This window comes from Aegilops tauschii, chromosome 2 (assembly GCF_002575655.3).
Source record: "Aegilops tauschii subsp. strangulata cultivar AL8/78 chromosome 2, Aet v6.0, whole genome shotgun sequence".
In the NCBI taxonomy this organism is placed as follows: domain Eukaryota; kingdom Viridiplantae; phylum Streptophyta; class Magnoliopsida; order Poales; family Poaceae; genus Aegilops; species Aegilops tauschii.
In genome coordinates, this window is record NC_053036.3 from 575,488,752 (window position 1) to 575,560,840 (window position 72,089).

The 72,089-nt window shown below is 45.4% G+C and overlaps 1 pseudogene; it reads left to right on the top strand.

The window, feature by feature from the left end:
- Positions 1-7,523: 7,523 nt before the first annotated feature.
- Positions 7,524-28,389, top strand: LOC141041287 (uncharacterized; annotated as a pseudogene).
- Positions 28,390-72,089: the final 43,700 nt, after the last annotated feature.

Here is a 72,089-nt window from a genome sequence, read left to right on the forward strand (position 1 = left end):
AGTGGCGTGCTTGATAACTTCTGCGTAAATAACCTCTTCGAGTGCAGATGCTGTGAGGCCACAATATGGAGGCAGAAGGAACTGCGATGGGCGGCTTACCCTAACTTTCCGAATGCACGATTTAGGAGCGACACTGGCTGAATGATTACCATAGGGAGGTTGAATAACTGGTGTAGCAAATTCAGGGCTGGTGGGGTGGTCTAGAAGAAAAGTGAAGGGAGTTATCAGAGTTGGGAATGATGGAAAGAAATATTATGGGGAAACAAAAAGAAAAGAAGTTATCAGCGTTTAGAACAGTAAATTATCAACATGAAGATAATGATGTTATCAAGATTAGCAGTAGGAAAAAGTTTGTTAAAAAAAATCTTCCTATCAGTACCTTTTACAGAACCGTAATTTGCTTTTGCTCTAACAGTGGCACGTTCGACTTCTTCAACCCACATAATTACATCGTTGTCTTCAACATCCGCATCATAAACTCGAAATCGACGCTCTTCAAAAAGTTGTGATCAGGTCAGTTTTTTAACCGAAAAAAGGAATGTCAAATATGTGGAAAAACAACTAAAGAAAAAAGTGATAAATAGTATAGAATGATGACAGAATGATGATATAATTACTGTAGAGAGAAAAAGGGAAGAAAATGTGGGGGGGTCAGGATAGTTAAAGGGGCAGCATAAATGTATTAGAATGGTCTGTCTGTGCGTGTAGGGAAAGGAGGGGGAGGGGTGTATTTACAGCATTAATAAAAGGAAACAAAAAAGGGTTGAAGTTATCAGCATGGTGATAACAGAAGTTATCAGGGTATGATCACAAATGTTACCATTTAAGTAACTAGTTAGCAAAAAAATGAAAACATGTAGGTATCTAGTTAGCACAAAAAATACTAGCACAACATTCGCAAAAAGTTATCATGGTGAAAGTTACCATACGATAAAAATGGTAAGCTGGAAAACAAGGTACAAATATCTTTCATGTAGAGCGCTGTATTTATCAGTTAAAAGTAGAGCGCTACAATTATCAGTCAGATGTTAGCATGGTGATAGCAGAAGTTACCATACAAAAAGGGTTGAAGTTATCAGCATGGAAAGAAATAAGTTATCAGGGTATGATCACAAATGTTACCATTTAAGTAACTAGTTAGCAAATAATTATCAGTCGGATGTTAGTGAAAGTTACCAAGAATAATGAACAATAATAATCACATATAATACATCCACACACCAGACAACATAAAAAATAAAAGAGCGCAAATGTGAAACGAAAACACATAGTTCATTACATAGCACACATGCAAAAGCAGAAGTCATTACATGTGAGAGGGGGGGGGGAGGTTGTCCATACATAGGATAAAAAAAGCATAAATATACACACAAGGATCAAACTAAAAGCATAAAAAAGGTCTTCACAAAGCAGACATCCATCCCATCACTCTTTTGTGATAAAGCGAAGACACATATATGCCTTGACTTACCAAGGTCAGCAGGCTCAGAGCATGAAAATGGATTGGAGTCGATAGGATTATCTTCTGCGTTCTTTAAATCTCGTGGTGCTGCCGCCATAAGATCAATTGGGGATGCTGCTGCTCGGTCTTGCGAAGCATTGTTAACCGCTGGGACCACTGCTGGTGCTTGAGTTGTCGAAACAACTGCTGGGGGCGGTGTTGGAACTGCAGCTGGGACTGCGGCCGTCGTATTAATATCTGGTACGGGCGGTGTGGGGCCAAAATCTAGGCCAAGAGAGCAAGATGGTGGGGTGAAATCCCAGTAGGCCCTATCAGCAAGAACATCTTCTACATCTGCATTAATGCTGAATTCTTGGGCGGCGACTTGGTCATCCCCAGGTTGAGCTTCAACAAACAATACATCTTCAGTTTCAACTGGTTCTGCCACATTGGATTGGGTAGATTCAACTTGAGCTTGAACAACACATGGTATTTTGACTGGAGTTTGGACATCTTCAGCTACGGTATCGCTCATTGGAGGAGCAATTCCTTGATCTTGATCCGCACAAGTTTCAGCTACGGCAACGCTCATTGAAGGAGCAATTCCTTGAGCTTGATCAGCAGAAGTTTCAGCTACAACAGCACTCATTGGAGGAGCAATTCCTTTAGGTTGATCAGCAAAAGTTTCAGCTTCAGTGCCAATAACAACGTTGGCAATTTCTTCTACCACTTGAGTAATAGTGGCTGCTGCCGCGAGCTCATCCACAGCTCCAAAACCAGCATCTGGTGAATTCCTCACAAGGGCATTATCTTGCACAACAGCTATTGGAGAAGTGACCACGGGGGAGTCTTTAAATTCATCTTTCGCGTCCTTGGGAGCAACACGAGGAGAAGACCTAGTTGCAACTGCAACTTTAGAAGACTTCGTAACCTTCCTCACAGTAATCTTGGTCTTCTTGCTGCACACAAAGAAAAATAAACATGGACATCACCAGCTTATAAAAACATTAGTTACCAGCTTATATTAACATTAGTTATCAGATTATATTTGCATACAATAGCTAAAAATAACATTAGTTACCAGCTTATATTGACAGAAGTTACCAGTTAAAAAAATAACTTTAGTTACCAACTTGTATTCAAATTATTTGACAGCTTATGGCCAACTTGGTTATCCACATAATGCAAAAAATCAACATCGTCACGAATCATTAATGAAGATGGTAACTATGAAGATAACAAAGTTACTAACAAATTTATCATGCTAAAAATAACAGTAAATATTGTAAGAGCTTTAACTATAAAAACTACCAGTCATTCCCATACAGATTATGATGCCACACATAAAAGAGTTAAATTACCGGTATATATTCACCTAATTTACAAATGAAAAATAAACAAATAGAGAAAATCATTTCGATATCATATAGCGAGGAAAAATAACATTCATAATCACCTGCGTGACGTGTCAGACGAGTCAACATTTGCCGAAGAACGCGCAGGATTACTAGGTATCTCCTCAGATGTGACACCCACACTGGTAGACCACGTTTGCTGAAGGTCGGCAACACTAATAGATGGAGCATTCGAACACCTGACAAGTTATTATTTGAAAAGGATATAGTCCACGTGAGAAAAATGTTACCGTAGACAAAAACACATGCTTACCAGCATATAATCACTAAAATTATCATGCAAACAAAGTTAAACTACATATTGTTCAAATAAAAAACTAAAGTTATTATCGTGAAAATAACTACTAAAAGTTATCAGCCTTACCATGATATAATTACTATCCATTCTAGAAAAAAACACAGGCTTATTTAGGAATAGTAACTATCCAGACATAGTTACTTCTAATTATCAGAAGCTAGGTGCTAGGAAAAGTGATAACTCAAAAGAGTAACAACAAGTAAGTATGTACACAAAGAAAAATAATCATGGACATTACCAGATTATAAAAACATTAGTTACCAGATTATGTTAATATTAGTTATCAGATTATATTTGCATACAACACCTAAATATAACATTAGTTACCAGCTTATATTGACAGAAGTTACTAGCTAAAAAAATGCAATATAACAGATGAAAATAAAAAGATATCAACTAGCAGATGATAAGAAACTCACTTGCGAGGATGTTGCCTCTTCCGCATGGGATTGGCAATTACTGAGTTAGTGCCCTTATCAGGGCCTACAATGCCAAGCTCATTGATCACTATTGCCTTGATAGAAGGATGTGTATCATCCAACGACGGCTGGTCAGAAACAGTTGTACCAGTGGCCATGGGCGGAGAAGGTGGGCGTAATTTCTTGCGACGCATGGAATATTGCTTTTCCAAGTTACGGACGAGAGAAGAACCGCACCTCTTCACAGAAGCATCAACAGCAGCCTCGTTTTGAGTATCTATCATATCTGGCTGGTTATGCAATCCATCACTAGATACATTCCCGGAACGTGCAGTAAGCATAATCTAAGACTCGAGAGGCTGATCGGTTCCTGCAGTAGCAGTTCCATCAATTCCGGCTGACCTTACCGACACATTGGCAGTTTCAAACATGGTTGCACCCACATCTGCATTCGCCACTACCTGAAGCATCATGGGCATTCGGTCCAGCACTACCCCCACTACCTGAAGCCTCATGGGCGTTCGGTCCACCTGAAGAACCATGGTAATAAACGTGAAAATTTAGATCTTCGTCAGAGTGACCATCACCGCCACCATCACTATCCTCATGATCAGAATCTGAACCTTCGACAATTTGCTTGCCGGTATCTTTTACTTCACGCGATCAGGATGCAGGACGGGTGCTTGCAGTCTTCCCGGCAGCAGAAGATAAACCCTTTAGTTGGGTCTCTAACACACGGGACATCCATGAGCTGTCTTCATCATCCAAGGGCATGAGCTCATTAACAAGACCACCCAGGAGGCCAACCATGCCGGATGAAAAGCGACCCACAATAGCAGAAGCTTTAGCAAGTTTCTGATAGAAAATCATGAATGAAAAAAAATCAGGTTGTGAGAGACATTAAGTATCATGCAAAAACAACTAAAAATACCACACAAATATAAGTTCAAATGAAGTTATTCCAAAGTGAGAATCTGAAAAATAAAAAAGTTACCATCCTAAAAACAGTACAAGTTACCAGGTCTTTATAACAATATTTACCAGGAAAAGGAAAACAAAAATACCCAAACGCACAAAAAAGATTAAAATACCTGTTCAGAACAGTTTTGCGGTGCATGAACACGCATGAATTTATCTAGACCTTGTAAGCCACCAAACAAGCAATAGTCTTGACCATATTGGGGCTTAAGCTGAAAAAAATATGATAAAAAACAAATTAAGATCTTGATAAAAAAGATGGCAATACATAGAAGGTAAGAAAAATGATGAATGGGAAATTACCGGTAATTTCCCATAAGAAAGCTTGTCCCTCTGGACATCCATTCGGAGAACTTTCGATGCCAACTCATTCGTCCACACATTAATTGCAAAAGGACCATTAGGCAAGATGATACCAAGGCTAGTTAAGTCAATAGCATCTATATACAGAAGCTGGAAAAACAGAAAAGGTCATTACAATCTAGCTGTTTGGTGGAATAAGACGTACAATCCAAACATCATGGGAACAAAAAAAAGAATAGGGGGACTAACATTGTAGAATAGGAGGCAGCCCGTCGTAGGCTTTCCTTTTGAAAGGGCTTTGTGAAGCTGATCCACAATAAATTTGCACCAGTTGAGGTTTTTTACATTGCCAATATTTTGCCGCGAAAAAAAAAGAAAACACATGAAACATAGAGGAATGTATGCACACAAGTTAGCAGGGGACATAAGTAGACACTTCAAACACTGTTAAAGCATTGAATCACCAAGTACATAAGCACACAATTACCACATTATTGAGAAGTAAGTCAAAATTACCATATTGCAAGGCATAAATAAATTATCAGGTGCATTACCACATAATTACCACACCTTCAGAAAAAAGTTATCAGGTGCTTCACTATGTCATTACTACGCCTTCATAAAAAGTTATCCGGTGCATTACTATATAATTACTACACCTTCATATAAAGTTATCAGGTGCATTACTACATAAATACCACACTTCAGAGCATAGAAAAAATCAAAGGGACAGAAATTACCACACTCCAAAAATCAGGGAAAGTTATCAAAGTGCATATGTGCATAATCATCAGACTAAGAAGCAAAAAAGTTACCAGGTAAAAAAACAGAAAAGAAAAGAGATAAAAAGCCTGAACTAGAAAGATAGCCAGATGTGCTTACCAACACAAGATACCATCTGGTGCTGATCTTGTTGGAAGTCGTCGGCGCCATCACCGTGCTGGCAGCAAGCACAAGCCACAAGCGCTTGAAATTGTCGTTATGCCGGTTAGTGCTCAATATAAGGTTTAATACATCCACAGTTTTAGGAGCATGTCCAAGATCACAAAAAAGATCTCCCGCAAGCTCAAGCTATGCATCTGTAGGAACCTTGAAATCCACCGCAATATCACCTCGGGGCACACCCATTATACGACGCACAGACTCTTCACTGACAGGTAACCTTCCGCGACCAGGTACAACAACCTCACGGGAATCAGGGTCGTATAGACCAGCAAGCCACTGAGAAAGCCGATTGAACAGATTATCACACTTGATATTCCGTAGACTAGTGAAATCCATGTCATCGATCGTGAGCATGCTCTCATCTGACATGTCCTTACAGGCAGTCACAAGAGCACTAGGAGAAGCCCTGTTCCGATCTGCGGGAGGCTTATGCTTCCTTAAGGGGTTCACCTCCTCAAAGTCATCATCTAGTTTGCGCTTCCTTGGCATTGTGACCTGACACACAAGAATAACAAAGAGAAAAAAGTGAGCATAAAGGATGCACAGCTGTTGGATTAATAGTCACACACATATTGTTATGATACGTTGGTAACTTATGAACATACAACAAGATAACTCATCCACAACAGAGAATGACAAGGACATATGTGCTTCTACTAGATATTGAATACCTGAATTTTTGTTTGCTTATAATACACCAATAAAATGTATGTATCGGGCAAGATAACTTATGCAAATTAGGGATGGCAACAGCTTACACACAAACACATACATTGGACATCACAGAACTAAGAATTCAGTGACATGATAAATTTTACAGTGGACTCCTGATAAATTATTCACACCACTGATGGTAATATTCACAATCAAAGTTCATGTGAGTTAAATGATGGCACATCCATCAGTTAGAAACACAAAATGCATCATGAAACGAGACACCGCTGAGAGTGCTAACAAAAATCATGGAAATCAAGCCGTGTAGCATTTAGAGAAAACCCTAGAAATTAGAATCATGAACGGATACATCACTGATGGCGAATCATGAATGTATACATAATGGTTTTGCATCTAGAGAAAACCCTAGGAATCAGAATCGAGCCGTGTAGCAGAGGGGATCAGTTCAAAAATTATGGCAACTAGCCACGAAATCGAAAACGGCAAATTAATCACTGGAACGATGTGCATGCGAAACAGGGCCTACCAAATAGCATCTGCACCGTGAATTGAACGCATTGGGCGCATTTCTCGTCTGTTCTAACATGTGACCACCCCGACGAACATCCCGCCAATAATGGCGTCGAGAAACAGAGCACTAACTACTGGGGGCGGATGTGAGGGCGATTGAGCTGATACTCACCGGTGGAACAGAATACTAGCGCCGAGAATCGGCCGGAGAAGGCGTCGCCGCTCGCCATAGACGGAGAGAGAGCGGGGGCGGAGCGACATAGAAGCGGGCGCGCGGTTACAGACGAATTGAGGCGCACGAACTACTGGATGTGAGGGCGATTGAGTCGATACTCACCGGTGGAACAGAAGACCAGCGCCGAGCGGCCGGAGAAGCCGCCGCCGCTCGCCGTCGACGGAGAGAGAGCGCGCGGAGTGACAGAGAAGTGGGCGTGCCGTTACAGAGAGTAAATGAGGCGAGTGGTGGGGGAGAGGATAGTTAAGTCAATCGCAGAACGTGGGAGACGGTTCGAGCGAAGCGGGCGACAGAGAGATGGCCCATGCACCAGCGACAGAGAAATCGAAACTACTCGCTGGAACGTTTCGCGTCTGTCAGATTTGAAATTAACGTCATCCAGGTGGTGAGGCGATTTTGCAATAGGGCACAGGTTGCCAAATACATTTTTCGTATGTGTGTATATATATATATATATCATCGAATGTACCACAACCACCATTATTCACACATACACATGCATGTATATATTTATACAATTAGGTATATATACAATTTCTCCTACATGTTGCCTTGGTGCCTTCGGAGCACGATGACAAGTGGTTCATGGGGGCGGTAGCGGGTAATAGTATTCTCCTTTATATAGTAAAAAAAATAGTATTCTCCTTTGGGATTTATGACCTGGTCGAGCAAAAATCCCGCTATTTCCTCTTGAAGTGCTCGTATGCGCTCCGTTGGTAGGAGCTTCTCCCGCACGTCATGGAACTGTTAAGAAGGAGATCAATATGCATGCATGTGTATTAGTTGTGTGACTAGATATTGATAACCATGTAAAAATTGTGAATAGTGTTATTTGAAACGTACCCATTGCTGTCTATCAGATCTGCTCCTTTCGGACGCCATCATGTGAATGTTATCGCAAACGTAGAATGCACACATTAGTCCCCGGCGCCTGCTTCAGGGCCTTTACGAGAATTGAATTTAATCACCTAATAATTAATCAAGCATGATAATTAATTAATGGTATTGAAACAAGAATTAAAGAGATGGTAGCTAGCTAGCTAGTACTACTTAATTACTTACCTTGGGTCGATACCAAAACAGCTTTTCTGCCCATTTTCCTGGAGTCACCTTGATGAACTTTGCCCAAGCCCTGCCCGCCGGCAAAGAAAATTAATAAAGGGGTTATTAAATAGTTCATATCAGGAAATGACGAACTAAATAGGCCGAGATATAGTTAATAATGATTGAAATTACCTGTTGACTATCCCCTTCAAGATGGTGTAGTCACTTTCTTTTTAAAGTAGTGAGTCCAGTACTTCAACTTTTCCTTCTTCAACTTTAATGTCTAACAAGATCCAGTGAAAATTGCATGCGCACACGTCTGCATGTCTTAATTAAGCGGGCATGTGCATAACACTAATCAACTACCCTAAACCCTATACACTTAATTATTAACATCTAGCTAGCTAGTAAGCAAAAACAGAATTTGTAGTACAAGACAGTGTGACTCACAGGAAGTTGTAAGGAAGTAGTATATCTTCATTGGTATTGAGGCGCTTCAAGAACTCTAGCATTTTATTCTGTACATCTTGTCGATACCATTCCAATTTCCATGTGTATTCATTAACGGTATTTGGGTCAATGAACCCAATGCCATAGCATCCAGCTTTTTTCATTTCATAGATCTTCATCCTGCATAATACCATAGAAAAGAATATAGTGAGGATAATTACAAGTAATGATCGATCAATGAGCACTAAAGCTAGCTTGAGACTTAAATTACAGAAAGAAATCTTACAGACAATAGCAACTGACGATAGATTTGTCGAGTGCATCTTGATTGAATAACCGAAATAGTTATGAATACTCAACGGACAGAGCTAGCTCATGGAAGTAATGCTCTTCCTTGACTTTCACCATGAGGGACTCTCGATTGGAATTCTTGGTAATGTTCATGTACCACTGATGCAATTCATACATTCTCGTTGGGAGGTTCTTGACCTCCTCGGGCTCGACCAAAGGTTGGCCCCGGACATATTTCCGTTTTATTTCCCCCTCTCTAAGCAAGAACATGGGCTCGATCTTGAGGAGTTGTCCAACATTGATATTGAGCATTTTAGCCTGGCTTATATGCTCCTCGGTTATTACCAAATTGTTCAGCTGGGGAACGGTTTTCCCACAATAATATAGGGCACCCGTACTCTCATGTGTTGTTGGCACAACAAGCGGGGGATCGATTGCGCCGCCTGTTCTCCCAGCTGGGGAACGGTTTTCCCGCATTTTTTGCCAGCTGCTTGTTGGCTCGAGCTCGAGCTCGCTTCCTTCTGTAGTCGTGCTCGATGTGCCTTCCTGATTTGGCGCTCATAGTCTGAGTCAATAGGCTTGGGAGCTGGTGGTCTAGCCATACGAATGAAGTGGTCAATCTTTTCCTCAAGCACTTTCTCCCTTGGCGGCGGTGCCGGTTTCGGTCCAAAATGGGCGTCCAGTTGGGCCTGCACTATGGCTGCATTTTGCTCCACGGTCATGTCGTAAGGCCTCTGAGGAAGAGGAGTGAGGCTTGGACCATATTTATATCGCTTGCCTCCTCCTGTACCTCCTGTACGAGCTCGACTCGTACCGCTACGCACCATAGCTGCGGCAGCTTGCTACCTCTTGAGCACTGCGTTGGTTTTTCCTTGAAGAGGAAAGGGTGATGCAGTAAAGTAGCATAAGTATTTCCCTCAGTTTTTGAGAACCAAGGTATCAATCCAGTAGAAGGTCACGCTCAAGTCCCTTGCACCTACACAAACAAATAAACCTCGCAACCAACGCGATAAAGGGGTTGTCAATCCCTTCACGATCACTTACGAGAGTGAGATCTGATAGAGATGATAAGATAATATATTTGGTATTTTTATGATAAAGAGTAAAAGTAAAGAAAGCAAGTAAACAGTAATAGAAATAACGGAAGATTAATATGATGGAAAATAGACCCCGGGGCCATAGGTTGCACTAGTGGCTTCTCTCAAGATAGCATAAGTATTACGGTGGGTGAACAAATTACTGTCGAGCAATTGATAGAATTGAGCATAGTTATGAGAATATCTAGGTATGATCATGTATATAGGCATCACGTCCGTGACAAGTAGACCGAAACGATTATGCATCTACTACTATTACTCCACACATCGACCACTATCCAGCATGCATCTAGTGTATTAAGTTCATAAGAACTGAGTAACGCTTTAAGCAAGATGACATGATGTAGAGGGATAAACTCATGCAATATGATATAAACCCCATCTTTTTATCCTCGATGGCAACAATACAACACGTGCCTTGCTGCCCCTGCTGTCACTGGGAAAGGACACCGCAGGATTGAACCCAAAGCTAAGCACTTCTCCCATTGCAAGTAAGATCAATCTAGTAGGCCAAACCAAACTGATAATTTGAAGAGACTTGCAAAGATAACCAATCATACATAAAAGAATTCAGAGAAGATTCAAATATTGTTCATAGATAATCTTGATCATAAACCCACAATTCATCGGCCTCAACAAACACACCGCAAAAGCATATTACATCGAATAGATCTCCACAAGAGAGGGGGGAACATTGTATTGAGATCCAAAGAGAGAGAAGAAGCCATCTAGCTAATAACTATGGACCCGAAGGTCTGAGGTAAACTACTCACACTTCATCGGAGAGGCTATGGTGTTGATTTAGAAGCCCTCCGTGATCAATGCCCCCTCCGGCGGAGCGCCGGAAAAGGCCCCAAGATAGGATCTCACGGGTACAGAAGGTTGCGGCGGTGGAAATAGGGTTTTTGCTCCGTATATGATGTTTCCAGGGTATATGTGTATATATAGGAGGAAGAAGTACGTCGGTGGAGCAACGAGGGGCCCACGAGGGTGGAGGGCGCGCCTGGGGGAGGTGGGCGCGCCCCCCTACCTCGTGCCCACCTCGTTGATTGCTTTACGTAGACTCTAAGTCCTCTGGATCACGTTTGTTCCGAAAATCATGTTCCCGAAGGTTTCATTCCGTTTGGACTTCGTTTGATATTCTTTTTCTGCGAAACACTGAAATAGGCAAAAAAACAGCAATTTGGGCTGGGCCTCCTGTTGGGGAACGTAGTAATTTCAAAAAATTTCCTACGCGCACACATGATCATGGTGATGCATAGCAACGATAGGGGAGAGTGTGTCCACGTACCCTTGTAGACCGAAAGCGGAAGCGTTAGCACAACGCGGTTGATGTAGTCGTACGTCTTCACGATCCGACCGATCAAGTACCGAACGCACGGCACCTCCGAGTTCAGCACACGTTCAGCTCGATGACGTCCCTCGAACTCCGATCCAGCCGAGCTTTGAGGGAGAGTTTCGTGAGCACGACAGCGTGGTGACGATGATGATGTTCTAGCGACGCAGGGCTTCGCCTAAGCACCGCTACGATATTATCGAGGTGGATTATGGTGAAGGGGGGCACCGTACACGGCTAAGAGATCAAGAGATCAATTGTTCTGTCTATGGGGTGCCCCCTGCCCCCGTATATAAAGGAGCAAGGGAGGGAGAGGCGGCCGGCCAGGAGGAGGCACGCCAGGAGGAGTCCTACTCTCACCGGGAGTAGGATTCCCCCCTTCCAAGTAGTAGGAGTAGGAGTCAAGGAAAGGGGAGAGAGAAGAGAAGGAAGGAGGGGGCGCAGCCCCTCCCCCTAGTCCAATTCGGACTAGGCCTTGGGGGGGGGGGGCGCAGCCTCTCCTCTCTCTTTCCCCTAAAGCCCAATAAGGCCCATATACTCCCTGGCGAATTCCCGTAACTCTCCGGTACTCCGAAAAATACCCGAATCACTCGGAGCCTTTCCGGTGTCCGAATATAGTCGTCCAATATATCGATCTTTATGTCTCGACCATTTTGAGACTCCTCGTCATGTCCCCGATCTCATCCGGGACTCCGAACTACCTTCGGTACATCAAAACACATAAACTCATAATATAACCGTCATCGAACTTTAACCGTGCGGACCCTACGGGTTCGAGAACAATGTAGACATGACCGAGACACGTCTTCGGTCAATAACCAATAGCGGAACCTGGATGCTCAAATTGGCTCCGACATATTCTACGAAGATCTTTATCGGTCAAACCCCATAACAACATACGTTATTCCCTTTGTCATCGGTATGTTACTTGACCGAGATTCGATCGTCGGTATCTCAATACTTAGTTCAATCTCGTTACCGGCAAGTCTCTTTACTCATTCCGTAATACATCATCCCGCAACTAACTCATTATTTACAATGCTTGCAAGGCCTATACTGATGTGAATTACTGAGTGGGCCCAGCGATACCTCTCCGACAATCGGAGTGACAAATCCTAATCTCGAAATACGCCAACCCAACAAGTACCTTCGGAGACACCTGTAGAGAACCTTTATAATCACCCAGTTACGTTGTGACGTTTGGTAGCACACAAAGTGTTCGTCCGGTAAACGGGAGTTGCATAATCTCATAGTCATAGGAACATGTATAAGTCATGAAGAAAGCAATAGCAGAATACTAAACGATCGAGTGCTAAGCTAACGGAATGGGTCAAGTCAATCACATCATTCTCCTAATGATGTGATCCCGTTAATCAAATGACAACTCATGTCTATGGTTAGGAAACATAACCATCTTTAATTAATGAGCTAGTCAAGTAGAGGCATACTAGTGACACTCTGTTTGTCTATGTATTCACACATGTATTATGTTTCCGGTTAATACAATTCTAGCATGAATAATAAACATTTATCATGATATACGGAAATAAATAATAACTTTATTATTGCCTCTAGGGCATATTTCCTTCAGTCTCCCACTTGCACTAGAGTCAATAATCTAGTTCACATCACCATGTGATTTAATACCAATAGTTCACATCACCATGTGATTAACACCCATAGTTCACATCGTCATGTGACCAACACCCAAAGGGTTTACTAGAGTCAATAATCTAGTTCACATCGCTATGTGATTAACACCCAAAGAGTACGAAGGTGTGATCATGTTTTGCTTGTGAGAGAAGTTTAGTCAACGGGTCTGCCACATTCAGATCCGTATGTATTTTGCAAATTTCTATGTCAACAATGCTCTGCATGAAGCTACTCTAGCTAATTGCTCCCACTTTCAATATGTATCCAGATTGAGACTTATAGTCATCTGGATCAGTATCAAAATTTGCATCGACGTAACCCTTTACGATAAACCTTTTTGTCACCTCCATAATTGAGAAACATATCCTTATTCCACTAAGGATAATTTTGACCGCTGTCCAGTGATCTACTCCTAGATCACTATTGTACTCCCTTGCAAAAATCAGTGTAGGCTATACAATAGATCTGGTACACAGCATGGCATACTTTATAGAACCTATGGCCACGGCATAGGGAATGACTTTCATTCTCTTTCTATCTTCTGCCGTGGTCGGGCTTTGAGTCTTACTCAATTTCACACCTTGTAACACAGGCAATAACTCTTTCTTTGACTGTTCCATTTTGAACTACTTCAAAAACTTGTCAAGGTATGTACTCATTGAGAAAACTTATCAAGCGTCTTGATCTATCTCTATAGATCTTGATGCTCAATATGTAAGCAGCTTCATCGAGGTCTTTCTTTGAAAAACTCCTTTCAAACACTCCTTTATATGCTTTGCAGAATAATTCTACATTATTTCCGATCAACAATATGTCATTCACATATACTTATCAGAAATGTTGTAGTGCTCCCACTCACTTTCTTGTAAATACAGGCTTCACCGCAAGTCCGTATAAAACTATATCCTTTGATCAACTTATCAAAGTGTATATTCCAACTCCGTGATGCTTGCACCAGTCCATAGATGGATCGCTGGAGCTTGCATATTTTGTTAGCACCTTTAGGATGGACAAAACCTTTTGGTTGCATCATATACAACTCTTCTTTAATAAATCCATTAAGGAATGCAGTTTTGTTTATCCATTTGGCAGATTTCATAAAATGCGGCAATTGCTAACATGATTCGGACAGACTTAAGCATTGATACGAGTGAGAAACTCTCATCGTAGTCAACACCTTGAACTTGTCGAAAAACCTTTTGCGACAATTCTAGCTTTGTAGATAGTAACACTACTATCAGCGTCCGTCTTCCTCTTGAAGATCCATTTATTCTTGATGGTCTGCCGATCATCGGGCAAGTCAACCAAAGTCCACACTTTGTTCTTATACATGGATCCCATCTCAGATTTCATGGCCTCAAGCCATTTTGCGGAATCTGGGCTCACCATCGCTTCCTCATAGTTCGTAGGTTCATCATGGTCAAGTAACATGACCTCCAGAACAGGATTACCATACCACTCTGGTGCGGATCAGACTCTGGTTTACCTATGAGGTTCGGTAGTAACTTGATCTAAAGTTACATGATCATCATCATTAGCTTCCTCAATATTGGTGTAGTAGTCACAGGAACAGATTTCTGTGATGAACTACTTTCCAATAAGGGAGTAGGTACAGTTACCTCATCAAGTTCTACTTTCCTCCCACTCACTTCTTTCGAGAGAAACTCCTTCTCTAGAAAGGATCCATTCTTAGCAACGAATATCTTGCCTTCGGATCTATGATAGAAGGTGTACCCAACTATCTCCTTTGGGTATCCTATGAAGACACATTTCTCTGATTTGGGTTTGAGCTTATCAAGATGAAACTTTTTCTTATAAGCATCGCAACCCCAAACTTTAAGAAACGACAACTTTGGTTTCTTGCCAAACCACAGTTCATACGGTGTCGTCTCAAAACGAATTTAGATGGTGCCCTTTTTTACGTGAATGCAGCTGTCTCTAATGTATAACCCCAAAACTATAGTGGTAAATCGGTAAGAAACATCATAGACTGCACTATATCCAATAAAGTACGGTTATGACGTTCGGACACACCATTACGCTGTGGTGTTCCAGGTGGCGTGAGTTGCGAAACTATTCCGCATTGTTTCAAATGAAGACCAACTCGTAACTCAAATATTCTTCTCCACGATCAGATCGTAGAAACTTTATTTTCTTGTTACGATGATTTTCCACTTCACTCTGAAATTATATGAACTTTTCAAATGTTTCAGACTTCTGTTTCATTAAGTAGATATACCCATATCTGCTCAAATCATCTGTGAATGTCAGAAAATAATGATACCCGCTGCGAGCCTCAATATTCATCGGACCACATACATCAGTATGTATGATTTCCAACAAATCTGTTGCTTGCTCCATTGTTCCGGAGAACGGTGTTTTAGTCATCTTGCCCAAGAGGCATGGTTCGCAAGCATCAAGTGATTCATAATCAAGTGATTCCAAAAGCCCATCAGCATGGAGTTTCTTCATGCGCTTTACACCAATATGACCTAAATGGCAGTGCCACAAATAAGTTGCACTATCATTATTAACTTTGCATCTTTTTGGCTTCAATATTATGAATATGTGTATCACTACGATCGAGATCCAACAAACCATATTCGTTGGTGTGTATGACCATAGAAGGTTTTATTCATGTAAACAGAACAACAATTGTTCTCTAACTTAAATGAATAACCGTATTGCAATAAACATGATCAAATCATATTTATGCTCAATGCAAACACCAAATAACACTTATTTAGGTTCAACACTAATCCCGAAAGTATAGGGAGTGTGCGATGATGATCATATCAATCTTGGAACCACTTCCAACACACATCGTCACTTCACCCTCAACTAGTCTCTGTTTATCCTGTAACTCCTGTTCCGAGTTACTAATTTTTAGCAACCGAACAAGTATCAAATACCCAGGGGATACTATAAACACTAGTAAGGTACACATCAGTAACATGTATCAAATATAGCTTGTTCACTTTGCCATCCTTCTTATCCGCCAAATACTTGGGGTGGTTCCGCTTCTAGTGACCAGTCTGTTTGCAGTAGAAGCACTTAGTCTCAGGCTTAGGTCCAGACTTGGGCTTCTTCACTTGAGCAGCAACTCGCTTGCCATTCTTCTTGAAGTTCCCCTTCTTCCCTTTGCCCTTTCTCTTGAAAATAGTGGTCTTGTCAACCATCAACACTTGATGTTTTTCTTGATTTCTACCTTCGCTGATTTTAGCATCGCGAAGAGCTTGGGAATTGTTTTCGTCATCCCTTGCATATTATAGTTCATCACAAAGTTCTACTAACTTGGTGATGGTGACTAGAGAATTCTGTCAATCACTATTTTATCTGGAAGATTAACTCGCATTTGATTCAAGCGATTGTAGTACCCAGACAATCTGAGCACATGCTCACAGCTTGAGCTATTCTCCTCCATCTTGTAGGCAAAGTACTGTCAGAGGTCTCATACCTCTCGACACGGGCATGAGTATGAAATACCAATTTCAACTCTTGGAACATCTTATATGCTCCGTGGCGTTCAAAACATTTTTGAAGTCCCGGTTCTAAGCCGTAAAGCATGGTGCACTTAACTATCAAGTAGTCATCATACCGAGCTTTTGTCAAAACGTTCATAACGTCTGCATCTGCTCCTGCAATAGGTCTGTCACCTTGCGGTGCATCAAGGACATAATACTTCTGTGCAGCAATGAGGATAAACCTCAGATCAAGGATCCAATCCGCATCATTGCTACTAACATCTTTCAACTTAGTTTTCTCTAGGAACATATAAAAATTAAACGGGGAACAACATCGCGAGCTATTGATCTACAACATAGATATGCTAATACTACCAGGACTAAATTCATGATAAATTAAAGTTCAATTAATCATATTACTTAAGAACTCCCACTTAGATAGACATCCCTCTAATCCTCTAAGTGATCACGTGATCCATACCAACTAAACCATGTCCGATCATCACGTGAGATGGAGTAGTTTCAATGGTGAACATCACTATGTTGATCATATCTACTATATGATTCACGCTCGACCTTTCGATCTCAGTGTTCCGAGGCCATATCTGTTATATGCTAGGCTCGTCAAGTTTAACCTAAGTATTCCACGTGTGCAACTATTTTGCACCCGTTGTATTTGAACGTAGAACCTATCACACCCGATCATCACGTGGTGTCTCAGCACGAAGAACTTTCGCAACGGTGCATACTCAGGGAGAACACTTATACCTTGATAATTTAGTGAGAGATCATCTTATAATGCTACCGTCGATCTAAGTAGAATAAGATGCATAAAAGATAAACATCACATGCAATCAATATAAGTGATATGATATGGCCATCATCATCTTGTGCTTGTGATCTCCATCTCTGAAGCACCGTCATGATTACCATCGTCACCGGCGCGACACCTTGTTCTCCATCGTAGCATCGTTGTCATCTCGCCAACTATTGCTTCTACGACTATCGCTACTGCTTAGTGATAAAGTAAAGCAATTACAGGGCGATTGCATTGCATACAATAAAGCGACAACCATATGGCTCCTGCCAGTTGCCGATAACTCGGTTACAAAACATGATCATCTCATACAATAAAATATAGTATCATGCATTGACCATATCACATCACAACATGCCCTGCAAAAACAAGTTAGACGTCCTCTACTTTGTTGTTGCAAGTTTTACGTGGCCGCTACGGGCTGAGCAAGAACCGTTCTTACCTACGCATCAAAACCACAACGATAGTTTGTCAAGTTGGTGCTGTTTTAACCTTCGCAAGAACCGGGCGTAGCCACACTCAGTTCAACTAAAGTTGGAGAAACTGACACCCGCTAGTCACCTGTGTGCATAGCACGGCGGTAAAACTAGTCTCGCGTAAGCGTACGCGTAATGTCGGTCCGGGGCCGCTTCATCCAACATTACTGCCGAACCAAAGTATGACATGCTGGTAAGCAGTATGACTTATATCGCCCAATACTCACTTGTGTTCTACTCGTGCATATGACATCTACGCATAAAACCTGGCTCGGATGCCACTGTTGGGGAACGTAGTAATTTCAAAAAAATTCCTATGCACACACGAGATCATGGTGATGCATAGCAACGAGAGGGGAGAGTGTGTCCACGTACCCTCGTAGACCGAAAGCGGAAGCGTTTGCACAACGCGGTTGATGTAGTCGTACGTCTACACGATCCAACCGATCAAGTACCGAACGCACGGCACCTCCGAGTTCAGCACACGTTCAGCTCGATGACGTCCCTCGAACTCCGATCCAGCCGAGCTTTGATGGAGAGTTCCGTCAGCATGATAGCGTGGTGACGATGATGATGTTCTACCGACGCAGGGCTTCGCCTAAGCACCGCTACGATATTATCGAGGTGGATTATGGTGGAGGGGGGCACCACACACGACTAAGAGATCAAGAGATCAATTGTTGTGTCTATCGGGTGCCCCTGCCCCCGTACATAAAGGAGCAAGGGAGGGAGAGGCGGCCGGCCAGGAGGAGTCCTACTCCCACCGGGAGTAGGATTCCCCCCTTCCAAGTAGTAGGAGTAGGAGTCAAGGAAAGGGGAGAGAGAAGAGAAGGAAGGAGGGGGCGCAGCCCCTCCCCCTAGTCCAATTCGGACTAGGCCTTGGGGGGCGCATAGCCTCTCCTCTCTCTTTCCCCTAAAGCCCAATAAGGCCCATATACTCCTCGGCGAATTCCCGTAACTCTCCGGTACTCCAAAAAATACCCGAATCACTCGGAGCCTTTCTGGTCTACGAATATAGTCGTCCAATATATCGATCTTTACATCTCGACCATTTTGAGACTCCTCGTCATGTCCCCGATCTGATCCGGGACTCCGACCTACCTTCGGTACATCAAAACACATAAACTCATAATATAACCGTCATCAAACTTTAAGCGTGCGGACCTACGGGTTCTAGAACAATGTAGACATGACCGAGACACGTCTCCGGTCAATAACCAATAGCGGAACCTGGATGCTCATATTGGCTCCCACATATTCTACGAAGATCCTTATCGGTCAAACCGCATAACAACATACGTTGTTCCCTTTGTCATCGGTATGTTACTTGCCCGAGATTCGATCGTCGGTATCTCAATACCTAGTTCAATCTCGTTTCCGGCAAGTCTCTTTACTCGTTCCGTAATACATCATCCCGCAACTAACTCATTAGTTACAATGCTTGCAAGGCTTATAGTGATGTGCATTACTGAGTGGGTCCAGAGATACCTCTCCGACAATCGGAGTGACAAATCCTAATCTCGAAATACGCCAACCCAACAAGTACCTTCGGAGACACCTGTAGAGCACCTTTATAATCACCCAGTTACGTTGTGACATTTGGTAGCACACAAAGTGTTCGTCCGGTAAACGGGAGTTGCATAATCTCATAGTCATAGGAACATGTATAAGTCATGAAGAAAGCAATAGCAGAATACTAAACGATCGAGTGCTAAGCTAACGGAATGGGTCAAGTCAATCACATCATTCTCCTAATGATGTGATCCCGTTAATCAAATGACAGCTCATGTCCATGGTTAGGAAACATAACCATCTTTAATTAACGAGCTAGTCAAGTAGAGGCATACTAGTGACACTCTGTTTGTCTATGTATTCACACATGTATTATGTTTCCGGTTAATACAATTCTAGCATGAATAATAAACATTTATCATGATATAAGGAAATAAATAATAACTTTATTATTGCCTCTAGGGCATATTTCCTTCACCTCCGGTTAATAGGTTAGTCCCAAAAATAATATAGAAGTGTATAATAAAGCCCATTAAACATCCAAAACAGAATATAATATAGCATGGAACAATAAAAAATTATAGATACGTTGGAGACGTATCAAGCATCCCCAAGCTTGATTCCTGCTCGTCCTCGAGTAGGTAAATGATAAAAACAGAATTTTTGATGTGGAATGCTACTTAGCATAATTTTCAATGTAATTGTCTTATTTGTGGTAGGAATATTCAGATCCGAAAGATTCAAGATAAAAGTCTAATATTGACATAAAAATAATAATACTTCAAGCATACTAACTAAGCAATCATGTCTTCTCAAAATAACATGGCCAAAGAAAGTTATCCCTACAAAATCATATAGTCTAGCTATGCTCTATCTTCATCACACAAAGTATTTAATCATGCACAACCCCGATGACAAGCCAAACAATTGTTTCATACTTTTGATGTTCTCAGACTTTTTCAATCTTCACGCAATACATGAGCGTGAGCCATGGACATAGCACTATATGTGGAATAGAATGGTGGTTGTAGAGAAGACAAAAAAGGAGAAGATAGTCTCACATCAACTAGGCGTATCAACGGGCTATGGAGATGCCCATCAATAGATATCAATGTGAGTGAGTAGGGATTGCCATGCAACGGATGCACTAGAGCTTATAAGTGTATGAAAGCTCAACAAAAGAAACTAAGTGGGTGTGCATCCAACTCGCTTGCTCACGAAGACCTAGGGAATTTTGAGGAAGCCCATCATTGGAATATACAAGCCAAGTTCTATAATGTAAAATTCCCACTAGTATATGAAAGTGATAACATAGGATACTCTCTATCATGAAGATCATGGTGCTACTTTTGAAGCACAAGTGTGGTAAAAGGATAGTAACATTGTCCCTTCTCTCTTTTTCTCTCATTTTTTTGTTTGGGCCTTTTCTCTTTTTATGGCCTCTTTCTTTTTTTCGTCTGGAGTCTCATCCCGACTTGTGGGGGAATCATAGTCTCCATCATCCTTTCCTCACTTGGGACAATGCTCCAATAATGATGATCATCACACTTTTATTTACTTACAACTCAAGAATTACAACTCAATACTTAGAACAAAAATATGACTCTATGTGAATGCCTCCGGCGGAGTACCGGGATATGCAATGAATCAAGAGTGACATGTATAAAAATTATGAACGGTGGCTTTGCCACAAATACGATGTCAACTACATGATCATGCAAAGCAATATGACAATGATGAAGCGTGTCGTAGCAAACGGAATGGTGGTAAGTTGCATGGCAATATATCTCAGAATGGCTATGGAAATGCCATAATAGGTAGGTATGGTGGCTGTTTTGAGGAAGGTATATGGTGGGTGTATGATACCGGCGAAAAGTGCGCGGTATTAAAGAGGCTAGCAATGGTGGAAAGGTGAGAGTGCGTATAATCCATGGACTCAACATTAGTCATAAAGAACTCATATACTTGTTGCAAAAATCTATTAGTTATCGAAACAAAGTATTATGCGCATGCTCCTAGGGGGATAGATTGGTATGAAAAGACCATCGCTCGTCCCCGACCGCCACTCATAAGGAAGACAATCAATAAATAAATCTTGCTCCGACTTCATCACATAACGGTTCACCATACGTGCATGCTACGGGAATCACAAACTTTAACACAAGTATTTCTCAAATTCACAACTACTCAACTAGCATGACTCTTATATCACCATCTTAATATCTCAAAACAATGATCAAGCATCAAACTTCTCATAGTATTCAACGCACTTATAAGAAAGTTTTTACTAATCTTGGATGCCTATCACTTTAGGACTAATTTCTCAACTTAAGCAAATTACCATGCTGTTTTGTAGGACTCTCAAAATAATATAAGTGAAGCATGAGAGAACAATAGTTTCTATAAAAAACCACCGCCGTGCTCTAAAAGATATAAGTGAAGCACTAGAGCAAAAACTATATAGCTCAAAAGATATAAGTGAAGCACATAGAGTATTCTAATAAATTCCGAATCATGTGTGTCTCTCTCAAAAGGTGTGTACAGAAAGGATGATTGTGGTAAACTAAAAATCAAAGACTCAAATCATACAAGACGCTCCAAGCAAAACACATATCATGTGGTGAATAAAAATATAGCTCCAAGTAAAGTTACCGATGGACGAAGACGAAAGAGGGGATGCCTTCCGGGGCATCCCCAAGCTTTGGCTTTTTGGTGTCCTTAGATTACATTGGGGTGCCATGGGCATCCCCAAGCTTAGGCTCTTGCCACTCCTTGTTCCATAATCCATCAAATCTTTACCCAAAACTTGAAAACTTCACAACACAAAACTCAACAGAAAATCTCCTGAGCTCCGTTAGCGAAAGAAAACAAAACACCACTTCAAGGTACTGTATTGAACTTATTATTTATTTATATTGGTGTTAAACTTACTGTATTCCAACTTCTCTATGGTTTATAAACTATTTTACTAACCATAGACTCATCAGAATAAGCAAACAACACATGAAAAACAGAATCTGTCAAAAACAGAACTGTCTGTAGTAATCTGTAACTAACGCAAACTTCTGGAACTCAAAAACTTCTACCAAAATAGGAAGACCTGGAAAATTTGTTTATTGATCTACTGCAATTGGAATCAATATTTTATCACGTTCTGGTGATTTTTAACAATTGTTTTCGTGAATAGAAAGTTCCTGGAATTTTCAACAAGATCAAATAACTATCATCCAAGAAGATCCTATAGGTTTCACTTGGCATAAACACTAATTAAAACATAAAAAAATCTAACCTGAGGCTAGATCAAATATTTATTCCTAAACAGAAGCAAAAAGCAAAAACTAAAATAAAATTGGGTTGCCTCCCAACAAGCGCCATCGTTTAACGCCCCTAGCTATGCATAAAAGCAAGTATAGATCTAAGTATTGCCATCTTTGGTAGGCAATCCATAAGTGGACCTCATAATAGATTCATAAGGTAATTGTATTTTCTTTCTAGGGAAGTGTTCCATGCCTTTCCTTAACGGAAATTGGAATCTAATATTTCCTTCCTTCATATGAATAATTGCACCAATCGTTCTAAGGAAAGGTCTACCAAGAATAATAGGACATGAAGGATTGCAATCTATGTCAAGAACAATGAAATCTACGGGCACATAGTTCCTATTTGCAACAATATGAACATCATTAATTCTTCCCATAGGTTTCTTAATAGTGGAATCCGCAAGGTGCATGTTTGAAGAACAATCATCAAATTCAAGGAAACCTAGCAAATCACATAAAGTTTTTGGAATCGTGGAAACTCTAGCACCCAAATCACGCAAAGCATAGCATTCATGATCTTTAATTTTAATTTTAATAGTAGGTTCCCACTCATCATAAGGTTTTCTAGGGATAGAAACTTCCAACTCAAGTTTTTCTTCATAAGATTGCATTAAAGCATCAACGATATGTTTAGTAAAAGCTTTATTTTGACTATAAGCATGAGGAGAATTTAGCACGGATTGCAACACGAAAATACAATCTATCAAAGAGCAATTATCATAATTAAATTCCTTGAAATCCAAAATAGTGGGTTCATTGATATCTAAAGTTTTGACCTATTCAATCCCACTTTTACAAATTTTTGCATCAAGATCTAAAAACTCCGAATTTTTGGGACGCCTTCTAGGTAAAGGTGACTCATCTCCAGTCCCATAATTATCAAGATTCATATTGCAAAACAAATATTTAATAGGAGACACATCAATAACTTTTAGATCTTCATCTTTATTCTCATAGAAACTAGAAGAACACGCTTTTACAAAGCAATCTTTCTTAGCACGCATCCTAGCGGTTCTTTCTTTGCACTCATCAATGGAAATTCTCATGGCTTTCAGAGACTCATTGATATCATGCTTAGGTGGAATAGATCTAAGTTTCAAAGAATCAACATCAAGAGAAATTCTATCAACGTTCCTAGCCAATTCATCAACCTTAAGCAATTTTCTTCAAGCAAAGCGTTGAAATTCTTTTGCGAATTCATAAACTCCTTAACACTATTCTCAAATTCAGAGGGCATCTTATTAAAATTTCCAAAAGAATTGTTGTAGGAATTACCATAATTATTAGAGGAATTACTAGGGAACATCCTAGGATTAAAGTTTCCTCTATACACATTGTTACCAAAATTATTCCTACCAACAAAATTCACATCCATAGATTCATTATTATTCTCAATCAAAGTAGAAAAAGGCATATCATTAGGATCAGAAGAAACACTTTTAGTAGAAAATAATTTCATAAGTTCATCCATCTTTCCACTCAAAACATTAATTTCTTCTATCGCATGCACTTTTTTATTTGTAGATCTTTCGGTGTGCCATTGTGAATAATTAACCATAATATTATCTAGGAGTTTAGTAGCTTCTCCTAAAGTGATTTCCATAAAAGTGCCTCCCGCGGCCGAATCTAAAAGATTTCTAGAAGCAAAATTCAATCCGGCATAAATTTTTTGTATAATCATCCAAAGATTCAAACCATGTGTAGGGCAATTACGTATCATTAATTTCATCCTCTCCCAAGCTTGTGCAACATGTTCATGATCAAGTTGCTTAAAATTCATGATATCGTTTCTAAGAGAGATGATTTTAGCGGGAGGAAAATACTTAGAGATAAAAGCATCTTTGCACTTATTCCATGAATCAATACTAGTTTTAGGCAAAGACGAAAACCAAGCTTTAGCACGATCTCTAAGCGAAAAAGGAAATAGCTTGAATTTAACAATATCATTGTCCACATCTTTCTTCTTTTGCATATCACACAAATCAACGAAGCTATTTAGATGGGTAGCGGCATCTTCACTAGGAAGGCCGGCGAATTGATCTTTCATGACAAGATTCAACAAAGCAGCATTAATTTCACAAGATTCGGCATCGGTAAGAGGAGCAATCGGAGTGCTAAGAATATCATTGTTGTTGGTATTGGTAAAGTCACACAATTTAGTATTATCTTGAGCCATCGTGGCAAGCAAGCAATCCAACACACAAGCAAACAAGAAGCAAGCGAAAAAGAGGCGAACGGAAAAAGAGAGGGCAATAAAACGGCAAGGGTGAAGTGGGGGAGAGGAAAACGAGAGGCAAATGGCAAATAATGTAATGTGAGGGATACGAGTTTGTGATGGGTACTTGGTATGTCTTGACTTGTGAGTATACTCCCCGGCAACGGCGCCAGAAATCCTTCTTGCTACCTCTTGAGCACTGCGTTGGTTTTCCCTTGAAGAGGAAAGGGTGATGCAGTAAAGTAGCGTAAGTATTTCCCTTGGTTTTTGAGAACCAAGGTATCAATCCAGTAGGAGACCACGCTCGAGTCCCACGCACCTACACAAACAAATAAGAACCTCGCAACCAACGCGTTAAAGGGGTTGTCAATCCCTTCACGGTCACTTATGAGAGTGAGATCTGATAGAGATGATAAGATAATATTTTTGGTATTTTTATGATAAAGAGTAAATAAAGATGCAAAGTAAAATAAACGGCGCCAGAAATAGCTTGTTGTCGGGAGATTAATATGATGGAAAATAGACCCGGGGGCCATCGGTTTCACTAGTGGCTTCTCTCAAGATAGCATAAGTATTACGGTGGGTAAACTAATTACTGTCGAGCAATTGATAGAATTGAGCATAGTTATGAGAAAATCTAGGTATGATCATGTATATAGGCATCACGTCCGCGACAAGTAGACCGAAACGATTCTGCATCTACTACTATTACTCCACACATCGACCGCTATCCAACATGCATCTAGAGTATTAAGTTCATAAGAACAGAGTAATGCTTTAAGCAACATGACATGATGTAGAGAGATAAACTCATGCAATATGATATAAACTCCATCTTTTTATCCTCGATGGCAACAATACAATATGTGCCTTGCTGCCCCTGCTGTCACTGGGAAAGGACACCACAAGATTGAACCCAAAGCTAAGCACTTCTCCCATTGCAAGAAAGATCAATCTACTAGGCCAAACCAAACTGATAATTCGAAGAGACTTGCAAAGATAACCAATCATACATAAAAGAATTCAGACGCGATTCAAATATTGTTCATAGATAAACTTGATCATAAACCCACAATCCATCGGATCTCAACAAACACACCGCAAAAGAAGATTACATCAAATAGATCTCCAAGAAGATCGAGGAAAACTTTGTATTGAGATCCAAAGAGAGAGAAGAAGCCATCTAGCTAATAACTATGGACCCGAAGGTCTGAGGTAAACTAGTCACACATCATCGGAGAGGCTATGGTGTTGACGTAGAAGCCCTCCGTGATAAATGCCCCCTCTGGGGGAGCGCCGGAAAAGGCCCCAAGATGGGATCTCACGGGTATAGAAGGTTGCGGCGGTGGAAATAGGGTTTTTGCTCCGTATATGATGTTTCCAGGGTATATGGGTATATATAGGAGGAAGAAGTACGTTGGTGGAGCAACGAGGGGCCCACGAGGGTGGAGGGCGGCCTGGGGGAGGTGGGCGTGCCCCCCTACCTCGTGCCCTCCTCGTTGATTGCTTTACGTAGACTCCAAGTCCTCTGGATCACGTTTGTTCCAAAAATCACGTTCCCGAAGGTTTCATTTCGTTTGGACTCCGCTTGATATTCTTTTTTGTGAAACACTGAAATAGGCAAAAAAACAGCAATTTGGGCTGGGCCTCCGGTTAATAGGTTAGTCCCAAAAATAATATAAAAGTGTATAATAAAGCCCATTAAACATCCAAAACAGAATATAATATAGCATGGAACAATAAAAAATTATAGATACGTTGGAGACGTATCAATCAAACACATAGCTACTGGTACATACCTTCAGCACCGAGGGTGAACTACTCCCTCCTTGTGATGGATAGCGCCGGGATGATGAAGATGGCCACCGGTGAGGGTTCTCCCCTCCGGCAGGGTGCCGGAATAGAGCCCCGATTGGTTTTTGGTGGCTATAGAGGCTTGCGGCGGCGGAACTCCCGATCTATTCTGCTCCCCGATGGTTTTAGGGTATATGGATATATATAGGCGAAAGAAGTCGGTCAGGGGAGCCACGAGGGGCCCACGAGGGTGGGGGGCGCGCCCACGGGGGCAGGTGCACCTCCCTGCCTCATGGCCACCTCGAAGCTTCCCTGACTTCAACTCCAAGTCTCCTGGATCACGTTCGTTCCAAAAATCACGCTTCCGAAGGTTTCATTCTGTTTGGACACCGTTTGATATTCCTTTTCTGCGAAACACTGAAACAAGGGAAAAAACAAAAACTGGCACTAGGCTCTGGGTTAATAGGTTAGTCCCAAAAATAATATAAATGTGTATAATAAAGCCCATAAACATCCAAAACGGGTAATATAATAGCATGAATACTTCATAAATTATAGATACGTTGGAGACGTATCAATCGCCGGTCTACACCACGGCTCCGGAGCAGCCGACCTCGTTTCCGCAGTTCGGCAGGCCGTCCGGCTCCGCGGGTCCCTACCCGGAGTCCCCCGACCAGGCGCCACCCGCCTCGTTGCTCCGCACCTTCGAGCCAGCTCGACACGGTGCTCCGTCCCAGGCACTACCGCGGTTCGCCAAGATTGACTTCGCCACATATGATGGCACAGAGGACCCCCTCAACTGGCTCAACCAGTGCGGCCAGTTCTTTCGCGGGTAGCGCACCCTCGCATCGGAGCGTACCTGGCTCGCCTCCTACCACCTCCGCGGCGTGGCACAGACATGGTATTACGCTCTCGAGCTGGACGAGGGTGCCATGCCTCCTTGGGAGCGCTTCCGCGAGCTCTGCCTCCTTCGCTTTGGGCCTCCGGTTCGTGGGAGCCGCCTGGAGGAGCTCGGCCGCCTTCCCTTTACCTCCACGGTGCAGGACTTCGCCGATCGCGTCCAGGCCCTGGCATGCCATGTGTCGGGCTTGACGGCGCAGCAGCACGCCGACCTCTTTGTCGGTGGCCTTCCGGATCACATCTGCGTGGACGTGGAGCTCCGCGGCCCTCAGGATCTCCAGACGGCCATGTATTACGCCCGCGCCTTCGAGGCTCGCGCCCAGGCCATGCAGCCGGCCGCCCCGGATCGAGGAGCCCGGTAGGCCGCCCGACCGTCCCCTGTGCCGGGCCGACCACCTCCGGCCGCCCCGGCGACTACTATCTCGGCCACGACGCGACCCTTCCGGCGTCTCTCTCCGGCGGAGCAGGTGGAGCGGCGGCACCAGGGCCTCTGCTTTAACTATGATGAGCCCTATACGCCGAGCCATGTCTGCCCGCGCCTCTTCTACTTGGACGGTCGACTTCATCGAGGACGACGCCCTGGCCGACGGGGCCGATGCCCTAGCGGCCCCAGTGGCTGCTGAGACCGCACCCGCGGCTGCCCCGGCAACGGCCCTAGTGGTCTCTCTCCACGCGCTCGCTGGCATCCGCGACAAGTGGACCATGCTCTTGCCGGTGCTGATCCACGGCGAGCACTTGGTGGCCTTGGTGGATACAGGCTCCACCATAACTTCCTGCCCAAGACTACCATGCGTCGCTTAGCGCTTCAGCCGACGGGCGGGGAGCAACTTCGGGTCATGGTGGCAAACGGCGATCGCCTCTGGTGTCATGGCCTCGCACGAGACGTACCCATCACAGTCGGCGATGAACACTTCTCCATCAAATGTGCGGGCATTGACTTGGGCAGTTTCGACTTCATCCTTGGCGTCGACTTCCTCCGGACCCTCGGTCCCATACTTTGGGACTTCGACGCTCTGACGATGACCTTCTGGCGGCTGGGCCACTGCATCCGGTGGGACGGTGTTGGGGGCGCCGCACCGGCGACGCCGCAGCTTCAGCTGGCCGCGGCTACCTCCGAGGCCGAGCACCCACTATTGGAGCCCCTTCTGCAGCAACACGGCGACCTCTTCACCGAGCCGCAGAGCCTTCCGCCCTCCCGGGCTTATGATCACCGTATCCATCTCTAGCCGGGCTCCACACCTGTGGCCGTGCGTCCTTACCATTATCCGCAGCTGCAGAAGGCTGAGTTGGAGAGGCAGTGTGCACTCATGCTCGCCGCGGGCATCATTCGGATCTCCATGTCGCCGTTTACCGCGCCAGTTCTCCTCGTCTACATGTCGGACGACACGTGGCGCTTCTGCCTCGACTACCGTGCCCTTAATGCTCTCACACTCAAGGACAAGTTTCCTATTCTGGTGGTTGATGAGCTCCTGGATGAGCTCCATGGGGCGCGCTTATTCACCAAGCTTGATCTTCGGTCAGGGTACCACTAGGTGCTCATGCACCCGGACGACATCGCCAAGATGGCGTTTCGGACTCACCACGGCCACTTCGAGTTCTTGGCGATGCCCTTTGGCCTCTCCAACGCCCCGGCGACCTTCCAGGCTCTGATGAACGACGTCCTCCGGCCCTACTTACGTCGGTTTGTGCTCGTTTTCTTTGATGACATTCTTATCTACAGCGCATCCTGGGCAGAGCACCTCCAGCACGTCGCCATCGTCTTCAACGAGCTTCGGGCGCACCATCTTCATCTTAAGCGCTCGAAGTGCTCATTCGGGACGCCTTCGGTCGCCTACCTCGGCCACGTCATCTCGGCCGACGGGGTTGCTATGGATGCCGACAAGGTGGCGACCGTCGCAGCCTGGCCGACGCCACACTCCCCGCGGGCTCTTCATGGTTTTCTCGGCCTCGTGGGCTACTACCGGAAGTTTATCCGGGAGTTCAGCCTCATCGCAGCGTCCCTCACGCATTTGCTGCAACGAGATGCCTTCGCATGGGATGACGAGGCGACGGCGGCATTCGAGGTCCTCAAGGGGGCCCTCACAACGGGCCCCGTTCTTCAGATGCCGGACTTTGACCGCCCGTTCATGGTGGACTGTGACACCTCGGGCGCAGGGTTCGGCGCCGTGCTTCATCAGGGCGATGGCCCTCTCGCTTTCTTCAGCAGGCCTTTCGCTCCTCGCCGTCTTAAGCTCGCGGCATACGAGCGGGAGCTCATTGGCTTGGTGCAGGCGCTGCGCCACTGGCGGCCCTATCTGTGGGGCCGGTCCTTCCGGATTCGCACGGATCACTACAGTCTCAAGTTCTTGTTGGACCAGAGGCTCTCGACCGTGCCGCAGCACCAGTGGATCAGCAAGCTCTTCGGCTTCGACTTCTCCGTCGAGTATCGCCCGGGCCGTCTTAATACCGTGGCCGACGCCTTGTCGCGCCGCGATGCCGACCCCGACTCCACCACCATTGACTCTGAGGGGGCCGTACCGCGCATCCGCTCTGGGCCGACCTTCGGCCTCTTCACCGACATTCGCCGGGCTACGGCGACCGCGGCTGACGCCCTCCGCCTCCAGCAGCAGCTGGCGGCGGGTGAGTTGGAGGAGCCGTGGCGCTTCACCGACGGCCTGCTCCTCCATGGGCGCCGGGTCTTCATGCCGGCGCATGATGATCTCCGCCACCAGGTGCTACTGCTCGCCCACTCGGCGGGCCATGAGGGTGTGCAGAAAACTCTCCATCGTCTTCATGCCGACTTCTACATCCCTGGGGATCGGGCCCTGGTCCGTGACTGGGTTCGGTCTTGTGTGACATGCCAGCGCAACAAGACGGAGTCACTACGGCCGGCTGGTCTGCTCCAGCCCTTGGAGGTGTTGTCTCAGGTCTGGGCGGATATCTCCATGGACTTCATCGAGGGCCTTCCCAAGGTGGGCGGCAAATCGGTCATTCTCAATGTGGTCGACCGCTTCTCCAAGTATGCTCACTTCATCGCTCTCGGTCATCCCTACACTGCTACCTCCGTGGCCCGCGCCTTCTTCGACGATATCGTTCGTCTCCACGGATTTCCCTCTTCGATCGTCAGTGATCGGGACCCGGTGTTTACCGGTCATGTTTGGCGCGATCTCTTACCGGTCATGTTTGGCGCGATCTCTTCCGGTTGGCGGGCGTGCAACTCCGCCTGAGCACAACATTCCATCCTTAGACGGACGGTCAGTCCGAGGTCGTCAACAAGGTGATTGCCATGTATTTGCGTTGTGTCACAGGTGATCGTCCTCGCGCTTGGGTCGATTGGCTCTCATGGGCGGAGTACTGCTACAACACCTCCTACCACTCCACCCTGCGCGCCACTCCTTTTGAGGTGGTCTATGGCCGGCCGCCACCGCCCATCCTTCCGGCGGATCCTACGATGGCTCGGACGGAGGCGGCCGGTGAGCTTCTGCGGCACCGTGACGACATGTTGGCCGAAGTTCGGCAACGCCTTCTTCAGGCCTAGCAGCTGGCCAAACACTACTACGACGGCCACCATCGCGAGGCGGAGTACGCGGTGGGTGATTGGGTGTGGCTGCGTCTTCTTCATCGCTCTACGCAGTCACTGGACCCACGCGCGAAGCGCAAGCTGGGCCCTCATTATGCGGGGCCCTTTGCTGTCTTGGAGCGCATCGGGAAGGTGGCCTACCGCCTTCAGCTTCCTGCCGGAGCCCGCATCCACGACGTCTTCCATGTGGGGCTTCTGAAGCCTTACCGTGGGGAGCCACCTACGGCCCCTCCAGCGCTCCCTCCGACCTTCGACGGACGCATCCTTCCGGGACCCGAGAAGGTGTTGCAGGCCCAGCTCCGTCGTGGTGTGTGGTACGTGCTGATTCAGTGGACTGGACTTCCGGCGGAGGAGGCCACTTGGGAGCAATGTGATGAGTTCTGCCAACACTATCCAGACTTTTAGCTCGAGGACGAGCTGTTTGCGCAGGCGGGGAGAGATGTTATGACCGGTCAGACTTATGCGCGTAGGAGGCCCACCGGGCAAGTTTAGTTAGGGGCTTGGCCCACAAGTTATCTTATTTTCTGCATCGTGGTTATATATACTAGTTGTAAGACTACTTTTGAGATTAAGCAATAAGAATAATATTATTGCGCGGCTCCCAGAGGAGCCGGACCCCAAACCCTAGCCGCCTCCAATCCCTAGCCGCCGCCTCCCTCCCTTGAGCTCGCGACGGCGCCTGCGCGCCGGAAGCCGCGCTCATGCCCCCAACCTCCTCCGATCTTCCCCTAGAACCTCAGGAGCCGGTCCGGTAGGACCCTAGGTTCTACCACCTCTTATGATCTCCATGTCCGTTCATATTACTAGAGTAACTAGACACACATATATAAAGAAAATCCGAAAGAAAAAGAAGGATGTTCAATAATGTTTTCAACTCAATAGCATGCATCTACCAAATAAAAACTGATGGCGTTTGCCAATTCTCACTACTGAATCCGACCGTTTTCTTCTGTAATTGTTGTTTCTATTGCCTAGGTCAGATGTGTAGTAGGTAAGTTTGAGGTACAGTATCTGGTAGTGCTCCTGCAATTTTTGGTCTTTTGGTTTTAGTTGTAAGCTTTTTTTTATCCTTCTCTCTCTTAAAGTCTTAATATTACACATGCCTCCTTCTGCATGATTTGAGAAAAAAAAGGTAAATATCCTTTTCTCGGTTTGTCTATTGGGTGTGGCTAGGTCTCAGTTGACCGAGACTTAACCAAGTCTTAGTCAAGTGATATATTACATAATAAGAAAAAGAGTAAAAGTAAACGGAAAAACTAACGCCCACACATGTGGGCGTTTGCACATCGCCCACACGCCTCCATCACCACTCATTTTGCCACGTATGAACAGATGACATCAGCAGAAATATTTTTGGTTTTCGGCTTAAAAATATTTTATCTCCTAATTAAAAAATTGAATTAAAAATCCATTTTCACCATTAAATCCGTCTCGATGAGATCTTCAAAACTAGACTCCATGTTGATATGTTTCGACGAAATTTTGTTTTGCCCAAAAGTTGCCATGATATTTACACTGTAGTTGCCATAGTGCTTAAACTAAAGTTGCCATGTGGCAATTTTAGTTTGTAGAGCATGGCAATGTTAGTTTTTTAATGATGGCAATTCCAGTACTTTGACCATGAAAATATTTTTTTGTATGAAGCATGGCAATTTTAAGTGCATGTATCATGGCAACTTTAGTTTATGGTGCATGGCAAGTCTAGTTTCTTAATTCTTCGTTTTATAATATGTCAAAATTTATTTTTAAATGTAGAAGAAAATAGTTGAAACATATCATGGCAACTTCAGTGTAAACATCACGGCAATTCATGTGCAATAGACATGGCAACTTTTAACCAAAAAAATTCGTCGGAATATATTGATATGAGATCTAGTTTCGAAGATCTCGCCGCGAAGGTTTTAATGATGAAAACGGATCTTCAATCGGATTTTTCATTTAAGAGATAAAACATTTTGTAAACTAAAAATCCAAAAAGATTCTCACATGCATGCATGCGGTGACATGGCGTAGTCTGTGTGTTATAAAGTGTGTGGGCGGGTTTGGCTGCCACCACACGTGTGGGCGTTAGCGTTTTCTAAAGTAAAAGCATTTTTTTGCACGAATCTCATCTCTATGCTAGATCAAAGGAATATAGCATCGACTGAGACATAACGAAGTCTTAATCGACTGAGACTTAGCGACACTGTTATCTAAATGCACAAAACAACAAAATTTTCCGGAGAAAAGACTTGCATAAACATAAGCTAACAAATGTTTTTTCATCGGAAAATGAAGCTATTTTTTTCACAACTTGGTCTTGAACGGCACATAGTTTTTGAGGGATTGGGTGATCCCCTGCACGGACTCGACGGTCACGCCCACCGTCACCGCGAAACACACGAAGCTCAGGGTCTGCAGCGCCACCCACTTCCACGAGGACCTCTTCACTTTGATCTGCCGGATGTACATCTCCATGGGGAAGTAGATGGTGAGCGGCCAGAAACCAAGCACACCAAGGAGGCCAAGGATGTCGTTGAAGAAGGGCAGCAAGATGGCGAGGACCATGCTCACGTCGACGAACGCCGTCCTCCACGCCAGCCTGAACATGTTCACGCCAGCGTGAACATGTTTAGCCTTTTATTTCCAGATGATGTGACATCAGGTTTAATTTTATGAAGTGGCATGAAATAGTAACTAATTGATCAGGGTTATGCGATTGTTTGAGTTGTAATTCAATGAATATATATGCTTCTTGGACGTGCTAGGATTGACCTTTAGAGTTAATATTTCTCGATGTCATTCTTGTTTTGTTTCATAGGTATAAGAACAAATATTGTTTTACCAAGTGCGAGTGTTGTGCTTTGTGTTGATGATAAGAATGTGGCATGCTTCACCTATTATCATGTGCCGTGTTATGATGTGCATAGTGACGATAGTAAAAGGATCGTTTGACTTATGAGCTTGCTTTAACAGATTTGCAAGCAAATTTTTGTATGTGTGGCAGTGTAAGTCTGTTGTGAAATATGATGGCATGGGGAGTAGGGAGCATTTTGTGGGTTGCCATTTATTTGGTTGTCTGGTGGGCATCCTGGAATGGAATTAATAATCTGTGAGCGTGTATCCATCAAGTATCCTATTAATTTGCCCTGTAATGTGTCATGTTTCTACTGCAGCAATGGAAGATGCTATGAAGCGCCAAGACCAGCAACTTTTTGTTGGTCGGTATTGTTGAGTACTGGAGTCGGCGTTTTGCATCGGCAACGGGGAAATCTGCTGTGCCGGGGGTCTGGGTGGCGGTAGCCAAACTGCCAAAGCATGGGACCTACCCATGGTTAAGGAAACAAGGAAGTGATATCCCATTGTCCAGCACTGATAAATAAATCAGGGACTGGCGCACGTACGCCCATCAACCATCGCGCCTTCTCTCCATCTTTGCCATGACCAACAACTCCACGGCCGTCGTTAACCATGGCCACATCCTACCGGCGACATCGTCCAGTTGCTCCACAGAGAGCTTCACCGGAGCCCATGGTGTCGAGGTGGCCAGTACCTGCTGCTCGACGGCTTGGATCTCGGCAAGTACATCAGCTCATGCGTCTTCAGCGTTGATGGCTACGACTGGACACTAGTAGAAAACGGGCCATTTGTCTCGGTTCCAGAGACCCATTAGCCCCGGTTCTGGAATCGGGACTAAGGGTCGGGATTAAAGCCCAAAACCTTTAGTCCCGGTTCGCTTACAAATCGGGACAGAAAGGGCTCCACGTGGCCACTGCAGGGCGCCCAGGTAGGAGCACCTTTAGTCCCGGTTGGTAACACCAAACACCAACCGGGACCAAATGGCATCCACGCGTCAGCATATGGCAGGAGCAGGGGTTTTTGTTTTTTTTGGGGGGGGGGGGGGGGGGGGTTTAGGTGGTTTTGGAGGGTTAATTTAGAGGTTTCATATATTGCGTTAGCTAGCTAATAGAGAGAAGTGAACTCTCTTATCTCCATGCTTGGTCGACGCTAGCTACTCTACGTATAGAGAGAACTCGACACGCTAGCTAGTAAGCAAATGAAGGAACCATTAATTACACAAGATTGTTATGAACATATACAGAGAGGAGTGCACCTGTCTTTCTCCGAGAGATTTGTCAAACAACAAGTTTTCGTATATCTATCCGACGCTACTAGCTACATATATATAATATAAGATCTCTTACAATCCCTAACATCTCATGTCTATATCAATTTTCACATGGTATTCTCCGGCTTTATTGATGACGTGGTCAAGAAAGAATCCCGCCAATTCCTCTTGAATTGCTCGTATGCGATCTTGTGGTAGGAGTTCATCCCACATCTGCCAGATCTAAATTGAAGAAGAGGGTCAATACATGTATATGAATGAAATTCAACACAAATAATGGTAATAAAATAAAATTATGAATATTTTTGCTTACGCACTTCATATCGTTTTTCAGAGTAGCCCCGCTCACAGGTCGTGTGGCGGATGAACTCGCAAATGTAGTATCCACAAAAATCATTCCCGCCTTCCTGCCACAAACACTTTACAAGAAATAGAGGTCAATCAAACCGATAAGCAAGCATGCTAAATGGTATTGATGAAACTAGCTAGAATCAATGGGAGATGCGCGGAACTAGGTAGTAGTGCTTATTTTCGGATGTGTAAATTGCAGCTCGCTCGGTAGTCCCGGAGTAATTACGGTGAACTCTTTCCAAACCCTGCCAGACAAAGAAAATAATTACTTGATATCAGGAAATGAACAAAGTTGCCGATATGGTGCGATAATGATCGATTGAACTTCTGGAGCATTTGAGTCATGTCCGCATAGTCCTCGAGATCTTTTCGTCTCGAGTCTGAGATGGTTAGTACTCCCTGATCAAACTTAATCTCTAGAAGAATATAGTGGAACCTGCGCACGCATGCATAACTCATCAATTACATTACTATAACCTCGAGTAATAAGGAAAACCGAATAATGCACAAGACAGTAACACTCACTTGAAGTTGTAAGGAAAGTGTATTTTATCTTTGTTTTGATTTTTGAGCAACAATTGTAGCAAGTTGTCCTCGGTTTCTGTGACATTGTTTTTAACCGTCCATTCATGTATGATATTTGGGCTAATGAACCCAATGTCATAGATTTATGCTTTTCTGCATTCGACGATCTTCAATTTGCATAATAAAGTGAGGATAATTATATATACACATGCAATGAAAGAGCTGATCTATATATAGAGACTTAATTACAGAAGTAGTACTTACAGACAGTAGCAAGTCACGAGTGTTTTGTCGAGGGCCTTTTGATTGTATAACTGGAATAACTCGTCAAATTCAACAGAGAACAGACCAGTTCCAACGAGGTCGTGCCCCACTTTAATTCTCATCGTCAAAACATCCTTCCCAGACCCGCTGCAGGTTTTCATGTACCATTGATGGGATCTTCGCATCATCGTTGTTAGAGGAGGACTTCCATCTTTGACGAGAGGCTTCCCGTACTGGTATCTGAATCCGTCCACCTTCATTGTTTCAAACTCTACATCATCGCCCAGGTAATCACCAGGATTGGTACCGGGCACCATCCCCGGCAGATTAGCAACGATATTGCTAGACACCTTGAGCGGGGGGCACGATTGGTTCGCCTGTTCGCCGAGCTGGGGAATTTTTTCCCACTTCTTCGTTCTGCTAACCTTCTATCACTGGAAGTAGTTCCCGATCGCCGCGCATCTTGATATGTACACTGAAGAGCGCGGACATAGTTGGAATCCGGCGGAGGTGGTGGTGGCAGATGTCTACTACACAACCTTCTTCTTGTAGACGTTGTTGGGCCTCCAAGTGCAGAGGTTTAGGAGAGTAGCAACTTTCCCTCAAGTGGATGACCTAAGGTTTATCAATCCGTGGGAGGCGTAGGTTGAAGATGGTCTCTTTCAAGCAACCCTGCAACCAAATAACAAAGAGTCTCTTGTGTCCCCAACACACCCAATACAATGGTAAATTGTATAGGTGCACTAGTTCGGCGAAGAGATGGTGATACAAGTGCAATATGGATGGTAGATATAGGTTTTTGTAATCTGAAAATATAAAAACAGCAAGGTAACTAATGATAAAAGTGAGCGTAAACGGTATTGCAATGCGTTGAAACAAGGCCTAGGGTTCATACTTTCACTAGTACAAGTTCTCTCAACAATAATAACATAACTGGATCATATAACTATCCCTCAACATGCAACAAAGAGTCACTCCTAAGTCACTAATAGCGGACAACAAACGAAAAGATTATGGTAGGGTACGAAACCACATCAAAGTTACCCTTTCTGATCGATCTATTCAAGAGTCCGTAGTAAAATAACACTAAGCTATTCTTTTCGTTCGATCTATCATAGAGTTCGTACTAGAATAACACCTTAAGACACAAATCAACCAAAACCCTAATGTCACCAAGATACTCCAATGTCACCTCAAGTATCCGTGGGTATGATTATACGATATGCATCATACAATCTCAAATTCATCTATTCAACCAACACAAAGAACTTCAAAGAGTGCCCCAAAGTTTCTATCGGAGAGTCAAGACGAAAATGTGTGACAACCGCTATGCATAAGTTCACAAGGTCACTAAACCCGCAAGTTGATCACCAAAACATACATCAAGTGAATCACGTGATATCCCATTGTCACCAAAGATAAGCACATGCAAGACATACATCAAGTGTTCTCAAATCCTTAAAGACTCAATCCGATAAGATAACTTCAAAGGGAAAACTCAATCCATTACAAGAGAGTAGAGGGGGAGAAACATCATAAGATCCAACTATAATAGCAAAGCTCACGATACATCAAGATCGTACCACCTCAAGAACACGAGAGAGAGAGAGATAAAACACATAGCTACTGGTACATATCCTCAGCCCCGAGGGTGAACTACTCCCTCCTCGTCATGGAGAGCGCCGGGATGATGAAGATGGCCACCGGTGAGGGATCCCCCCTCCGGCAGGGTGCCAGAACAGGGTCCCGATTGGTTTTTGGTGGCTCCAGAGGCTTGCGGCGGCGGAACTCCTGATCTATTATGTTCTCTGATGTTTTTAGGGTATATGGATATATATAGGCAAAAGAAGTCGGTCAGGGGAGCCACGAGTTGCCATGAGGGTGGAGGCGCGCCCAGGGGGGCTGGCGTGCCTCCCTGCCTCGTGGCCACCTCGAAGCTTCCCTGACTTCAACTCCATGTCTCCTGGATCACGTTCGTTCCAAAAATCACGCTCCCGAAGGTTTCATTCCGTTTGGACTCCGTTTGATATTCCTTTTCTGCGAAACACTGAAACAAGGGAAAAAACAGAAACTGGCACTGGGCTCTGTGTTAATAGGTTAGTCCCAAAAATAATATAAAAGTGCATAGTAAAGCCCATTAAACATCCAAGATGGATAATATAATAGCATGAATACTTCATAAATTATAGATACGTTGGAGACGTATCAACATCCCCAAGCTTAATTCCTGCTCGTCCTCGAGTAGGTAAATGATAAAAGAAATAATTTATGAAGTGTGAATGCTAGCAGGTGCACAAGTTTGATCAATGATAATTTCAATCACCTTTTTTAGCATCATCATATGTCATAACAGTAGCTCAACTCATAGAACTTTTCATGATCAAGTAACAATCTATTCACATGTTAAAGTATAGATCATAAACTTTCTTGAAAACTAACAAACCGTGTTATTAGTCATCAAACAATTACAATTGATCTTATTTTCAAGAAGAGTCTATGTCAGAGCTTTGATTCAGCAAACTTCACGTACTCAACTATCATTTAGTCTTCCATGATTGCTACCACTCAAAGCATATTTTTAGAACAAATAGTATTCATCGAACACAGAGAAAGATAGGGGCTTAATGTTTCGCCTCCCAACCTTTTACCTCAAGGGTAATGTCAACAGTAATAATTCATGCTCAAATATATTTGAATGGCCATATATGCTTAGATCTCTCCATCACATGATGCTTGCCAACTAAAGAGTAGGTTGGAATGAGAAGGAATACTACTGACTCTTGCATAAAAGTAAAAGATAGGCCCTTCGCAGAGGGAAGCAAGGATTTGCAGAGGTGCGAGAGCTCGAAGCAAAAACAGAGATGAAAATAATTTTGAGAGGTATGCTTTCATTGTCAACATAACGACCAAGAGTTCCCAATATCTTCCATACTAGATACATTATAGGCGGTTCCCACGCAGAAAGGTAAAGTTTTTACACCCCCTCCACCAACATTCACACTCCATGGCTTGTCCGAAACAGCGGGTGCCGTCCAACTATCAACATTCCTGGGGGAGTTTTGTTTAAATTATTTGCAAATTTGCTTTTGATATTTTGATCATAGGACAGGGCATCCCAGTTACCAGCCATTTTCTCATGAATGATGAGCGGAGTCCACTCATCGTGAGAATTACCCACCTAGCATGGAAGATACTGACAGCCCCTAGTCGCTACATGAGCGATTCGGGCATACAAAACAGATTATTATTTGAAGGTTTAGAGTTTGGCACATGCAAATTTACTTGGAACGGCAGGTAAATACCGCATATAGGTAGATATGGTGGACACTCATGGAATAAACTTGGTTCAAGGAATTTGGATGCACAAGCAATATTCCCGCTTAGTACAGATATTTTGGCTAGCAAAGGATTCTAAATAGCAAGCACCACATGTTAGAGGATCCATAACAATATAAATTCTATACAAATATACCCAAGCATAACTCATTATGTTGTCTTCCTTGTCCAACTTCAACTAATTTGCTCAGGTTTGAAAATAATTAATGGGGCTCACAATCATAGAAGATGTCCAAGATAGTATATTTATATGTGAAATCTCTCTTCCTTCAATATTCTTTCATGAATTGTTCAAGTGACCAATACAATGCTTGCTAACCTTCAAAAAATTTACCACCTCTACTTCTTATATGTGAAGGCATTACTCCCCATGGGAAAGGCATATGAAACATATATAATTTCAGATTTATGACATTCAAATCATTCAACCATTTATTCATTGGATATAAGTGAAGCACACGAGTAAATGACAAACTACTCCAAAAAGATATGAGTGAAGATCAATGAGTAGTTAAATAATTATGTAGCTATGTGAGGACTCTCTCTCATTTAAGAATTTCAGATCTTGGTATTTTACTCAAACAGCAAGCAAAACTAAAGAAAATAAAATGACGCTCCAAGCAAAACACATATCATGTGGTGAATAAAAATATAGCTCCAAGTAAAGTTACCGATGAACGAAGACGAAAGAGGGGATGCCATCCGGGGCATCCCCAAGCTTAGGCTCTTGGTTGTCATAAAATATTAGCTTGGGGTGCCTTGGGCATCCCCAAGCTTAGGCTCTTGCCACTCCTTATTCTGTAGTCCATCGAATCTTTACCCAAAACTTGAAAACTTCACAACACAAAACTTAACAGAAAATCTCGTGAGCTCCGTTAGCGAAAGAAAACAAAACACCACTTCAAGCTACTGTAATGAACTCATTCTTTATTTGTATTGGTGTTAAATCTACTGTATTCCAACTTCTCTTTAGTTTATAAACTACTTTACTAGCTATAGATTCATCAAAATAAGCAAACAACACACGAAAAACAGAATCTGTCAAAAACAGAATAGTCTGTAGTAATCTGTAACTAACGCAAACTTCTGGAACTCAAAAAATTATACCAAAATAGGACGACCTAGATAATTTGATTATTGATCTGCTGCAATTGGAATCAGTATTTTATCATGGTCTGGTGATTTTAAACAATTGTTTTTGTGAACAGAAAGTTTCTGGAATTTTCAGCAAGATCGAATAACTATCATCCAAGAAGATCCTATAGGTCTTACTTGGCACAAACACTAATTAAAACATAAAACCACATCTAACCAGAGGCTAGATCAAATATTTATTACTAAACAGAACCAAAAAGAAAGAACAAAAATAAAAATTGGGTTGCCTCCCAACAAGCGCTAATGTTTAACGCCCCTAGCTAGGCATGATGATTTAAATGATGCTCGCATAAAAGATAAGAATTGAAACATAAAGAGAGCATCATGAAGAATATGACTAGCACATTTAAGTTTAACCCACTTCCTATGCATAGGGATTTTGTGAGAAAACAACTTATGGGAACAATAATCAACTTGCATAGGAAGGCAAAACAAGCATAACTTCAAAAACTTTAAGCACATAGAGAGGAAACTTGATATTATTGCAATTCCTACAAGCATACATTACTCCCTCATAATAATTTTCAGTAGCATCATGAATGAATTCAACAATATAACTACCACATAAAGCATTCTTTTCATGATCTACAAGCATAGAAATTTTATTACTCCCCACATAACAAAATTCTTCTCATTCGGAATAGTGGGAGCAAACTCAACAAAATAACTATCAAGTGATTGAAAATTAAGATCGAGATGACAAGTTTCATGGTTATCATTATTCTTTATAGCATACGTGTCATCACAATAATCATCATAGATAGGAGGCATGCTTTCATCATAGAAAATTTGCTCATCAAAGCTTGGGGGACAAAAATATCACCTTCATCAAACATAGCTTCCCCAATGTCAGGACCGGTTTTTTGGGATATTAATTTCCCAGAAAATGGCCCTTGTGCTCACCAGCCCCAGGATTACTGTTAGCTGATGAGGCACCAACTTGTTACAGAAATTCCAAGCAAAGTACAAAATATGTAGTACAAGACCATTGTGGCCTATGAGTACAACAATTGGTTTCTAGTGGTTGATGGCGGAAGCGGTTTGTGGTTCATCTGCGTCTATGGGACTCCATTTCCCACAAGAACAGCTGACCAGGATAACTCCTATCTTCGCGAGGCTGCTATCACCTTTGCATGGGTTCCGGGGCTGTCGTCGCAACGCTCCTCTCCACGCAAGAAATCTGGCCAAGACAATAGCCAGGGACAAGCCAGTGAGTACGTTTGAATGTACTTGCAAACATTTTGAACACGGGTATAATATAACAATGGATAATCATGCTCCGAAATATTCTATGATCATAACGTCAGTCACGAAATAAACAAAATTCATGATGCACGCATGCAGGTTGTTCATGTAAAATATGAATATGCAATACGGGAGTAGAAATAGAATGCACCGATCGAGTGTCTGAAGCGACGCCTCGAAAGGAAAATAAAATAAATCATGCCTCAGTCGGGCGTCTGAGCGACACCACATAAAGGGCTTATAAATAAAAGAAATAACAAGCATGCCACAGTCGGGCGTCTATGCGACACCACATAAAGGGCTTATAAATAATAGAAATAACAAGTATGCCACAGTCGGGCGTCTGAGCGACACCACATAAAGGGCTTATAAATAATAGAAATAACAAGCATGCCATAGTCGGGCGTCTATGCGACACCACATAAAGGGCTTATAAATAAAAGAAATAACAAGCATGCCACTGTCAGGCGTCTGAGCGACACCACATAAAGGGCTTATAAGAGAATAATCGCAGTGAGTATCCAGGAGGTAGAACCGTCCCAGGGATACTCAATAATTCAAATAATGTAAATGGTTAGTCCACAATAATAGTAATCATAATCCTCATATGTCACAGGTCATAATCAATGTTCTGGTTTAGCCGTTTCTCCTCCGAAGACCGACACTATGACCGACACTAAACCCATCTCAGACTGCAGTCCTTACCCATGGACACGGCTATTCGAATAGGTTTAACCTCTGCAGAGGGTGTACTCTTTACCCACGAGTAATGGATTTCTTTAGTCCATCGGGACTAATTCCGCCGACGGTCTTTCAATTGAAAACACACCTGTCCGCACACACCAGCCTAACTTACCCGTGTCTGGAATCACCCACGACACCTATCAAGCAAAACTCTAAGTGGGGAGGCTACAACCTCGATTAGCATGGGATCACGCGCGCAAACTAGGGAAGCCACTCCCCTCGGCTACAACCGGAAACACCCATGCCCCCGGACCTGGTGGCATGCCTACCGGATGCCTCCGGTATCTTCCACCATGGTCTCTCCGTACGGTGTGTGCTTGGAGGGGTTGACAACTTACTGAACCGTACCCTACCTGCGGCAGGGACAAGTGGTAGCACGAAACAAGTATGGGGGTTACTGGAACAAGACTCGATCTACGGTCGACTCAGGAGGTTCAAGTATTCCCTGTATGATTAGCATAACAAAAATATTTCAACTAACAGACAGAATCACCGCTCATCATACCTCATCATGCCATACCGGACACACTCGTCTCGACGAGCAACTAGGGGCAAGCTCGTGTCTACCCAAGACCGCGACTTTCCCGGCTTCCTTCCGGGATGCATGAAAAGCTCACGAGGATGATCACTATCACCAGCATATCCATTTCTAACAGCAAAGAATCTCATTATGCACTCACGCGTATGATCGTATCGTCACATAAAATAACGAATGCTCCATGTCAAGGTGGTGTTGTAACCGTATCAAACAACACACAAAAATATTATGCCAGGGTTTAGAATGCTTGCCTTTAAGTTGTGGAGAGGCAGGGTGTATTCCAAAACTTTTGAAAGTTACAATCTCCCCTCCAAATTCCTATTTTCATACATATTCAAATAACACGTACTTTAAAAACAGCGCAAAAAGTTGTCCTAGATATTTTTGAAATAAATCTTAAAATAAACTAGGTGGAATTTGAGAGAGGTAGGAAAAGGAATTAATCCATTTGGAGTTTTATTTAAAAAGATATAGCTAGTCAAAGTTCTGTTTTTTAATAAAAACCAGAAAAAGGAAATGTTTCAGGGGGAAATATGTTTTCGAAGCAGAGGAGATGTACTTCAGGGGTTTACGCGCCCACTTAAACACGTGGTGGCGGGGCTGGGTCACTGATAGTGGGTCCAGCGGGCCCACTGGTCAGGTTTGACTAGTCCCCCGCCTTCTTCCTCCTCTGTCCGAGCCGAGGCGGGGGCTCCAGCGATCGACGCCGGCGAACAACGGGTCCTAGGAGCCATCCGAGGGTGGGGAAGGATCCGCTGCTCCAGGACGATCCTTCCGGTAGTCGAAAGGGCCCCGGGGACGGAGGAGATCGGCGGCGGCAAGCTTCGCGGCGGCGGAGGCTTCGGGGATGATTGGGGATTTGGGCTGTGGTGGCTCCCGATCGAAGCTTAGAGGCTGGGAGACTCCGCACAGTCGAGGGGAGTCGGACGGTGGCGTTGGATGGGTGGGGGAGGCCCTGGTTGCGTCGTACTGCATTAGATTGTGGCGGCCACTGAACTGATCGGAGACGGGGAAGAAAGCTTCCCGACGTCAATTGCTGGGTGTTGGGGGCACTAGGGGGATAGAACGAGGTTGCCTGAGTGCTTGGTCGAGCTCGGGGTCCCCTTATATAGGCGTTCGACGTCGGTTCCGCGGTGGCCATGGATATGATCGCCGGCGAACCGCCATTCTGTAGTTGGGGGCGCGTGGCGGCGACTGGCGCTAGCGGACGTGCTTCAGGATAAGCTTGAGCTGCTCCAGGGGGTAGCTGGCGCGCTGGTGTGGCTCGGGCGGCGCTGTCCAGGGCAGAGGTTGTCGGGGTGGCGGTGGCGGCTTGCGGTGGCGGCGCTGTAGGGCGCCAGGAGGGGGTCGGGGCGGCTCTGCGGCAAGGGAGGGGTCGGGGCACGTCGGCTGCGAGCGGGAAGGGTCAGCACGAGCGCGGGGGTGGGCGGCAGCGAGACGCGGCGGCTCGGTGCACGCGCGTGCAAAACGTGCGCTCTGGGCGCGCCCAGAGCGTGCACGCCAATTGTTCGGCAAAATGACAATGCGTGCCACAGGGCTTGGGTGAGGCTGGCAATTAGCAGACCTAGGTTAGGAGTAGCTAGGATCTTAGTGGACAAGGTTGCTGGGCCAGTGGATTAAGTACACAGTGCAAGCTAAAAATCACGTCAAAACTGACTATGCACACCAAGTGTTTGACAAAATGACAAGGGCTTCTAGACAACTCTTGGAGTGGCCAAAATCTCCAGATCAGGGTCTCCCTAGATGTAGGTGATGATGGCAAGATCATTTGGGTAAAACCAGAAACTTGCTAGTGCAAGTTTTGCAAACCATCAGTTTTGGACAGAAAGAAAAAGGCCTTATTGCATGCACTTAAAACCCTCCAATGGGTCCACTCTCCTGGACTTAAGGGTTTTGCAGGGTGGTCTATAAGTAGGAAAAAGCTCAGGGTTACTAGAGCAAGATAATTTAGGGTTGCAGTACAAATCACTAAGCTGGACCAGAATGAAAATGAGGTTGATTCACTCAAATTTTTCAAAGAACATCACTGGGTTTTTGCATGAAGTTGAACTATATGCATCTACTGACATCTCCAAACACTTGGAAGAATTTTTAGGGAAATATTTAAATAGGTTGTAGTGCAAAAATACCTACTGGACCAGATTTGAAAATTTGGTGTAGAGCTCAAAATCTCCAATGACCAAAAGATATTTTTGCATAAAAGTGATGTGGAAACATCACATGACATCCCCAAATTTTGGTGAAAATTTTAAATGCATTAATCAAATGGTTGCAGTGCAACAGAGGCTCCAAATTTATGAAAAAACATTTTAAAAGAATAAAGCTCAGGAAAAACAATTATGCAAATAAATCCACTGATAAAGAATTGTTTTATTGAGAGAGCATACAAGTCCAATAATACTTTTGGAAAGTTTCCACTTGAGGTAAAAACCCACAATATTAAAGAGAAGAGGGGTTCTGAAATCAAAAGATAAATCCAGAAAAATAGAAAATTTAATTTCCTGGCAAAATTTTAATTAATAAAACAAGGTCAAAATTTTGGGGTGTTACAACACTACCCCCTTAAGAAAAATCTCGTCCTCGAGATTTGCTAAAAGCTGTTTTGAACAAACATTGCTTTTACCAAAAAAATCATCCTACTTATGCAATAACAATCTGGCTACAGTGAGTGAGCAATAAGTGGTGTAAAACTACAGTGCGGGACACTGGCGCTGCGTGGGAAAAAATCCATGGTTGGGGAAAACGGGATATTTCTACGTTGGATACAGTAAATTTAGAATAAATTCTAAATTACTAAAATACGCTGGTCGTACCCGAGAGCACAGTGCTCTCTCTGGCTGACAGGTGGACCCGGGGCCCACTGTCGGCCTCTTCTTCTACCTCTGGCTCTCTCCTCTTCCTCGCTCCCGCGTGCTTTCCCGCGCTTTCTCCACCGGCGACGTCTAGCGCGTAGGCCATCTAGGTCGTACCGCGGTAGTGCGCGGCGTGCTAGCTGCCGGTGCAGCGTGCACTCACCTCGCGGGCCAGTGCACTGTCGGCATTGCTCGCGGATTCGCCTCCGAACACCGGCGATCGAGCGACGAGCGGTGCTGGTGGACTTCGCCCACCGTACACCGATCTCGAGCTATAAAATGATCGCGGTGCTCCTTCTTCTTCCTCACACCTGGCCTCGCTTCTCCCTCTCCTTCATTCTCCTCCATTTCTATTTGCAGGAGCTCGAGACGGGGCTCTAATGGCGGAGGTGATGCCGGATTGGTACGTGGTCCTGATGTGCGGAGGTTTGGCGACGTTGCTGGGGTTCTCCGTGCTCCTGTGCGCGATGATCCTTGATGATCGTCGTGATGCTGCCGCGCGAGTGTTGGCTCTGCGCGGCGGCGGTGATCACGAGGATTAGGTGCGGCATCAAGTGCTAACTGCTATCAGTGTGCTGGAGCAACTTGCGCTCGAACGATTACTCATAAATCTCTCCTACTGAGACTGTGGTGTGCTCGGATGTCAACAGTTAGGTGGAAAAAAAATGTGTACGAGGATTTGTAATTAGCGCATGAGGTCGAGTGGTTGTGGTTGTGAGGCTGCTGTTATGGTGCTGCGTGAATAAAATCTACGTCGTGAAGAGGTATATGCTGCAGCAACTCAGGGAAAGAAATCTCACTTCAAAATTTATCGTGAGTGAAAATTAGTTAAATCAAAAATAACAGCAGTAAAACTACTCACATAACTGAAACCAAATATTTGATCCGTCGCACAAATTTTGGATACTATGTACAAGTTACAACACATAATTAAATACTGGGATAATAAATATAGCGGTGACGCCTACAATAAAAACGGTAAATGGACAGGGTCCTAAGAAAACGTCTCTGGTACTGGGGCACACTCCTCTTCTATCGGGGGAAGCGGATTGACTAGCCGATGAATGCGTCTCTCCTGGTTGGGTCTCAGTGGTTTGCCAATAGCGATCTGAGGATTTAAATCAGCGAGGCTCTGGAGATAACCCATTACTCGCTGAGTTAAACGCTCTTGAGCGATAACATACTGGGCAAGGTTGGCCAGTACCGGGTCTCTCTCAATTCGTCCACCGGGAAAAGATGCTACTTCTCCGGGTGCTGCACGACTCGGAAAATAATAATACCCTCGTTCGCTGGCATAGGGTACCGCGAATTGAAGACGAGCAAGCGCTTCGTATGCAGCAGCTTCTATGGCCATATGCGGAGTCGGCATGGATTTCCCCACGAAGGAGACTTCCGTTGGGTCTTGGTTTGGGTTTGCGGGAGGGATGTGCACCACTGCCCAATATTTCGAGGTGGATGGGGTGATCCTCGATATGAGCAACTCGTACTGGGGTGGATGGATAGCACTCATGGTACTGCAGGTAAAGTCCCACAATATTTTGACAAAACTTCCTGGGGTTGCGTCTGGAGTTCTCAGATAAATACTGGGGGTCGGCATGGCAAAGAAATGGCTGTGAGTGTTGTGCACAATGTGAGGGGTACTTGGCAAGGTCACGACATGGCCTTTTATATAGCAATGGGGCTGGGTTATTTACCGTGGTGAAGGGTAACTAGTTTGTCGGTTCTGTTCTATGGGGTCGGGGTCAATGGCACAGATACACATATCTCATAAATGTGACGCATGCTGTGGGTGTCGTCGGGGTTGGTTTTTGGTAGCTGCGCCCGGAATTTAAAAATGCAACTGTACGCTAACGTACTTATGCATGGCTACTATTTAAAAAAATAGGGGCGCACAAGCAGGTAGCATTTAAAAATGGTGATACATGATCACACAATTACAAGGCGCAGAAACACTAAGGCTCGGTACTACTCGAGCGACTTAGTCTACTTCGTTCATATCTAAGCGGCCTTGCCTTGTGGACGTCGAGGCTTCTCCATGGTGTTCACCGTCGGGATTAGCTGGAAGAGGTTGAGGGGCTGCAGGATCGGGGTAGCGATGATGACCATCGCGGGGGTTGTTGGCCACAATCCCGTTGGAGCGTGTTCCCAAAAGGCGACGAAGCACTTCTGGGGACACCAAAGTATTTTGGTCGATGGCTGGGGCAAACCTCAAGGACTCGATCGGGTGTCCGAACAGCACGACTGGGTTGTCGGCGTCGGGCTCCTCTTCTCCTCTCGCCGGGGCTCGGCGAACCAGTTCTCCACGAGCTGCGATCAGATCAAGGGTGATCTGATCGAACAGTTCCTCTAGTGCACCTACATAGCGCACCAGATGCAACAATGCAGGATCCATCTCGTGATCTCCGTTGGCAACCTAGGGTGGCCTACCATACCCGTCACGGCTAGGGTAGTAGTAGAACGAGCGACAGTTAACTCTGGGCGACGAGTGGCGGAATTGGACTATAGCCTCTCGAGCTGCTAGCTGGATGGCTTGTGGCTCAAAGGAAGTTGTCCTTCCAGTGAACCTGTAGGGGCATTCTGGCGATAGACCCCTACCATAGATGTGTACAGTGGCCCAGAATTGATGGCTCTCACCGCTCATGGGTCCTTGGTACACAACATATTCTGGGGGCTCTTCTAATGCATAGGCACGGCGGGTGAGGTTTGCGAGCATGGTCACAAAACCTCCAAGGTTGGTTGCTGTGGTCTCATTGTGAACAATGGGTCCAGGCATCGTAGCTTGGTTTGGGAAAGAGGCTGTGCTGTGCTGTGTTGAGGCTAGCATGCCCTTTTTATAGAAAAAGGAGACGGAGCCTTCCTTCGCACGCTTGCGAATGAGACATGTTAGGTGTCGGTCACTGGCGCGTGATCGATAGGCTAGGCTGATAGGTTGGGCACCGACTGCCAAAAGCGTCGGGGTCACTGTGTGGCTATCTTACACGAGAAGCTTGGTTGGGGTTTAGGTTAAGGTCTGGTGGATAGTTTAACCTAGGTTTATTGACCTGGCTAAGATAGGATTAGCCAACGGTCAGCCTGGCTCTGATACCAAGTTTGTCAGGACCGGTTTTTCGGGATATTAATTTCCCAGAAAATGGCCCTTGTGCTCACCAGCCCCAGGATTACTGTTAGCTGATGAGGCACCAACTTGTTACAGAAATTCCAAGCAAAGTACAAAATATGTAGTACAAGACCATTGTGGCCTATGAGTAGAACAATTGGTTTCTAGTGGTTGATGGCGGAAGAGGTTTGTGGTTCATCTGCGTCTATGGGACTCCATTTCCCACAAGAACAGCTGACCAGGATAACTCCTATCTTCGCGAGGCTGCTATCACCTTTGCATGGGTTCCGGGGCTGTCATCGCAACGCTCCTCTCCACGCAAGAAATCTGGCCAAGACAATAGACAGGGACAAGCCAGTGAGTACGTTTGAATGTACTTGCAAACATTTTGAACACGGGTATAATATAACAATGGATAATCATGCTCCGAAATATTCTATGATCATAACGTCAGTCACGAAATAAACAAAATTCATGATGCACGCATGCAGGTTGTTCATGTAAAATATGAATATGCAATACGGGAGTAGAAATAGAATGCACCGATCGAGTGTCTGAAGCGACGCCTCGAAAGGAAAATAAAATAAATCATGCCTCAGTCGGGCGTCTGAGCGACACCACATAAAGGGCTTATAAATAAAAGAAATAACAAGCATGCCACAGTCGGGCGTCTATGCGACACCACATAAAGGGCTTATAAATAATAGAAATAACAAGTATGCCACAGTCGGGCGTCTGAGCGACACCACATAAAGGGCTTATAAATAATAGAAATAACAAGCATGCCACAGTCGGGCGTCTATGTGACACCACATAAACGGCTTATAAATAAAAGAAATAACAAGCTTGCCACAGTCGGGCGCCTGAGCGACACCACATAAAGGGCTTATAAGAGAATAATCGCAGTGAGTATCCAGGAGGTAGAACCATCCCAGGGATACTCAATAATTCAAATAATGTAAATGGTTAGTCCACAATAATAATAATCATAATCCTCATATGTCACAGGTCATAATCAATGTTCTGGTTTAGCCGTTTCTCCTCCGAAGACCGACACTATGACCGACACTAAACCCATCTCAGACTGCAGTCCTTACCCATGGACACGGCTATTCGAATAGGTTTAACCTCTGCAGAGGGTGTACTCTTTACCCACGAGTAACGGATTACTTTAGTCCATCGGGACTAATTCCGTCGACGGTCTTTTAATTGAAAACACACATGTCCGCACACACCAGCCTAACTTACCAGTGTCTGGAATCACCCATGACACCTGTCAAGCAAAACTCTAAGTGGGGAGGCTACAACCTCAATTAGCATGGGATCACGCGCGCAAACTAGGGAAGCCACTCCTCTCGGCTACTACCGAAAACACCCATGCCCCCGGACCAGGTGGCATCCCTACCGGATGCCTCCGTTATCTTCCACCATGGTCTCTCTGTACAGTGTGTGCTTGGAGGGGTTGACAACTTACTGAACCGAACCCTACCTGCGGCAGGGACAAGTGGTAGCACGAAACAAGTATGGGGGTTACTGGAACGAGACTCGATCTACGGTCGACTCAGGAGGTTCAAGTATTTCCTGTATGATTAGCATAACAAAAATATTTCAACTAACAGACAGAATCACCGCTCATCATGACTCATCATGCCATACCGGACACACTCGTCTCGACGAGGAACTAGGGACAAGCTCGTGTCTACCCAAGACCGCGACTTTCCCGGCTTCCTTCTGGTATGCACGAAAAACTCACGAGGATGATCACTATCACCAGCATATCCATTTCTAACAGCAAAGAATCTCATTATGCACTCACGCGTATGATCGTATCGTCACATAAAATAACGAATGCTCCATGTCAAGGTGGTGTTGTAACCGTATCAAACAACACACAAAAATATTATGCCAGGGTTCAGAATGCTTGCCTTTAAGTCGTTGAGAGGCAGGGTGTATTCCAAAACTTTTGAAAGTTATAATCTCCCCTCCAAATTCCTATTTTCAAACATATTCAAATAACACATACTTTAAAAACGGTGCAAAAAGTTATCCTAGATATTTTTGAAATAAATCTTAAAATAAACTAGGTGGAATTTGAGAGAGGTAGGAAAAAGAATTAATCCATTTGGAGTTTTATTTAAAAAGATATAGCCAGTCAAAGTTCTGTTTTTAATAAAACCAGAAAAAGGAAACGTTTCGGGGGAAAATACGTTTTCGAAGCAGAGGAGACGTACTTCAGGGGTTTACGCGTCCACTTAAACACGTGGTGGCGGGGCTGGGTCACTGACAGTGGGTCCAGCGGGCCCACTGGTCAGGTTTGACTAGTCCCCCGCCTTCTTCCTCCTCTGTCCGAGCCGAGGCAGGGGCTCCAGCGATCGACGCCGGCGAACAACGGGTCCTAGGAGCCATCCGAGGGTGGGGAAGGATCCGCCGCTCGAGGACGATCCTTCCAGTAGTCGAAAGGGCCCCGGGGATGGAGGAGATCGTCGGCGGCGAGCTTCGCGGCGGCGGAGGCTTCGGGCATGATTGGAGTTTTGGGCTGTGGTGGCTCCCGATCGAAGCTTAGAGGCTGGGAGACTCCGCACAGTCGAGGGGAGTCGGACGGTGGCGTTGGATGGGTGGGGGAGGCCCTGGTTGCGTCGTACTGCACTAGATTGTGGCGGCCACTGAACTGACCGGAGACGGGGAAGAAAGCTTCCCGACGTCAATTGCTGGGTGTTAGGGGCACTAGGGGGATAGAACGAGGTTGCCTGAGTGCTTGGTCGAGCTCGGGGTCCCCTTATATAGGTGTTCGAGGTCGGTTCCGCGGTGGCCGTGGATATGATCGCCGGCGAACCGCCATTCTATAGTTGGGGGCGCGTGGCGGCGACGGGCGCTAGCGGACGTGCTTCGGGATAAGCTTGAGCTGCTCTAGGGGGCAGCTGGCGCGCTGGTGTGGCTCGGGCGGCGCCGTCCAGGGCAGAGGTTGTCGGGGTGGCGGTGGCGGCTTGCGGTGGCGGCGCTGTAGGGCGCCAGGAGGGGGTCGGGGCGGCTCTGCGGCAAGGGAGGGGTCGGGGCACGTCGGCTACGAGCGGGAAGGGCCAGCACAAGCGCGGGGGTGGGCGGCAGCGAGACGCGGCGGCTCGGTGCACGCGCGTGCAAAACGTGCGCTCTGGGCGCGCCCAGAGCGAGCACGCCAACTGTTCGGCAAAATCACAATGCGTGCCACAGGAATTGGGTGAGGCTGGCAATTAGCAGACCTTGGTTAGGAGTAGCTAGGATCTTAGTGGACAAGGTTGCTGGGCCAGTGGATTAAGTACACAGTGCAAGCTAAAAATCATGTCAAAACTGACTATGCACACCAAGTGTTTGACAAAATGACAAGGGCTTCTAGACAACTCTTGGAGTGGCCAAAATCTCCAGATCAGGGTCTCCCTAGATGTAGGTGATGATGGCAAGATCATTTGGACAAAACCAGAAACTTGCTAGTGCAAGTTTTGCAAACCATCAGTTTTGGACAGAAAGAAAAAGGCATTATTACAGGCACTTAAAACCCTCCAATGGGTCCACTCTCCTGGACTTAAGGGTTTTGCAGGGTGGTCTATAAGTAGGAAAAAGCTCAGGGTTACTAGAGCAAGATAATTTAGGGTTGCAGTACAAATCACTAAGCTGGACCAGAATGAAAATGAGGTTGATTCACTCAAATTTTTCAAAGAACATCACTGGGTTTTTGCATGAAGTTGAACTATAGGCATCTACTGACATCTCCAAACACTTGGAAGAATTTTTAGGGAAATGTTTAAATAGGTTGTAGTGCAAAAATACCTAGTGGACCAGATTTGAAAATTTGGTGTAGAGCTCAAAATCTCCAATGACCAAAAGATATTTTTGCATAAAAGTGATGTGGAAACATCACATGACATCCCCAAATTTTGGTGAAAATTTTAAATGCATTAATCAAATGGTTGCAGTGCAATAGAGGCTCCAAATTTATGAAAAATCATTTTAAAAGAATAAAGCTCAGGAAAAACAATTATGCAAATAGATCCACTGATAAAGAATTGTTTTATTGAGAGAGCATACAAGTCCAATAATACTTTTGGAAAGTTTCCACTTGAGGTAAAAACCCACAATATTAATTAATAAAACAAGGTCAAAATTTTGGGGTGTTACACCCAAGCTTGTGGCTTTGCATATCATTAGCATCATGGGTATTCAAAGAATTCATACTAACAACATTGCAATCATGCTCATCATTCAAATATTTAGTGCCAAACATTCTAATGCATTCTTCTTCTAACACTTTGGCACAATTTTCCTTCCCATCATTTTCACGAAAGACATTAAAAAGATGAAGCATATGAGGCAACCTTAATTCCATTTTTTGTAGTTTTCTTTTATAAACTAAACTAGTGATAAAACAAGAAACTAAAAGATTCGATTGCAAAATCTAAAGATATACCTTCAAGCACTAACCTCCACGGCAACGGCGCCAGAAAATAGCTTGATGTCTACTACACAACCTTCTTCTTGTAGACGTTGTTGGGCCTCCAAGAGCAGAGGTTTGTAGGAGAGTAGCAAATTTCCCTCAAGTGGATGACCTAAGGTTTATCAATCCGTGGGAGGCGTAGGTTGAAGATGGTCTCCCTCAAGCAACCCTGCAACCAAATAACAAAGAGTCTCTTGTGTCCCCAACACACCCAATACAATGGTAAATTGTATAGGTGCACTAGTTCGGCGAAGAGATGGTGATACAAGTGCAATATGGATGGTAGATATAGGTTTTTGTAATCTGAAAATATAAAAACAGCAAGGTAACTAATGATAAAAGTGAGCGTAAACGGTATTGCAATGCGTTGGAACAAGGCCTAGGGTTCATACTTTCACTAGTACAAGTTCTCTCAACATTAATAACATAACTGGATCATATAACTATCCGTCAACATGCAACAAAGAGTCACTCCTAAGTCACTAATAGCGGAGAACAAACAAAGAGATTATGGTAGGGTACGAAACCACCTCAAAGTTATCCTTTCTGATCGATCTATTCAAGAGTCCGTAGTAAAATAACACGAAGCTATTCTTTCCGTTCGATCTAGAATAACACCTTAAGACACAAATCAACCAAAACCCTAATGTCACCTAGATACTCCAATGTCACCTCAATTATCCGTGGGTATGATTATACGAAATGCATCATACAATCTCAGATTCATCTATTCAACCAACACAAAGAACTTCAAAGAGTTCCCCAAAGTTTCTATCGGAGAGTCAAGACGAAAACATGTGCCAACCCCTATGCATAAGTTCACAAGGTCACTAAACCCGCAAGTTGATCGCCAAAACATACATCAAGTGAATCACGTGATATCCCATTATCACCACAGATAAGCACATGCAAGACATACATCAAGTGTTCTCAAATCCATAAAGACTCAATCCGATAAGATAACTTCAAAGGGAGAACTCAATCCATTACAAGAGAGTAGAGGGGGAGAAACATCATAAGATCCAACTATAATACCAAAGCTCGCGATACATCAAGATCGTACCACCTCAAGAACACGAGAGAGAGAGAGAGAGATCAAACACATAGCTACTGGTACATACCCTCAGCCCCGAGGGTGAACTACTCCCTCCTCGTCATGGAGAGCGCCGGGATGATGAAGATGGCCACCGGTGAGGGATTCCCCCTCCGACAGGGTGCCGGAACAGTGTCCCGATTGGTTTTTGGTGGCTACAGAGGCTTGCGGCGGCGGAACTCCTGATCTATTCTGTTCTCTGATGTTTTTAGGGTATATGGATATATATAGGTGAAAGAAGTCGGTCAGGGGAGCCACGGGTGGCCCACGAGGGTGGGGGCGCGCCCAGGGGGCAGGCGCACCTCCCTGCCTCGTGGCCACCTCGGAGCTTCTCTGACTTCAACTCCAAGTCTCCTGGATCACGTTCGTTCCAAAAATCACGCTCCCGAAGGTTTCATTCGGTTTGGACTTCGTTTGATATTCCTTTTTTGCGAAACACTGAAACAAGGGAAAAACAGAAACTGGTACTGGGCTCTGGGTTAATAGGTTAGTCCCAAAAATAATATAAAAGTGCATAGTAAAGCCCATTAAACATCCAAGATGGATAATATAATAGCATGAATACTTCATAAATTATAGATACATTGGAGACGTATCAGTGGCCGCTTTAGGGCATCGTTAGTGCGCTTCGCTTTCACCGGATCTATCATCTCCTTCGGAGGTGGAGGTTTCTTTGCAAAAAAGTCCCTCACTTGGGCTTCACAGACCTTCGCATTTTCCTTCTTGGTCCTCTCATAGGGTAACTTTTCTAGAGGCTTGAGAGATGGACCGTATCTGAATTGCCTCCCGCCTCTGGCTGTATTGCTAGCCGTCGGAGTGGCGACGCCTCTCTTTCGTTGCTTACAAGGAGGAGGAGGCGGAGTGCTCCGACGCGCCGGAGGAGCCGGAGCGACGGCGTCTATCTTCCGCTGTTGCTGACGAGGCGGAGGAGGAGGCAGACTACTCGAACGCGCCGGAGGAGGCGAAAGAGGAGGCGGAGTGGCCTCACGCGCCGGAGCAGTCAGAGAAGGAGGTGGAGTGCCTTGATCACTCGTCGGAGGAGGATGAGGAGGAGGAGGAGGCGGAGTGCCCTGACTCGCCGGAGGAGGAGGAGGCAGGGGCATCTAGTTGGGAATCTTGATGTACTCCTTCCGCCATAGACATGGAGTCTTCAGAGCAAGACCTAGCTGAATCTCCCCTTCACCTGTAGGGCGGTCAAGCTCGAGCTCCTCGAATCCCTCCATTACATCATCCACCGTCACAACAGCATAGCCATGTGGAATAGGACGGCAGTGAAAAGTTCCGTCGGGTTGAGGAGGTGCAACAGAGCCGACAACCCCCTTCAAGGTGAGGTTCTGGCATTTAGTCATAAGCTGGCAATGTTGAGCCTCCGTGATAGCATCCACGGGGTAGCAAGGAGCCATGAAGTCAGCCTCCTGAACGAGCTCCGTGGAAGCCACGCTGCTTCTCCGCTGAGATGGCGGGGTAGCTTCGTGCCTGTCGGTGTCAAAACCGGCGGATCTCGGGTAGGGGGTCCCGAACTGTGCGTCTAGGATCGATGGTAACAGGAGACGGGGGACACGATGTTTACCCAAGTTTGGGCCCTCTCCATGGAGGTAATACCCTACTTCCTACTTGATTGATCTTGATGAATATGAGTGTTACAAGAGTTGATCTACCACGAGATCGTAATGGCTAAACCCTAGAAGTCTAGCCTCTGTGAATATGGTAATGAATATCTGTCCTCTCTGGATTATGCTCTCCGGTTTATATAGACACCGGAGAGATCTAGGGTTACATGAGGTCGGTTACATAGGAGGAAACCTTCATAATAGGTTGCCTAGCTTGCCTTCCACGCCGAGTAGAGTCCAGTCCGGACACGGACATAGTCTTCGGTCTTCATGTCTTCACGGCCCATCAATTCGGCCCATGGATAACAGGCCGGATGCCCGACGACCCCTTAGTCCAGGACTCCCTCAGTAGCCCCTGAACCTGGCTTCAATGACGAGGAGTCCGGCGCGTAGATTGTCTTCGGCATTGCAAGGCGGGTTCCCTTCTTCCGAACTCCAGGATAGTCTTCAGCTGTGATCATTGTATCTGGACCTGTAATGCACTCCACACACAACCGCAGAGAGAATATAATATTTGCACGAGTCTGATCTGCTGACAGCTTTTTACAACATGACGTACGCCTGTTAGGCCATAACCGAACAGTTTCTTTTTATCTGCCATCCCATGTTTCAAAACGCGGTTGCTACTGGCACGTCTTGTCGAAGCAGAGATCATGTCCCCCTATCGCGGGATTCTCATCAATGCAGGCATGGGTAACCCAACCGTGCCGTTTGCACGGCCCTTGGGAATAGGCGAGTTTAAGGCGAGCGGGGAGGCGCTTAACATTCGTGGCCTCTATAAGGGGGTAAGGATTCCCCTCTTTTACCCACGCCCCTTTTCTTTCTCAGCCCTTCCGTCCTTGAGCTCCAGCGCCCAAGCTTTAGCTTTTCCCTCGTTCGAGAAAGTACTCCAAAGATGTCCGGATCCGGAGCTGGAGGTAAGTGGATGGTCTCTTCCGTCAAGAAGAAGGATATCAGGGAGCTCCGGGAGGCCGGATATCTGGCCAAAGAGATCGCTCATCGACTCCCGGCCAAGGGACAGGTCGTCCGCGGGCTTCGGTTCCCTCTTCACCCATTCGTCCGCGGGTTAATGTTTTACTACGGGCTGGATTTCCATGACCTAGCCCCTAACTTCATCCTCAATATTTTGGCGTTTATCGTCGTTTGTGAGGCTTTTCTCTGCATCCCGCCTCACTTCGGCCTGTGGCTGAAGACCTTCAATGTGAGGCCAAAAGTAGTGCATGGTCAACATGCAGAATGCGGAGGTGCTATGGTGGGCAAGATGCCCAACGTCACCTGGCCCGAAGGTTCATTTGCGGAGACGGTAAAGGGGTGGCAATCGGGGTGGTTCTACATCACCGAGCCGTGCGACGCTGACTGGTTGGCGCCTCCCGAATTCCTATCCGGAATCCCGATGCAGCTCACCTCCTGGCAAGAGAGGGGCCTAACCTGGGGTACCTCGGACGAGCTGACTGGGCTCCAGACGTGCATCCAAAACATGATAGAAAGGAAAATCAAGCTCGTCAACGTGGTCCAGGTCATGCTTGTTCGTCGGGTCCTTCCATGCCAATGCCGAACTTGTAATTTGTGGGAGTTCGAGCCGGCCAAGCACCAGACGCTACTGGAGCTCTTCGGCACGACGCACGAAGAAATCTGGAAGGTGCTCTTCAAGGCCGGCGAGGCGCCACCGCCTACGACCGAAGACCGCGGGCTTAGCTTGAAGCGCCAGCCCAACCCGGTAAGCTCCTTTAAAGTTTTCAAGGAGTATCCTTATTAGCATATTTTGAGAGGAATTTTAAGCTTCCTTCCCCTATTTTCAGGCCTGGATTAAGTTGGCAGAGGAGATTAACTGTCCGAATCCGCTGCCCGAGGACCAAGAATTTCCATTATTGGAGAAGATGTTGTTCCCTGCACCTTATGAGGTGCCGGAGAAGACGGCTAAGAAGGCGGCCCAAGGGGCCAAGAAGAGCCTTCGCCGAAGACGCACTCCGGACGCGACGTCCGGAAGCGAGACTTCCTCTTCGTCCGCTGATGAAGATGATGAAGAGGAAGAGGAAAACAACTCCCCACCCGAAGCGGGGAGGAAGAAGAGAGCGGCCCCCACAAGCCCGGAGGCGAAAGCGCCAAAGAGGGTTAAAGGCTCCCTCGCGGATAACTCCGCGTGGGATGTTGACAGCAGTCCGGAATGACCTCCCCGGACCAAGCCTCGGGCCGCTTCGTAAGCACCAGAATTCGCAAATGTCTGGCTTTTCCGGTTTGTAATATGGACTTATTGTAAACCTTGTCCTTGCAGTCCGGTGCGTGATAACTCCCCGCGATCCTCGACAGAGGATTCGCTAGACACAGAGGAGATGGCTAGCATATCTCCGCCGCCTGCTCATTCCGTCTCACCCAGGGGTGATGATGAGGTGGTGTCCAAAAAGGCCTTCCTGGGCCGGGGGGAGGTCCCGGAGATCATCGGGGTGACACCCGAGGATGACCCCTCGGACACCGGACACCTGGGGGAAAAAGCCCCCATGGGGACTGGTGATGGTTCCCGAATTCCCTTCGGCCCTCAGCCGGATACCATCTCGGAAACCTATACAGCTCCGGGGTCCAGCGAACGGCATTCCCCACCAGGAGAGGGTGTGCCTGTTCCACCGGTGACCTCTGTCCTACCAGAGGCACCGGATAATCTGCTGGAGGCGCTATGAGGCGCCTCTATCGTGGATGAACATCGTGTCCTTATGGACACGGTAATAGAGAAGGTCCAGTCCGTTAAAAGCAGACTGACCGAAGCCTGCACTAGCCTTCTAACGGGCTTTGAGGTAAGTAATGTGATTATGGGAAAAATATCACAGTATAGACAGTAGCCCCTGATGCTCTGTTTGGTGTTTGGGAAGAAAAGCCGAACAGAGGATCAAAAAATCGTAGGAGTCTAACATGAGTTGTCTATGTGAATAAGCAGGTATCGCTGCAGGCTGCCACTGCTCATGCTGCGGAGGCTTTCGGACTAAAGCAGAAATTGGAGCGGGCCGAGAAGGAGCTCGGCCGCGTGAAGAAGCAGTTGGAGGATAGCCGAGGTATGCGATAACATGTGTGTACATTTCGAAAAGAAATGAATAGTCTGACTGGACTAAAGTGTCATAAACTTTATTGGGGGCCACGGCCGAGGTGGCAGCCCTGAAGAAGGCGCTAGCCGAGGCCGAGGATAAAGCGGCCAAAGAGCATGTCTCGCACGAAAAACACGAGGCCCGGGTTGGCGAGGCGCAGCAATAGCTCTAGGGCGCGATAGAGAGATTTGAGGCCCTGGAGCGTGATTGTAAGGCGCAAGAGTCCGAATTGGTGAAGGCTCGCAAGAGCGCTCAGGATGCGTGAACCGAAGCCCAGAGCGCCCTCCAGGAAATCGAGATGGCCAAGAGGATTGCGGCAGGTAAGTTCTTCACCATGCAGAGCAAGCGTGTAGAGGGAACGTCCCATGTACTTATCCTGAATTTTGATTTTTCAGAGGCATTTACAGGTCTGCCGCACAGTGTGTTGGATGCGTCCGACCATTATAGAGCCGAGGAAGGAATGTCTACGGAGAAGCTGTTCTGGTCCCAATATCTGGGATCCGAACATCCGGTGCCCTTCAGCGACCAGCTGAAGCAGTTGTCGAGCTGCACAGGTTGGCAGAGTTAGCCATGAAGGACTTTATAGTCCGGTTGTGGCCTGCTGATCCTATACCGAGTAGCTACTTCGGACTTGTGCAGCGGCTTGTGAGTGCCTATCCGCGGCTCGACGCCGTGAAGCGGTCGGTCTGTATTGAAGGTGTGGGTATGGCCTTTGCCCGCGTCAAGACGCATTGGGCGAAGCTGGATGCCAAGAAGCTGATGACCGAGGGACCGCCGGAGGGCAAGGAGCATCGTCGACCCGAACACTATTTTGATGGTGTCCTGGAGGGGTCCCGTCTTGCGGCGGAGCAATGTTCAAAGGATATTATATTCCCATAAGAACATGTGTACTATCTTGCCCTGTAATATGGAACAAAGATGTTATGTAGTATAATGTTTATGATTTTAAATTTTACCTCCTGTGCGGCCGTTTATTAAATCTGAGGGATGACCAGTCGTCGGCTTTTGCCCCCACATAGATAGTACGGGGTGTTCGGGATAAATCTAAACACTCTTTACTCCAAATTCTGGTCCTTAAAGGAGGTGTTTAGCGCAACGAACGAGGCAATCAGACTATGCGGTCTTTACCGCCCCACTTAGCCATAGGAGTTTGACAATTAATAAAGTTGGCGAAGCCCCTGGTGTTTGGAAGGCCGAATTAGGGGCGCTATACACGCCTAATCGGAAGAACCGATTCTTTGCAAGAAGTGGGAAAAATCTCCAACGATTTAGAACCTCACAAACAGCTGACCGGCTCGCCGCATCATGACAGTCAATTTTCGGCTTTCTCTACTGAGGTGCTCGTCCGGAAGAACCAGGACACAATCGCAGTAGTTCTCCCTTTACTACCCTAGCCGATATAGCGGAACGTAAGGTAGTAAGCACAGGAGCCGGGCAACCCAACTATTGACCAAAGACATGATTCTGAGCCGATGCATATAATGTATAAGTTCGGGGTGCCGAACTATACTGTATAAGTGTTCGGACTTTTATTGCCATGATGTGGGGTGTTATTAAGCCCCTGGCGTATTAGTATGTACCATGGTGTACGTGTGCCATGAGTAATAAATACTGAGGTGAGGAAACGGAAAAATGAAGTAATGGGCTGACGCCACCATTTATTCACCGTTGTGGTGTAATCAGTACGTCAAGGCGTACTTCGTACAAGTAATGCGATAAGCAAGTAAGGCTATTGAAAATGCCGTAACCAATGGCGAGTTGCGTGCGGGTATGTAAAACAAGTATAGTAATCGTTTATTAGAAACCACCTGGGGGGTTCCCTTGTACGCCAGAGCTCCTTGCCTCCTTGGTGTGTTCTGCCAGCACGTTGTCTGTATAGCCCTTGAAAAGGGAGGAAGACCTGTACAAAGAAAAAGCAGAAATGTGCGAATCCCAGGGTCTATCAAGCTGTATTGTGGATTGCGAGCGAGTTGTGCCTCCGTCAGCACCCCATGAGTGTGTAGTTTAAATGCGCGCGGTACTAATAACATTGCCTCGTCGGGGCTGGGACGGAGGCCGAATTTGCTAGACTGGCTCGTGACGAGCCGAGCTATCCTTCTGCAGTGTAGTCCGGTCCCTCTTAATGATGTCTAGGGGCTCGGCAACCGGATTATAGTGTTGCTTGAGAAGGCCACTTTGTACTTCTGCTGCTAGGGCGGTGGTGTGTTCCTCTGTACGGAGGGAGCATTCCGGGTTTCCTTTTACTGTGATGACTCCCCATGGACCGGGCATTTTTAGCTTGAGATAAGCATAATGTGGCACCGTGTTGAATCTAGCGAATGCGGTTCGTCCGAGCAGCGCGTGATAGCTGCTGCGGAATGGGACGATATCGAAGATTAGTTCTTCACTTCGGAAGTTATCCGGGGAACCAAATACTACCTCCAGCATTATTGAGCCCGTACAACGGGCCTCTACGCCTGGTATGACTCCTTTAAAGTAGTCTTCGTGGGCTTGACTCGTGAGGGGTCAATGCTCATTTTACGTACTGTATCCTGATAGAGTAGGTTGAGGCTGCTACTGCCGTCCATTAGGACTCGAGTCAGGTGGAATCCGTCGATGATTGGGTCGAGGACCAGTGCGGCTGAACTGCCATGCCGGATGCTAATTGGATGGTCTCGGCGGTCGAATGTGATCGGGAATGATGACCATGGATTAAATTTCAAGGCGACGGGCTCTACCGCATAGACGTCTCTGAGTGCGTGCTTGCGCTCCCTTTTGGGAATATGTGTAGCATTTATCATGTTTACCGTTTTGACTTGAGGGGGAATTTTCTTTTGCCCCCCGGTGTCCGGCTGCCGGGGCTCTTCGTCATCGGCCTCGCCCTGTGATTCCCCTTCTTAGTTTCTGCTATTTTCCTTGCTGGCTTGTTTAAAGACCCGCCAATCTCCGTTAGTATGATTGGCCGGTTTGTCTGGGGTGCCATGTATTTGGCAAGGACGGTCGAGTATGCGGTCCAAGCTGGATCGTTTTCCACTGCTTCTTTTATAGGGCTTCTTTCGCTGGCCGGACTTGGAGCCACTGAATCCGGCATGAACTGTTGTGTCATCGGTGTTACCGCCATTGCTTCGGCGTTTGTTTCTGTTGCGCCGGAGCTTGCTGGTGCTATTTTTGGCCTCAGAGGGGCTTGTTTCGTTGGCCGTGTTTATACTTCGAGCCAGCCAATTATCTTCTCCCGCGCAAAAGCGGATCATAAGTGCCGTGAGGGCTTCCATGGACCTCGGCTTTTCTTGGCCGAGGTGGCGGGCGAGCCATTCGTCCCGGATGCTATGCTTGAAGGCTGCCAAGGCCTCGGCATCCGGACAGTCAACGATCTGGTTCTTTTTGGTTAGGAACCTAGTCCAGAATTTTCTGGCTGATTCTCCAGGTTGTTGAACTATGTGGCTTAGATCATCGGCGTCTGGTGGCCGGACATATGTTCCTTGGAAGTTGTCTAGGAAAGCTTCTTCCAAGTCTTCCCAGCTGCCGATAGAATTTTCAGGCAGGCTGTTAAGCCAGTGCCGAGCTGGCCCTTTGAGCTTGAGTGGGAGGTATTTAATGGCGTGGAGGTCATCTCCTCGAGCCATGTGGATGTGGAGGATGAAATCCTCGATCCACACCGCGGGATCGGTTGTGCCGTCGTATGATTCGATATTGACGGGCTTGAATCCCTCGGGGAATTCGTGATCCAGTACCTCGTCCGTGAAGCAGAGAGGGTGTGCGGCACCTCTGTATCGGGCCGCGTCGCGGCGTAGCTCTGATGGAGTCCGTCTGCGGCATTCGGCCCGGGCGTGGTTAGGTTTGTCACGTCCGAATAGGTAGCCATCGTCGTGCCTTGAGGTACGTCCGCGCGATCCGTAGATCGATCTTGTATGTCCTGCTTTATTGTCCAGGGTCTGCCGAAGGTCGTATGTGTGACCCCGAACTCTTTCTTTATTTTTACGGGGTGGTGGGGCAGGCTGCTGTTCGGCCTGAGTTGTCGTTGTATCCCGACCGCGGGGTGGCCGGTCAGCCACCCTGTCTCGACACCGCGGTGGTCGTTCCGCATTACGCGAGGGAGATGTGTGCTCCGGTGCTTCCTCGTCGAATTGAGGTAGCAGTCTGCGTTTCGGGTAGCTCTTAGCTGGGCACTTGAGGCCGTATTCTTCGGCAGTCAGGACATCAGTCCATCTGTCTACGAGCAGATCTTGTTCGGCTTGAAGCTGCTGCTGTTTCTTATTCAGGCTCCTTGCAGTGGCTATGAGCTGAAGCTTAAAGCGCTCCTGCTCCACAGGGTCCTCCGGCACGATGAAGTCTTCATTGCCGAGGCTTGTCTCTTCCTCGGAGGGTGGATGGTAACTATCGTCCTCCGAGTTATCTTCTGTGGCCTGTTCATCAGGGTTGTCTTGCCTGTTGTCATGTTCCTCCTGTTCGGATGCCGCACCGACGGGGTCTTCATTGTTTTCGGCGTCACTCGGAGTGCTATTATCTCCGGTACCAGTGTTGCTATCCTTTGAGCGACGAGGCTTAGAACGGTGTTTGGGGCGCCGATGCTTGGACTGCGACTCAGAGGGTTTGTTCATATCCGACTCTTCTTTGTCGTCGCCAGATCCTTTGGGTGTATCAACCATGTACACGTCGTACGAGGAGGTGGCCGTCCAACGTCCAGTGAATGGCGGGTCTTGGCCTTGCTCATTGTCGGCATCGTCGTCCATACCTATGATGTCTTCGGAGCCGTAGTCAAGTACGTCGGTTAAGTCGTCGACGGTGGCTATGAAGTGGGTGGCGGGTGGGAAGCAAAATTCCTCGTCGTCTGCCTCTAGCTCAAACCGAATATAGTTCGGCTGTGAGTCTTCCTCCAGGGTCAAGTTCTTCAAAGAATTTAGTACTTCACACAAAGGCGAATGATGGAAGATGTCTGCGGCACTAAATTCGAAAATCGACAACCAATCCAGCTCGGTGTCCACAGGTGTATCCGGTCCGGAACGTGTAGCCGGAGACGAGTCCGGGGTTCTGTTCACGCAAGCATTGCCGGATGTCGAGTCCGTGTGCAGCTCCAACGCCACGGACTTTATGGCCTCAGAAGGCGCGATCTGCTTTGGCTCTAAGGCCGTTGTAGCAACAGGATCCATCTCCTCGATGTGGTCCGATGACAGATTTAAGTCAAGTTCATCGGAGAGAGGGGGAGTGATCGCCGCGGTCTCAAATCCATCGAAGATCAAGTCTCCACGGATATCCACGATGTAATTCAAGCGTTCGAATCTGACCTGATGGCTAGGGGCGTAGCTATCGACCTGCTCCAGGTGGCCAAGTGAGTTGGCCCGCAGTACGAAGCCGCCGAACACAAAGATTTGTTCAGGGAAAAAGATTTCTCCCTGAACGATGCCATTGCCGGCGATTGGAGGGGCCATCGAGCCTTACGTCGACGGCACAGTGGAACTCACAATGAAAGCACCAATGTCGGTGTCAAAACCGGCGGATCTCGGGTAGGGGGTCCCGAACTGTGCGTCTAGGTTCGATGGTAACAGGAGACGGGGGACACGATGTTTACCCAGGTTCGGGCCCTCTCTATGGAGGTAATACCCTACTTCCTGCTTGATTGATCTTGATGAATATGAGTGTTACAAGAGTTGATCTACCACGAGATCGTAATGGCTAAACCCTAGAAGTCTAGCCTCTATGAATATGGTAATGAATATCTGTCCTCTCCGGACTATGCTCTCCGGTTTATATAGACACCGGAGAGATCTAGGGTTACATGAGGTCGGTTACATGGGAGGAAACCTTCATAATAGGTCGCCTAGCTTGCCTTCCACGCCAAGTAGAGTCCAGTCCAGACACGGACATAGTCTTCGGTCTTCATGTCTTCACGGCCCATCAGTCCGGCCCATGGATAACAGGCCGGACGCCCGAGGACCCCTTAGTCCAGGACTCCCTCAATTCCGCTGCGATGGTTGGTCGACAGCTCGCTGGCTCTCAACTTGTTCCTCTAGCTTTAGTACTCTTGCATTGGGCTTCTGCATTTCACTCAGTTCCCATTTCCTCTTCCTCTCCCGAGTTTTGTAACCGCCAGTGCCGAGGAACCCAACCTTCCACGCAATGGAGCCTGGCATGCCTCGTGTTCATCCAGGGTGCTCAGGATTCCCGAGGGCCTCAGTCAGCTCGTTATTCTCTCTGTCGGGAATGAACGTCCCTTCCTGCACTGCGGCGATATACTTCTGAAGCTTCTTGAGGGGTATTGCAAGTTGCTCATCCGTCCAATGGCACTTCCCTGTTTCAGGGTCCAAAGTCCCCCCAACCCCGAAGAACCAAGTCCTTGAACGGTCTGGCCAGTTCAATGTCTCTGGTTTGACCCCTTTTGCAATCAGGTCATTCTCAGCTTTGTCCCCCAACGATCGGGCATTGAGGTAGCCGCCTGACCCCGTGCAATGGTGATACAGCTTCCTTGCAGCATTTATCTTGTTTATCTCTGACATTTTCTTACTCTTGTCCGATGTCTTGTAGGCCACAAATGCGGGCCAGTGATCTCTTATCTTCTCAAATCGACCGGTAAATTCTGGAGTCTTCCCTTTGTCGACAAACGTTGATTTCAACTCATTGTTCCACCCCCTGAATAGATCTGCCATCTTCTTAAGAGCACACGCCTTGACCAGTGGCTCTATAACTGGCTTATTCAGATCTTCCTCTGGCGGTAGGGTGAAATTTACCTTTAGCGAGGTCCAAAGATCATCTTTGTGTCTATGCATCCTTGGTCCGCCTGGGTTCAATAGGTTGGCCATCGTTCGCGATTGTTGTGATCGTGAACCTTTCATCCTAGTGCAACCTTTTCTTCAGGCCTCATCTCGTTACCGAAGTTTGGCTCGATCCGGAGGGCTATAAAAGAAGAAAGAAGAGTTAATATATGTACATACCAAAACAATTAATGCATCAATTAGCTAGTCAGCACAAGCTTAATTAATATATATACCTCGTCGGACATTGCAACAGCTCCCTCCTCCGTTCGGTCACCGGAGCCGTCATCACGGTCTCCTTCTTCCACCGGCATTCGGTCGCTGGAGCCATCATGATCATGTCTTTCCTCCTCCATTGTTTGATAACCGGAGCCTGCTTCATCCTCTCCTTCTAGACCATCGGTGTCGTTGAGAAACGACAAGACATCACCTCCGCCGAAGATTATATCCCCCAACAACTGTTCTTTTTCCAAGTCTCTTTGTTGATCCATAGTTTCTGCAAATATTACAACATGGCAATTAATATACAAACATGAGAGATGGATATATTAGTGGCAAACGTAGACCTAGCTAGCTAATCACAACAAGGAATATTAATTAGTGGCCTCGACGCTTCTACGGTTTGGGGTGGCCTCGACAACGCTTCTAGGGTTTGGGGTGGCCTCGACAATGCTCTTTTAACTTGGCAATTTTGGGTGGCCTCGACGCTTCTAGGGTTTGGTCGGGCGAGAGGGGGTTGATCGACGTCGCCCCTCATGTTGAAGAGTTACCGGAGTTTCCTATGAACAAAAAAAACTACCTATCACATGACATGTCCGGCGACCGGACCGGACCGCCTCTCTCATGAATGTCCGACAACCGGACCGCCTCTCTCATGAATGTCAAACAAGGGATTGAACAAAATGGCGCCATTCTGGATGTGCAAGAAATGGTCCATATTTTTCCTGATCTCATCTACCCTTCTATATGTCACGTTGTCTAGTGTCAAAGGATTCAAGAAAACCATGGCTTCATCATTAGCCGGAAGTAACAGGCACATAATGGTACAAAGCTCTCCAAAATTATTTTGGAACGGAGTCCCGGATAGGATAATTAGCTTTTTGGTACGAAGTTCAGAAAGAGCCTTCTGAATATCGCTATTTGGAAGGCCATTGCCGAAATTCGTACCAAAAAGCGAATTATTCTATCCGGAACTCCATTCCGAAACAACTTTGAAGAGCTTCGTAGCATCATACGCCTGTTACTTCCGGTTAAGATGAAGCCATGGATTTATTCAATACTTTGACAGACAACATGACATATAGAAGAATATATATGTAGACGAGGTCAGAAAAAAATTGGATCAACTTGTGCACATCCATAATGTGGGCATTCTTGATAAATCTATATATGTCAAAATTCCAACTTTGACATATGATCAAACTTTGAATATGATCAAATGTTGCATATGTCAAAATTCAAACTTTGACATATGGTAAAACTTTGATATATGATCCAATCTTGCATATATCAAAATTCAAACTTTGACATATGATCAAACTTTGATATATGTCCACCGCGATATAAAATGATACATAGACTTGTTCGGGTGAGAGGGGGTTGATCGAGACGTCCCCGGCCCCTCATGTCGAAGTTACCGGAGTTTTCTTCTAGTGGTTTGGGTAGCCTCGAGAGTTTGTCGGGTAGGGGCGGGAGGGGGTAGGAGATCGACAACGCTTTTTCTAGGGTTTGGGTGGCCTCGAGAGTTGGCCGCCCGGTATATCGAGAGGGGGTGAACATTTTACCTTAGTAACTTGGAGAAAAATGTTATCGAGGAGGGGGTATATCGACTCCCCCTCATGTCGAAGTTATCGGGGAGGGGGTATATCGACCCCCCCCCTCATGAACAAAAAAATATTCTATGGATAAAAAACATCATATTCTATGAACAAAAAATGATCATATTCCATCCACATCCATTCATACATATGAACAAAAAAAATCATATATATGATCATCTATGAACAAAAAAACATCATATTCTATAAAAAAAATATCATATATATGAACAAAAAAATTATGAAAAATCAGGACATATCATCACATATACACACACATACATATCATCATACACTATACATATCATTTCTGAAAAAAATCATCATATATATATATAAGGACAAAGAGGAGGCCGGCCGGACCGAACGGGGAGGAGAGGTGCGGCGTGGTCGGGGCATGCCGGGGGTGCGGGGTGGCGTCGGGGCAGGGGCACGGGGCGGGCGGCGTCGGGGCAGGGGCACAGGGCGGCCGGCGTCGAGGCAGGGCCGGGCCACGGGGTGGTCGACGACGTCGAGGCAGGGGGCAGGGGGCAGCGCGTCGGGGCAGGGCAGGGGCGTGGGGCGACGGTGACGAGGAGCGGGCGGTGACCTCGAGGCGGCGACGGCGATGTCGGGGCAGGGGCGCGGCATCGGGGAGCAGCAGCAGCCTGGCGGCCTCGATGAGCTCGATGTCGTCAGGGGTAACTGGTAGATGAAAACTGAAATTTTCCAAGTGTTTGCTATATATACATGAAGCATTGGTCCCGATTCGTGGTACCAACCGGTACCAATGCCCCCTTTAGTGCCGGTTGTTGGTGCCACCAACCGGGACCAAAGGTCAGTTTTCAGCAACCTAAAGGGCTGGAAACAAGGACCTTTTGTCTCGGTTGGTGGCACCAACCGGGACGAAAGGCCTTGTGCTGCCCGCGGCCAAAAGTTTAGCCCACCTCGCTAGTTGAGAGGGGCTCGGAGTGGTTTATAAGCCCCACTGTCGCTACCCTCTCGAGCTCCTCTCAAATGCAGACTTACGGGCCTAAACACAATGTATCTTCATGTGGGCCTACTGGGCTTTCCGAGGGCCTGAATCCTGGCCCATGGTTGGGTTTCTAGTCATATTCACGCCGTGGTGGCCCAGTAGGTGACATATTTTTTCATTTTTTTCCAGTTTTTTTTGCTTTATTTATTTTCTTTTGTTTCTACTTATAGTTTTTTAGTGATTCTTTTTGCTGTTAGGTCACAAAAATTATAAACTTTCTGTTAGTGCCATTAGTTTTCAAATTTGAATAGTTTAAATTTGAATTTTTTGAAATTTGTGTGAATCACTAGTTTGTGAATAACTTTACTATAAAAATAGATTTTTGAGAGATTATTTTTGTGCTATTTAATATTACTGTGTTTTATCATTTTATTCAATTTGGTAATTTTTAGGTTATTTTAAATATCTGTTTTAATCAAAAATAGATTTTGTTATTTTAGTTTGCTATTAAAGTTTCTAACAAAAAAATTCATTCTGAAAATTATTTTTGCTTTTAATGTTTTGAACAGAAAGTACTTTGATAATTTTAGTTGCATATATTTTATATAATTTTAGTTTAAAAAATACTAGAGGTTTATAAAAGCTTTTTAGTTGATTCCTTTTGCTATAAGAGTTTTATAAAAGTTTTTTAGTTGATTCTTTTTTCTATTGAAAAATATTATAGATTGTTTTAGTTGATCATAATATAATATTTTAATTGATTATTTTTAGTTCATTCTTTTTGCTATTAGTTCATTCTTTGAGCTAAATGACCCTGAAATTGAAAAGCACTACAAATGAACTCTGAAAAGGTTGAAATTTGTCATGGTATCATCATTGCACCCACATAGCATGTGCTAAAAAGTTGAGAGGGGTACGACAAAAACTGGATGCACTTTGTGTACAAAATAGACAATCTCTTTCGAATTATGAAGGTTTTAGACGAAAACTCATCTGTTACAAAGGGATTACATTTTTTTTAACTTATTTGAACTCCAAACTTTTTGTGTGTTCAAAATGCACCATTCAAAGCCACATCATCAATTTTCAACCTTTTCCGACTTCATTTGGTATTTTTCATGTATTTACTGATTTTTTTAACTAAATGACCCTGAAATTGAAAAGCACTACAAATGAACTGTGAAAAGGTTGAAAGTTGGCATGGTATCATCATTTCACCCACATAGCATGTTATAAAAAGTTGAGAGGGTTACGGCAAAAATTGGATGCACTTCGTGTACAAAACGGACAATCTCTTTTGAAGTATCAGGGTTTCAGCCGAAAACTCATATGTTACAAAGGTATTTCATTTTTTTGAACCTTTTTGAACTCTAGACTTTTTGTGTGTTCAGAATGAACCATTCAAAGCCACATAATCAATTTTCAACCCTTTCTGACTTCACCTGGTATTTTTCATGCATTTACTGATTTTTCAAAGCTAAATGACCCTGAAATTGAAAAGCACTACAAATGAACTCTGAAAAGTTTGGTATCATCATTTCACCCACATAGCATGTGCTAAAAAGTTGAGAGGGTTACGGCAAAAACTGGAGGCACTTTGTGTACAAAACGAACAATCCCTTTCGAAGTATCAGGGTTTCATACGGAAACTCATCTGTTATAAAAGGCATTTCATTTCTTCACATGTAAATGCAGTGATATTCTAGATCAAGGGCATCGTCATAATAGTCGTGGAGAGAAAGTCTTCACTTTTTCTTCGCTCGTGTCCTTTGCTCATTGCACCGTAACCATGGATAATCTTCATCGTTTAACAGGGTGCTTGGGTCAGCCTTGACTTTGAAGGGAGGAATTTCATGAAATTTTTTCATAATCTTCAGACATGTCTGTCTTGCCCTCCAATCCCAATGATGTCTCTTTTTCCTGAAAGAACTATGTGGCGCTTTGCCTCATCGTATGATGTATTCGCTTCCTTATCTTTTCTTTTTCTCGGTTTGGTAGACATGTCCTTCAGATAGAAAACCTGCGCCACATCATTAGCTAGGATGAATGGTTCGTCTGTGTACCCAAGATTGTTCAGATCCACTGTTGTCATTCTGTACTGTGGGTCTACCTGTACCCCGCCACCTGACAGATTGACCCATTTGCACTGAAACAAAGGGACCTCAAAATCATGTCCATAGTCAAGTTCCCATATGTCCACTATGTAACCATAATATGTGTCGTTTCCCCTCTTGGTTGCTGCATCAAAGCGGACACAGCTGTTTTGGTTGGTGCTCTTTTGATCTTGGGAGATCGTGTAAAATGTATTCTCATTTATCTCGTACCTTTTGTAAGTCAATACAGTCGAAGATGGTCCCCTGGCCAACGAGTACAGCTCATCAGAAACAGTGTTGTCACCCCTGGGATGTGTTTGCAACCAAGTGTCGAAAGTCCTGATGTGTTCACATGTAATTGATGACCCACAAGTATAGGGGATCAATTGTAGCTCTTTTCGATAAGTAAGAGTGTCGAACCCAACGAGGAGCAGAAGGAAATGACAAGTGGTTTTTAGCAAGGTAATGTCTGCAAGTGCTGAAATTCTAAGTAGCAGAGTAGTTTGATAACAAGATAATTTGTAACAAGCAAGTAACGATAGTAGTAACAAAAGTGCAGCAAGGTAGCCTAATGATCCACAAGTATAGGGGATCAATTGTAGCTCCTTTCGATAAGTAAGAGTGTCGAACCCAACGAGGAGCAGAAGGAAATGAGAAGTAGTTTTCAGTAAGGTAATGTCTGCAAGTGCTGAAATTGTAAGTAGCGGAGTAATTTGATAACAAGATAATTTGTAACGAGCAAGTAACAATAGTAGTAACAAAATTGCAGCAAGGTAGCCCAATCCTTTTGAGGCAAAGGACATGCCAAAATGGTCTCTTATGATAAGCAAAGCGTTCTTGAGGGTACACGGGAATTTCATCTAGTCACATTCATCATGTTGGTTCGATTTGTGTTCGC